Source organism: Malus sylvestris, chromosome 17 (assembly GCF_916048215.2).
Source record: "Malus sylvestris chromosome 17, drMalSylv7.2, whole genome shotgun sequence".
In the NCBI taxonomy this organism is placed as follows: Eukaryota; Viridiplantae; Streptophyta; class Magnoliopsida; order Rosales; family Rosaceae; genus Malus; species Malus sylvestris.
The window spans coordinates 14,654,466-14,724,683 of record NC_062276.1 but is presented as its reverse complement, the minus strand read 5'-3'; the positions used below and the strand labels follow the sequence as shown (position 1 = coordinate 14,724,683).

Sequence of the window (70,218 nt, the reverse complement as noted above, 5' to 3'; positions counted from 1 at the left end):
TGTTTGTAGAACTGTTGGGGTGGGTTGGTGATAGGTTTTGGCAGTTTGGGAGGTGGTCCGGTAGTCTGTGGTGGTTTAGGGTGGGGATGGGTGTGTTTTGGGTGGTTGAATCGTGGGAGGCATATGGGAGGGATAGGACAATTTCGGTAGAGAAGTTTGATTCCAGCTGTTGGCTTTCTTACGGAATTCAATTACCACCTCCAAGTCAGTATTTGGATTCCAAGTATATCAAGAATCCAATTACTGATTTTGGGTGGAGCCCACTAATTCTTTCATTCCCAAAATTTGGTAAACGGCGGAATCACTTAAGAAGGAATTCCATTCCTTTTCTTCAACATCCATTCCGGTTTATTAAACGCGCTATAAGAATATTTGTTAATATTAATCATAATAACAGGCTAAAAGCCTTGTGAACTATGTTATCAAGGAAAAAAATGTCAATGAGAAATGAAGATAGAGGACCTTTAATGGTGTACTCGAGAAATTGAGAATCATTAGCTGCAAATGGCCTCCGATCGGATCACCTTCAAAATTCTCAGGTGCTACAGTTACCTCGAGGATAGCTATTCTGTCCAATACAACTCCGCAAGAGTAGTCATTCTTCAATTTTAAGCAGGATTGGAAACCAAGTAGCGTATTAAAGCATTAAGATAAGGTTAGTTGGCCAAAAGTTTTTAGCTTCGTGTGTAATTAACTAGTTTGGCAATTACCTTAGAGTAAGCATAGGCCAGAAGTAAACATGTTTATTACCTCCCCACAGCTACTTAAACATTTCTTCTCATTACATGTCCCAATATAGTTACCCTCGCTACAACTTCCAATTAAGGCCAAAACTCTTGCCATTTACGCATACTTCAACTTTGCCATGATGCTCGTATCTAGAGCTGATGGTGAACCTTACTGCATAAAGAGCACAGTAGCTCCCGTTTACCTACAACAGATGAAAACCATTTGGAAAAAATAAATAAACCCTTGGTTATAGGTTTCCCTTGCTTATTGTTTCTAATGAGCTACAAAACACAGCCAACAAAAGAAAATCAAACAAATACCAAAAGAAAATTAAGCGTAATGTTTTAATTATAACCATTTTTTATTTCTATATAAACACAAATAGATTAAGCTCTTAATCATTTAAAACGGAAGAGATATGTGAAGGCAGTCAAAGAACCGAAAAATATCAATGTTTCAAACTAATATCTGTCACAAAATTGTTGCACTTGAACTACCCTAATAACACACAATGGACATCCTCCCTTGATTATCTGAAAAGATATGGTACCGTTGAAAATATATTGCATCCTCTTAAATTGAAAGTGCAAACAATGAAGAATGCACATGACAACACACAATTTCTTACCAATCAAAGTATTCACAACCATCTGCTCTGTGTTTATGATTTTTCCTGTTCAATCTCTGGTCTTGCTTGTTTGGGAATGACCATCCTTTTTCTTAGTCAGCATGTTGTTAAATTGGTGCATGTTCTTTTTTGCTTTGCCCAGGATTTTTCTCTTGCTATATATTACGAATTAGAATCAGTAAGAATTCAATATAAAAAAACTAAATTCGTCAATCTATTTAACTTAGTGTGAACTTCATTAAACAACCAAGAAGTATAATCCAGCAAGGTTATTCTCTCTTCTTTTTTAATCAAAATGAATTCTACTATTCCCATCTATTTGCATATCCCTTTAAATTATCCAAAAACACAAGAAATATATCTTGATCCATACCAATTAATGATTTCCCATTTACTTATGTCAACGTCAAAGCCAATGAACCGATGCAGCTAAAAAAGAGAGAGAAAAAAATCTCTATTATTCAATTATATGAAGAATTACCTGATTGTACAAAAGGGTTGAAAATTACCATAAAATTAAAAAAAAAAAATGAGATGGAGTGGAAATCACATACCAACATCAGGCTTAAACTTGTAGTGCTCATCTGAGAGAGCAGTGATAGTGCTGATGAGAGTGTAGGGAGAGAAACAAAATGCAAATCGTAAGAGTTCGAGAGAAACCGCTTGAGGGACACTGCAAATTGATCATTGAGATTTGAGAAATCGAGGAAGCTGCAATTTGAGACAAACTGCTTTGCATCAAACGTGGTGGAGTTTCTCTCCTCCACGTTTGAATAGAAGAGGTAGTTTCAGAGTTGTCTGCAATTAGTTTAAGGAGTTTCTGCACTAGTTGATATCTCAGTATTTTCCTTAATTGCATGTACATCGTACACTTGGGTAGATGAAAAGTAGAAAGAAAATAAAAATGTAAGTCAAAGTTACTACTTAACTATCTATGTTGATTCATGTCCCACACATAATAAGAATAGCAAATCATTTTTCATCTCGTGCACTGGTTTGTCATTATCATTCGAATTCACAAATCCATTTGCTCCGAATTTCTTAATTATCACCAGGAAAGAATGTTATAAGCAAAAATCTATTTCTAGGTTTTCCCACTAAACTACCTGTTAAACCATGGTAAATCAAAATGGGAAAAAATTATAAATACCTTTGTCAAACCTCTTGGGATTCAAGTCCACCAACTAAAGTAAACAGTGCAAAATTTTCAGTTTAAAATGAATAAATAAAATGATAGAAATATAGAAGTGCTATAGCATTTCAGTTTTTGGTGTGTGTTCAAGTTTTTCCTTGGCTTTACTTTTTGTTTTTCAATCTGTTTGTAATGTTTGCACTGACCATTTCATCATTTCCAACTTGCAGAAAAATTGCAGTTGTCAATGTGGATTGTGGCAACAATGCATTCCCATATCCTTTTCAGGTTTTTCATGTTTTGTTCTTTGTAATTTTCATTGTGTGATAACTATAAGGAACCTCCTATAAGTTTATGATTTTTTGTGAGTTTTCAACAATGCAGACCCCCTAATTATTATAGCGTGCCCAAGCAAAAGGGTAGTACTCGATGAAAATTTATAGTTGTATTCCTCAGCTTACACCACAGTTTAACAGCTATGAAAATTAAGAGTTTTCATAATTAAAGTTCTAATATATGCTCATTCATTTTGCAGGTTCATATTCTAGAATATATGATTTTTTTTTTCCAAATTCCAACAATTTATTTCAGTTACACTTTCACCCAAGGTAAATATCACTAAAGTTGCTAATGCTTTACCCATGCTCACTATAAACAACCGCACAGGTACTTTTCTTTCCTTTTGATATAAAAACCGTTTAATTCTACAATAATTTTCTTCCTTAGTAACAATGTTCATTGCAAGCATAACAGTTATAAAACAAACAACTTCCACTAAATTCATTTTATGATGATTCAATTTCAGGTTTGAGAAAATACTGATTGTTTCCGTTTGAAATTCTGTTGATTTTCTATTCAGGTTGAACCAAAAAGTCTCCAACGTGCCAATTTTCATAATGGCGATGTTAAGGTAAATTTTTATCACACTTACTCCAATTTTTTTTTTCGATAAATTGTCTTCTGAGTAATATTGAAATCAAACATTATACCTTCAATGAAGTTTACAGTGTATAATCCATGCATAAGTTTATTTTTGCAGTGCTGTACATCCACCAAAAATTTTACAATGTTCGGTTTTTTTCGATTCCCTCCGTATGGTCACTTTATTTATGGTATTGGAAATTCAAGTAAATTTGTAAAGAAAAATTCCATTGTTTTCTACTTATTTCACTGAAATCAAATTGCTTCCAGTCTCTCACATTCTTGGTATGCTCATCTTTCCAAATCTTCCTTCTATCCTCGAAAAGCAGATAAAAACTTGCTATAAACAACATGAGTCTTTTACAGCTTATCCAATTATACTGCATATTTGATCATTTTGAACACTTGTTGCTAACTTTCTAACAAGCCCCTCAATAGCTTTTGGCCATAAACGTTTTCTAACATGTTCATAGGGGACAAGTCAATCAACGATATACCATCACCTTCAATGATTGAAAGCTTTGGCATGTGCTTGGGATCTAGATGAAAGCTCTATCAACCTCTCCCATGGTAAGTAAATTTGATTTGGAAGGAAAGCGACTCAATGCTTTTCTTTTTCCTTTTTTTCGTAATAATGTTACAAGAAGAATGATAGCTTTTATCCTATGTCATCAATGTTATATCTCCGATGTGGACAGGTTTTTGTCAATTGTTATTTTCAAAGGTTATGACAGTTCGTGCTGGCCTAGAAGAAATTTTTATGATTATAACGCCATCATCCAATATTACTATTGTACAAGATTCCTGATCAACAATAGTAAGTATGTTACAATTTTTTTTAAACGCATCATATTAAATACATTTAAAAACCTTTTACATGTTTTATCGCTTTTACAACATGCAGCAACATGCAAGCATTAATACTAGTTAATTCTACAGTTCAACCATATTATATAATATATAACATGTGGAATAATAACAATACATGTGCAAAGACAGAGTCATAAATTTTTTCTCTCGAGCGGACTGTTATTTTAAGTTACACAACCTGTCAAAAAGCCTCCTTATTTTTGTTTGGACATAAATAAAAGGGAGTTGTTGTTGATACTTCAAAAACTCGTTGTGCACTAACTCCCTTAACTTTGCAAGAAAAATCTAATTCTAAGGATTGCACTATAAATTGTTTAGAGGGACAATAATAATACCCAAATAAAATTATTATGAATAAAACTCGACGATACAAAAGACTTTCATTAATAATAAGAAATATACCCTTATTTAGGGAGACGTAATAAGTCTTGTCCCTCAAAATACATAAGAAAATATATCAAAACAATTACAAGATTGTTATAGGCCTTGTTTGGTAGCTCAAACTGTACTGACTATTTTAGTCGAATAGGATAAGCAGTATCAGACTTGTTTATACCATACTTAGGGCCTCCGTATTTAGATCTCGTATAAATACTCGGGGGACTCAAATGTAATTATGTAATAAAGGAAGGGGCAAATATGTAAAAAGGAGAGGAGCCCTTATTCTATAAAAGGGCATCATCACCCTCACAAACCCTAAGCCTCTCCTATCTAGAGCAAAGCTCTCACACTCTCTCTCTCACAAATACTCTCAGAGAAATATAATCAGTGTGGACGTAGCCCAAACCTTGGGGTGAACCACGATACATCTTGTGTTATTTACATTACTTGCAGATTCACGGTCGAATTTACGTTGTTCCAAGACCTTTGGTTTTGTGCATCAACATTTGGCGCCGTCTGTGGGAATCGACACGAAAAACTATGTCTGTTCTCTTTCAATTTTTCCACCTTCACCGTGAATCTGCAAAATTTGCAAAAAAACCCAACAACCCAAAGCTTTCCCAGGAAAACCCAAAAACCCAAAACCTTCTTCCTTGGGCTTTTCCAGAAAACTCCCAGCTCTCTCTCTCTCCTCACTTTCTCTCTCTAGAGTTTGGCCGAGTTATCAATTTCATCGCAATTACAAATGAATTCAAGGCGATAATAAGAGAGAAAAACAGAAACTGTCTCTTCTTCTCCTTCCATGTGTTTCTTCATAACCCACTACTTTTAGCCTTTTTTTCCCTTTCACCCAGACTCTCCTTCTCTGCTCAACGGCATATCTTCCACCATCTCAGCAATTGCAGTTCTCAATTCAAGGTTCGCACCACCAAATATTCTTTCTCGCCTCTCACAACTTCATACACCTCCAGAGTTCTTCTCCAGATTTGTGCTCCATGGATTATCTTCTATGTCTATTTCCATCGGATTCGTGTCGATCGTGTCAAGATCTACGCGTGGATGGTAATTTGAGATTGTGAGGCTATGGTTTGTGAGGCGATGGTTTGAGCGGCCCACTAGAATTGCAAAGCTCTCTTGCAGAGTGAAAAACTGTGTGGGGTGGAGCGTGCAAAATGAACAATGACCAGTTCATGACCCTCAAGGCCAAATTGGAAGCTCAGTCACATTCCACAAACCGTCACATGGCTTCGATCGCGTCCAGTTCTAAAAGCCTCCGCCTCTTCGAGACCTACAATGACGTTATCCAGAGGCCGGTGGATTTGAAACGCCGAATAAACGGCACCGTTTTGCATGTGGGGTTTGGGTCATGCCCGAGAGGAAGCAGGTTGAAGTCCTTCAATACGTGCAGAACCTCATCATATCTACCAGGTTTTGCAGCTACCAGTTGCAGCTACCAGTGTTCGCCACAATCAAAGGGAAATTTGGTCTTGCAATAAGTGTTATTAGAGCAGTATCAACTGCTATCTTTGCGTGGAGATATTCAATAAGTTGACATGATAGCTCCATGCTCTTTCTCCCATCGTACCAAGCATTCTCCGGGTCGGGTTTCTTCAGCAAGAGAACCCGCCCATCCACAGGCAGTGGGAAACCCGACGGCATGGCATGGCAGAAAAGAACTGGGTATCTTTGGTTGGTTGATGCGAAAATTAACTTAACACACAAATTTAACCCTCTTTTGACAATTGTAGTATAAGTATGGATCGTTCTGGACCGGGGATTAGGAGAGCTTGCTAATAACCTCTAAACTGATTCAAAAACATAAAACTAAATTTAAAAACACTTAACAAGACTCACAAGACTCAAAGCAAACTTAAAATACTCAAAACAGCTTAAAACAACCAAATAAACTTAAACTAGACACTAGGAATGACTTTGGACGAAATTGACTTTTACTTGAATCAAAACACTTAAGAATACAACTAAAACAGATTTGAAACACTTTGAAACAAAAAACTAAAAGGGGGTTTTGATTTGGATGAAGTTGAAACAAACAAACAAGTATGAAAAATTAGACAGATTGTAAAACAAATGTGAGAAATAAGATGATGGATGAGATAGCTAGAGGCTTTTTCTCCACACATGACATGTACGCAAATAACTCGATTTCCAATTACTACTTCATTGAATTATGAACGACAATGCTCCAAATTAACCGTGACATCACTAGTTAACTCTCAAATTTTCCTTGTTTTATTGGATTGGATGACATCATTCGACAACCCAAAACATTCTTCTAAAGTTCCCTACATGACATCATAATATAGATACAATCAAAGATCATTACGTTTAATGAAAATCATAAGCATTGACAAAGCACTTGCAACTATGACATCATGTTACTCATGCTAGAATTAAACTTAACGCGATCGTTTATAAGCGACCTTCACTACATGTGAATATAAGTTTGTAACGATTATGTGAAACTTCCTTATATTCTAGCAACGGATTATGCATGCCAATTAAGTGTCGACCCTTAATTAACAAATACATATAAGTTATCAATCAAATAGTTAAGCCAATTGCATTTACAATTCAAGAGTTCATAACTGGAATTTATCAAATCATATTACACACATAATCATGGCTTTGAAATTACTCCTAGCCAAGAGGGGTTTAGCCACTCATATTTACAACAAACGAAAGAAAATGAATTTAAACATTAGAAACAAAATAAAGAAAACACCTAAACGATTCAACGATCCAAGTTGGACAGCAAGCACGTCCAAGCACTTTCATTCCCTTCCTTTGCTACGGCACAAGGTGTTGGTAAGTGTTTGAAGGTTTGTTTGTATGAAGGAATGGATGTGAAGATGAATGGATGTGTTTGGATTGATGGAGATCACTGCAAGGAAAGGGAAATGAAGGTGCATGAAATTGTGTTTTTGTTGTGGGAATGTGTAGAATGGTTAAGAAGAAAAGACTCTGCCTTGCAGCAGAATGTGTCTTCCTCCCTTCTCCCTAAACTGTCCCTGTGAATGTGTCTTTGGATGGATCTCCTCCCTCATTATGGTGAAGGGTGGATGTATTTATAGGTTAGGGAGAGGACCACCATCTAATTAAGGTGGTAGTGGTGTATGTTGTGGTAATGAGTAGATGTAATGGGTGTAGTGGGTGAATGTTTAGTAATGAGTGGATGTAATGGGTGTAGTGGGTGAGTGTTTGGTAATGAGTGGATGTAATGGGTGTAGTGGATGAATGTTATGGTAATGAGTAGATGTAATGGGTGTAGTGGATGGATGTTTGGTAATGAGTGGATGTAATAGGTGTAGTGGATGAGTGTTTGGTAATGAGTGGATGTAATGGGTGTTGTGGTAATGGGTGGATGTAATGGGTGTAGTGAGTGAGTGTTTGGTAATGAGTAGATGTAATGGGTGTAGTGGATGTAGTGGTAGGTGAATGGATGTGTTGGGTGAAATGAGTGGATGTAGTGGTAGGTGAATGTGTTGGGTGGTTGTAATGAGTGGATGTGTTGGGTGAAATGAGTGTGCTAAAATGGCCATTTATAGGGAGAGGATGATGCACAAACTTCAAATTTCGTCCATTCCTTTTGCTCCAAGCATATGTTATCCATTCCATGCCCAAAAATGCTCCAAAATGCACTTCTTTGCCACATTAACCCTTTGGACCTACAAACACACGAAAATAGCTTAAAATACTAAAATAACTATGAACTAACAACATAAATGCCAAGAAACAATCTAACTAAGTCGCATAAATATGCTCCTATCATTGGTGTTCATAGTGATACCTGTCAGTTGTCACTTTAGAGAAAAGCAAAAGAAAGCAAGTGGGTGGTATCAAGGCTGTCCTGTTATGTTTTACAAGAGAATGTGCAGGAAATGGAAAAGAGAAAGAAAAGCAAAAGAAGAAAGCAGAAAGAAAAACAATCAAATGAGCTGCGGCACAAAAGCAAAAGACAGAGACGCAGTGGAGAGAAAAGAAGAAAAGCAAAAGATCTTCCTATTATTATGATTCCTTCTGTCTGCCAGATGAAGAGACAGAGAGAGTGCAGCAGGAAAACACAAGCAAAAGCACGGAATAAACACCCCACCAGAATGATGTGGTTTATTTTCCTTATTTTTGAATGATGTAATTTATTTTTTGTATCTATCGGATATATCTGTATAAACCCCATCAGAGGGTAATAAAAAAAAAAGGCAAGGCCCAAAATAAATGGGCTGTAATGTTGTGTGGAGAGCGAAGGCCCATAAGCCCAAAATAGCACCAACCAGGTGATCAAAAGTACGCCCAGCACTACAAACAAAATATCGAGATATTATCGATATCGATAAAAATTGAATAAAAACCACAGAAATTGTAAGAAAAACTTGGAAATTTTTATTGAAACTTTGGAGAATGTTTATTTAGTCAATTGTCTATTAGTTTATAAAAAAAAATTAGAAGGAAATGCATTACATGATGAATTCAATTGATTTAAGTTGATTATACAGCGAGCTGACAAACACTGTGAGTGTAGAAAATATGTAGTAATTAATGAAAAAAAAATTAAACACACCATAATCATTTATATATAATGATTTACTACAATATTTTACACTTTATACATTGCATGTGCAAAAGAAATTGTCAAAGATTCATTGTTATGTGCAAATTTGTTTCTTGCAAAAAGAATTCAAAACAAAACCATATATATAAATATTTTAGCATATGTTCACAAAAACATAAGTGATATGGTGGTTAAGGTGTTGAAGGAGTAAAGTGGGAGGGGTTTGAATCCCCTTGGTGTTATTTTAGCATATTTTCATTGTCATATGCAAATTTGGGTTTTATCTCGCGATATTATCGATAATATCGCGATATATTTCCCAAATAATGTATTAAAATCATTGAAAATATCGTATCTCGATATTATCGCTATAATATATCGCCGATATTATCGTTTTTTCGTCCTTAGCCGCTATTACCACCAACCAGGTGATCAAAAGTACGCCCAGTACTCCACAATTATTCGGCAACATGCTGCTATTACTACCAACCAGGTGATGAAATGTACAACTCATACTCTAATAATATTTGGCAACTAGCCATTCATACCACCAACCAGATGATGAAATGTACAACCCGTACTCTAATATCATTTGGCAACTAGTCATTTATGTACAACTCGTACTCTCCTTCATGCCACCAACCAGGTGATCAAAAGTACGTCCAGTACTCTAAATTATACATGAGCATTACTCATGTCATTCATACATAAATATTCATGAGCATCACTCATGACAATCATACATAAACATTCATGACCATCATTCATGTCAACATTCATGAGCATCACTCATGTTAACATTCATAAGCATCACTCGTGACAACATCCATGAGCATCACTCATGTCAATCAACATAAACATTCATGAGCATCACTCATGTTAATCAGCTTCAAAAGCTTCATTTACAGAGCTCTAGCTTCAAAAGCTTCATTTACAAAAGCTCCAGCTTCGAAAGCTTCATTTACAAAGCTCTAGCTTCAAAGCTTCACTTGCAAAGCTTCACCTACAAAGCTTCAGTGCAGGATATACAAATACCGCCTCCGAACAACCGCCACTTCGGCCCATACATAGATTCAATTTGAAGTCTCCAGCCAACAGACTCTATTGACCGAAGACTTGGGGGACTACATTATGTACCATATATTGGGCCTCAACTGGGCCTTATGAAAAATATTTGGGGGACTTAGCCCATTATTTATGTATTAAGGAGAGAGCACTTATTCTATAAAAGGGAATCCCTCACTTTCATTAGAGAGCACCCATTATTCATGTACTGAGGAGCGAGCTCTTATTTTATAAAAGGGACTCCCTCACCTTCATTAAAGAGTAACGCCGCCAGCTGAGCAACCGCCTTGCCGGGAGCATCACTCCTAGCCCATCACTTATTGAGGAGCGAGCCCTTATTCTATAAAAAGGACTCCCTCACCTTCATTAGAGAGTAACGCCGCCAGCTGAGCAACCGCCTCGCCGCAAGCATCACTCCTAACCCATCACTTATGTATTGAGGAACGAGCCCTTATTCTATAAAAGGAACTCCTTCACCACCATTAGACCAACTCCAACCATGACTTATAACCTAAAATTCCTCTTCCCCCCCCCCCCAAAACCCACTCCAACCCATGACCTAAAATAAACCTAAAACCTAAAACCCAAATGGGGGCTAAATTCCGGTCACATTTTAAGCCACAAAGTAAAATAGGCCCCACATTTCTGCTGAAGAAAAGCAACCCCACGTAAGGGTGTTCCCCCAGCTTTCAATGCAAAAAGTAGCTGTTGGCTACTTTATATCATCAACCCAATGCAAAAAATAGTCGTTGGCTACTTTATATCATCCAAGTTCAAAAAATTTTTAGTTATATATATATATATAACTAAAAAAAAATTTAACGTCCAAATTTAAATCCAATAGCTAAAATAATTAAAAAAAATTATTTAACTTAAAATTCAACCAAAAACTCTATAAATACCTATGTATTTGTTCAAACATCCACACAAAACTCACTTTTCTCCTACATTTTTTCCAATTTTTCTTTCTACCATTTCTTCTCATTTCCAAAATTTTCAAGATGGCAAAAAAGCATGTTAGAGGTCGTAATTGGACCTTTGATGAAGATATTGCTTTATGTTTGACATGGATTTCTGTTAATGAAGATGATGTCGTCGGCACCAATCAAAATAGAAAGCATTTGTGGGGTAAAATCGTTGATAAGTTCCATGAAAACTCCAACGCCAGTCGAAGGGAAGTTGGTGGTGTTTATGATCGGTGGAAGATTATCAACAAAGCGTGCACTTTGTGGAAAGGAAGCTTGGAGAAAGCCATGGTTGACATGCCTAATGGAAGGGGCGCCTCAGAAATTGTGAGTTTCTTTGTTGATATTTTACTTGTCATGTACATAATAGTATTTTGCAACTAATTATTTTTATGTATTTGTTGCATAGGGTGACAAAGCAATGGCAATTTACAAGACAAGAACTACACCAAAAAATCAAACTTTTAAGTTGCATCATGCTTGGAACATCCTCAAGGATTGTCCGAGGTGGGGAACCGATGTGAATCAACAATGTGGAAGATTATTTCATAATGAAGCCCCACCCCCAAATGATATCAATGAAGGTGTGAATTTTGCCGACAATGAAGGTATCGACCAAATGAGCCCAACTTCTTCTTTGCCAAGGCCATCGGGTGGAGATAAGCAAAAGGAAGCAAAGAGAAAAGGGAAGTCCCAAGATCCGATACGTGCACAATTTGCTAGCGAAATGGCAAGAATGAACGAAAACCAGTGTCGTCGGCAAGAAGAATCGGCCTAAATGTTTTTGGCCATGAAGCAAGAAGGGGATAGGGAGCAAGAAAGGTACGAAACTAATTTGATAATGGAGGACCTCGACAAATACACTCGAGAGAGGAAGAGATACTTACTTGGTAAGCAAAAAGAAATTTTACGAAGGAATGCCACAAGGAGTATATTTCAAGATGATGATTCATCTCAAGACTATCACCCAAGTCCACCACCAAGTCAAGATGATGGATATCATTATTAGGTTTATATAGTCTATGAGTTTTCGATTGTATTAAGTTTATGTGGTTTATTAATTGTATTTTTTTTTTAAGTTTATGTGGTTTATCATGATTTTCATGTATTGATTTAGTGATTTTTCAAAATTTATCGGAATTTAAATATTTTTAGGTTAAAATGTTCATAAAATTAATTTAGGATAGTCTACATAATTTTTTTTTTTTAAAAGTTAATTTAAAAAAAATTAGCCTTAATTCATTTTTTGATAATCTAGGGCTAAAATTTTAGGCCAAAAGGGTTGGAGTAGAAAAACTGTTTCTGGGCTAAAACCTAAATTTTCTGGGCTAAATATTTTTAGGTTTTAGGTCAGGATTGGAGATGGTCTTAGAGAGCATCGTCGCCTACTGAGCAACCACCTCGCCGTAAGCATCAACTCTAGCCCATCATTTATGTATTGAGAAGCGAGCCCTTATTCTATAAAAGAGACTCCCTCACCACCATTAGAGAGCATCGTCGCTTACTGAGCAACCGCCTCACCACAAGCATCAACTCTAGCCCATCATTTATGTATTGAGGAGCGAGCCATTATTCTATAAAAGGGACCCCATCACCTTCAAGCGCCACAAGCCGAGCCAACCAAGGCAACATAAGCCACAAACCGAGCAGCCTCGCAACATGTGCTACTTATAGTTGAGTATCATTTCACTTTGAGCACTGCCTCATATCAAGTACCAGTTCAAGACGACATCTAGTTACTTCGGCCTACACATGGACTGAATTTCAAGTCTCCAGCCAAAAGACTCTTTTGACTGAAGACTTGGGGGACTACTGTTTATACCATACTTAGGGTCTCTGTATTTAGATCTCGTATAAATACTCAAGGGACTCAAATGTAAGTATGTAATAAAGGAAGGGGCAAATATGTAAAAAGGGGAGGAGCCCTTATTCTATAAAAGGGCCTTATCACCCTCACAAACCCTAAGCCTCTCATATCTAGAGCAAAGCTCTCACACTATCTCTCTCACAAATACTCTCAGAGAAATATAATTAGTGTGGACGTAGCCCAAACCTTGGGATGAACCACGATACATCTTGTGTTATTTACATTACTTGCAGATTCACGGTTGGATTTACGTTGTTTCAAGACCTCCGGTTTTGTGCATCAACAAGACTAAAAACCGAATTGTTGAAATAGAAAAAGCCATTTTTTGTTTTTGCATAAATTGTAGATTACAGATTTGAATCTAAGGAAGGGAAGGGGAACAACAACAATTCCATCATTCCCTTCAATCACTGCCGCCAGATTCCCTCATATCCATGGTTCTAACCCATTCAAATAAAAAGCCCAGATGAAATCCTTCCTGCAACCCTTTTAACAAAGCATTATGACATCAAATGGTTAAACTATGCTAATGTAAATTTCCCAGATTAATTTGACAAAAAAATCCCCAACTTACAAATCGCAGAACAAAAGTTCTGCAACCAATTTCCTCCAACCCTATAACAAAACATTCTACAACCAATTTCCTCCAATTTGCGGGTCGACCTCCTTTAACAAATAAAACTCCAACCCTTTCTTCTTCAGCTCCTTGATGAACTTTCCAATAAGATTCTTATCCTCATTCTTTCCCTCCAACAACTTCTCCAGGTACCCCTTTGTGTTAGTTTTATATTGTTGAGAGTTGTCCCACATCGGTGAGGGACAAGGTTTGTTATGTGCTTATATGGTCTTGGGCTACTCCTCATATTGCCAATTGGTTTTATGGTGAAACCTCAATTTCATCAGATACCCCATCACCCAAATGATACTTGGCGATAAGTAGAGCGATGGGATCCAGGACCGGCGACATGCAAACTCGTGCGGGTACCACGACGAGGAACTGAAGAGGAGGGCGAAGGCCATGAAGTGAAAGAGGAAGAAGAAGATGAAAGCATCTTGATTTTCTTTCAAACCGAGTCGATTTGGGATTCTTTGAGAGAGACCCTGTTGAGAATTAGTTCTTCTTTTAGCCATTGCTTTGGAAGTGGGTGTGAGGAGAGAGAAGATGAAGGAGAAGAAAATGAGGAAGAAAAATCTGGGATTGGCGATGGCAACGGCAGCGAGCTAGCAGAACGATGCGAGAAAGTGAGAGCGATTGAGCAAGATGGATGGACCCAACCAATTAATTATACAAAGGTTTTTGGAAGGATAAATAAATGGGCATACACCGGATAAATATGTGGGCCCAATATAAGTAATACGGGTACTATTTAGTACATAATTGCACCAAATAACCGAAAACCATATTAACTATTATATATGATCCTTTATACGAGCTGCCAATAATGTCTTCAAGTGTCAGTGGGTAAAGTTACTAGGTCCATAGCCACATTTCACATGGCTCACGTGTCTTTTGAATAGTTTGTTGTATATGTTATAAGAAGATGATGTGTAAGTAAGAAGTAGTTTTTCTTCATTTTGTTTGATAAGGTATAGCCTCTTCCCTTTTTGTTAACTGAAAAAAAAAAGGAAGAAAAAGGGAGATATATATACCTTATATTCCCAACAACTGCAAACTCATGAAACCATCTCACAATGTGAGTTTTGCTTCCAAGCAAACGTGATGTGCAATCATTTGGATTGTCACCGGAAAGAAGTTGTTATACTCAATTTTGATTGACTTAATTTCATGCCAGATAGGAAAAAGACTAGGGTTTGGAGAATGCGTGAAAGTATTGAAAGTGGAAAATAAGGGGAAAAAGAAAAAAAAGTGGGATATAAAAACTTCAATAGAGAGCAAACATGAAACAGGTTTACCACCACATGACATTTGAGTCTAATAATATAATGTCATGTCTTGAAAATTTTGTTCGTGTCATTATTTTATTGGAACGAGATACCACGATACTGGTGAATCCATTTCATATAGTGAAAATGATTATGTTTCGAAGCCTTTTTGGTTGTTGTTGAGGAATGAGTACAAGTAGACCTGTCATTTTGGACTCAACCCGTTAATATTAGTATTTGAGTGGATACTTAACAGATCGGATCGCTAATGGGTGAACCCATTAAATAACAAGTCACTTTGGGTCAAGCCGCTAGATCCATTAACACTTGTTAGTTGAGGATGTTTGAGTAATTTCAGTAAAATTTTAACAACAAAAAATAAACTCTATAATGACTCTCGTTTCGGACAGTGCCAGTTGCTCTCTGCTTTTGGCTCTCTATCCTCTCGTCCCTTTGCTTCTGGGCCTCTGGCTCCTTCTCGTTTTTTAGTCTCTCTCCAATCTTCTATTTTCTTTTCATTTTCGAGTTTTTTTGTTTTACCATTTATGTTACTGAAATTTAGACTTAATTAATATTCTTTCCTTTCTAAACTGTAAGTAAGATAAATATAAACTTCCGCTTGTTTAATTGCATTCAGCCTTATGCTTCTGCTTGCTCTGCATGTTTCTCATTTAATCCTTTAGTCTTGCTTAAACAGTGCTACAAGTCTACAATCTCTGCATCTATACTTGATTAACAGAGAGATGATTAGTTGCTTTACATGTTCATCCAAACGACGTACTTCTTTGATCTTCCTGTAGAAATTTTGTACTTATAATCTCATTTATCCTTGTAGGTTTACATATCCAAGTTAGTACTCTTTTCACTAGATATCCAAGTCAGCATCCTTTTATACATCCTTGTAGTTAATATGTGTAATTGTATTGGAATACAAAAAAAAAAGGGTTTGTTAATTGATGTTAATAGGTAAAACAGGTGACCTATTAGATTAACATATTGAGTTCTGGTGACCCGTTAACTTAACGGGTCGAATTAAACCTAATTTAAACCCGATAAACTCGACACGTTTACAAATCTAAGTACAAGGCAACAATACTGGGGTTATAATTTTGTCTTTGATTCACACGGTAATGTGTCGGGTGGTGTGGTCTGCAACATCTAGCCGTTGGGTGATTTTACAAAACTAGCCGTTGGGTTGGCACAAAGCCCACTTTCTCAATCATCCAAATTGGGTCAGTCAATATAGCAGGAGAGAGCAAAAAGCCCCTTATTAGCATACGAATTTTTTTTTTATTATCATCGGAACGTGGATAATATATCACGTATTTTAAGTGATGAATTTTTTTATTTTTTAAATTATTAATATTTTAATACACATACTCACCATTTATGTAATGACACACTATATACCACGCACCTCGTGTTTCAACCATACTTAAAAATCTCAGGTAGCATACGAAGTTGGATTCTACCCTCTCAGTGCCCTCCTTTCATTCCTAGCCGTTCAAAACATTTCCTTATTGATTCGGTGCTGAAGATTATGCCACGTTGGCAACAATAATCCTCATACTTCGTTAAACCCAACCGACGGCGTTCGTGGACCCCAAAAATGCGTCTCCCCTCTGCTGCAGTCCCTATCTCCCTCTGCAATTGCCTCCGACAGAAGCTCTGAACATGCGTGTTCTTCTTCCCTACGATTCTAATCTCTCTTTAATTTTTAATTTTGGGTGAGTTTCGAGCTTTTTTTTTTCTGTATAAGGCGACGTCGTCGGGTTCATTGCTTGAGCAGCAAGAGGATGGAGGAGGAGAGCGATCGGCCATGAAGCATTTTTGGACTTGGCTGCCATGAAGGCGGATCTGAGAGAATATCAATTCTTAACATGCATGCATGACACTACAATCTAATGATATTTCTCTTCATTTGTAAGCGAGATGTCTTAAGTTCAATTTAGCAAATTTGAATTATATTATTATCACTAGTCTATTTTGAGGCTTAGTCTACTATCATCCTTTAATAAAGATGTTATAGTTTGTTAAAAAAAACATACAGACATGATGTCAGTTAGGAAAGCATAACATGAATAATTAATGGTTTCTATCTGCACAGTAACAAGCAAATACAGAAAATGGATCCCAACAATATATGATTAATAGTTTATACTACGTTCAGAGCAAATTGGATCCCAATTAGATTGATTTTAATTGTCAATTTGGTTCAATTTTTTGTTCGAGTTGATAGTATGTGAACGTACATGAAAACCGTGACACCACAACCCGACCGCTATTAGCCGCAATTCCACCGTTTTTTATTGTTTGGGGACATGCAATCAAATCCACTCTCATTTCTACTCAAAACACTTCACCCACTCGGACAATTGGACTCAAGGCAAGCCTGATAAAGAAGTCAAACAATGGAACCGGATCCCCTCTTGAGCATAGGGTGGGGATCTTCCTAACCGGGTCATCTGGGCCATTGAAATTTGATCTAACGGCTACAAACAGGGAAGCTCTCTAAAAGTTATAATTATTATAGTCGTTGGATCAAATTTCAATGCCTTAGATGATCCCGTCAGAAGGATCCCCACCCTATGCTCAGGAGGGGATCAGGTTCCTCAAACAATAATCACTTAGTCCAACGTTCTATCTATGTGGCATAAGTTAAATTATTAAAAATAATATAAATTACTTAAAATTATAAAAAATTATAAAAAAAACTAATTAATATTTTCAAATACTTTCAACCAATTTTTTAATATTATCCGAAATTAAAAATAAAGTTATCTTTTATTATTTTATAAAATAAAAAAACTAATATTTTAATAAGAATTGTCTTGGCTATACAGTTTAAGGATGGAGAAGCACTTGAGCAGTTACTATTCATTGCAGACAGTTACTGTTTATTTAAAGAGATTAAGTACCACGTATTACTACGGTCTAATCGTATTCCTCTTCACTTGTAAGTGAGAGATCTTAGGTTCAATTCTTACCAAAGGAAAATTTGAATCACATTATTGCTAGCCCATTGTGAGGTTTAATTCACTTCTTTTCCTTTAAAGTAGATAATATAGTTTGTTCAAATTTAAAATAAAAAAAAAGATTTAAGTTGCCTATTGTTAGGGGTAGGGGAGCCTTCCTACGCTGTGCTCTTAGGGTGCATTTGTTCCACCGGACTATCTCAGACTGGACTAGCTTCAGGGACTAAGTTGGACTGGCTTGGACTAGACTAAGCATAACTAACTTAGTGAAGCGTTTGGTGCAGTGCCACACTAAACTATAGACTAAATTATTTTTAAAATTCAGATATTTTTCTTTTTTTTCATTTTAATTCTTTCTCCCCTATCTCAATCGTTCCTTTCTCTTCCCACTAGACAAAACTTCTCAATTTTTCTCCAGTTCTCAGATGAAGAAAATTGCAGCTGACGAAGAAAATCAAGGGGACGCATAGTCCAAAGAAAGTAAGAATCGCAAGAGGGAATCAAGATCCAAAGGCTCGATTCTTGTGGGTGCTGGTATTGGACAATGACAAGACTGGGTATTCGACAAAGGCACGATTTATTCCCACACTAGATGATCCTTCGCTGCTTGACTCTCTCTCTGCCTTTACGATTTTGGTCAAATCCCAAAAAAACACCAATCAAGTTCATGAAAATAGAAAATTAATAATAAAAAATTAAAAAAATAGTGAAAAACTGAAAATTCTGAGATTGGAAGGAGCGAAGATGGATCCAGTCCGTGTGTGACAAGACGATAAGGAGGTAGGCTCCACTCATCTCTCTCTACTCTCTTCCGTTCGAATATTTATTGACTTTTTTTGCTCTGATTACACCTGTTCTTGCAAATTAGCTGCTTTAATTCACTTGTTCTTCCATGGGTGGGGATTGGAGTTGCAGACGGCAAGGGGTGGGTGAAAGAAGATGAGTCGTCGTCAGAGATGACGTAGTCGTGCAGGACAAGCACGAGGATGCGACATGAGAGGGAAGACAGTCTTAGCTAGTCCCAAGGTATTTGGGGGGCCTAGCTAGGACCGGCTAAGCAAGGTTTTAGTCGGAGCGAGTGAACTTTAGTCCCACTTCCCATGCTGATAACAAACACAAGATTGGACTAACTTTTAGTCTAGTCTAGTCCAATGAGACTTAGTGAGGACAAACAAACGGGTCCTTAGAGGCTTGGGGCTTGCTCAAAAATGAAAAAGAGGCTTAGGCAAATCTAAAGCCCAATGAACATCAACCCAAAACCTAAATCCCAAAAAAAACCATGGGATGGTTCCAAAGTAAAGAGCTGTTGAGTCAAGAAAAACGCCACTTGCCACCGACCACCGACCCGGCTAAAAGATGAAAATAAAACCAGAAGAGAAGAGTGGAGGAGGGCAACAACATCAACGTCCATGTCCATGTGGGTCTGCATGCAAACGTTGAGTTTTCTCATTTTCCACGGCAAAAAGCCGTGGCCACCAGCCACCCATTAGCCAGCTGTTGCTGATCGATGGCTATTAAAGTTATAAAATGATCCACCACTTTCAACTTTTCAACACAAAAATCAAATCCCTAGCGAGGTTTTTTGTTCTTTTTTTCTTTTTCTTGAAATTCTCTCTTTTTAGAACTAATCGGTGGAATTAAATTAGCGTGGTGTTATCCACACCCTTCTTGTTACATCTTATGTTCTTAGATTATTAAATTATTATGATATGCTTGTTATTCAACACAAAGGCAAAGAATTGACACATGCCCCACCTGTATAAAGCATAAACACTTGTCGGCCCTTTTCACTCTTTACTCTTGTCCATATTTCCACTAATTTATTGTCCAAAATTTTAGCACTTTGCCACGAGATTCATGATTAGTGGAATTAATTAAAAATAGAGGATATTACCATGTTATGACTAAGATAGGAAAGGAATATTTTTCGGATTCCTTTCTCTTAATCCACTAAATCAAGGAATTCGTGCCATTGAAAATTGATCAAACAGCTACAAATAGGGGCCCACTTTAAACTATTATAATAACTTCAACTATTGGATCAATTTTCAACGGCATGAATTTTCTGATTTGGTGAATTAGGATGAATGGATCTGGAGAGGATTCCCTTCCACTAAGATATTGCAAGCAATACCTTAAACTACTAATTTATTCCATGTTAGGTGATGATGTTTTGCTGGGAAAAAAGAATATTAAAGCATTAATATCTGAATTTTGACCTAACTAGAACTTGTTTTTTATATTAAAAATTCGTCAGTATTGGTTTTTGAAATTCTTATAACATGTAGCAAGTTAACAACAATTTTATTTTGTGTAATATCGTTAGAACTTTCATATAAAATAAAGGGTTTAAAGAGAGAAATAAAGAACATTCAAACAGAATTAACTAAAATAATCATTGTTCCACATTGTGTAAAATTCAGCGACCAATATTTACGAATGTTTAGTTCAAAGACCAAAGCTTCAATCCGATTAAAGTTCATACACCAATGCTCATTTCTTATTGGGGAATAATTTCATTTAAGTTGAAATGAAATAAAAATTAATTGATTTATGGCTGGGCTCCTAATTGAAAATAAGTTTGAAATCAAATTTGAGCACATGCCAAGAGTTTGAAGCTCAGAGTTGAGAATGAGTTTCGAGTCTATTTCTTGTAGTCACAAACTTTGAAACGGGAATCTTACACCTCGACTATTAGATTATGAGTCTGCTTTTCGTGGTCACAAATTTTAAGGCAATATCCATTTCATTCGGAGACTCATTCCAATCAACCAACCAAACACCAACTTGATATTAATTTCTTTTACTCACAAATATTGCTCAAGTTTAATAAATATGATGACAAATAATTTACTTTGGAAGTGAGAAGAGAGACATAAAACCCTAAACCCTAGACTCCATAAAAGACATCGACCCTATATGCCTTAAATGGAAGCAAGAAAATTATGTTGCAACAAATATAAAGTTGTATTTGTTTAAAGGGAAACATAGATATGTATAGTTTGCCTTTCCAAAGCATATGTATATATAAATCAATTTGTTGAAAGATGTCACCCTCTCCTAGCCAATAGATCATAGATCATATAATAATAAGATCCTTTGATTTGTATTTATTTTTAAAAGGATTTTAATTTTTATCCATAATAATTTGCATCATTGACAAAAAAAGAGAGAGAGAGAAAAGATTCGATTAGATTTCACTTCCTGTGTTGTTTCACTTTTACATATCACTCAAATCCAAAATAATAATTAAAAGAAAATCAATATTTAAGTACTAAATAATTTCATGATGAATGATATGATACTATATTTCATAGTGTTGATGCACAAAATTTGAAGGATCTTGGACCAACGTAAATCCGACCGTGAATCACACAAACGCACAAGAACACAAAGATGTATCGAGGTTTACCCCAACACACTGATGTTGATTATGTATGTATGTATGGATTACAATAGATCAGCAAAGGAGCTCTCTGTGGATGCAGCCCTTGCCATTTTGCTCTCTGTTTGGCTGAGATGGTATTGCCTTCTATTGTTATGAGGATTGAGTGTGAGACTCTGTGAAGGTGAGGCTGAATGTGTGTCCCCTCTTAGTGAAGGTGAGGCCCCTTTTATAGAATAAGGGTTTCCTCCCTTCTTACATAAACCATGGGCTTAGGGATGAAGCCCAAAGATGAGGCCCGATATATGATACCAACAGGAGTCCCCCAAGTCTTCAGTCAAGAGGGTCTTTTGGCTGGAGACTTCAAATCAAATCCATGTACGGGCCGAAGTGGCTAGATGTCTTGAACCAGTACTCAATACAAGGTAATGCTCAACATAAAGCAACACTCGACTAGAGGTATCACACGTTACGAGACTGCTCGGTTGGAGGCAATGCTCGTTGCGAGGCTACTCGGCTAGAGGCTATGCTCGCGGCGAGGCGGTTGCTCGGCTAGAGGCAATGCTCGTTGCAAGGCTGCTTGGCTAGAGGCTATGCTTGCTGCGAGGCAGCTCGGCTCGTGGTATTCCTCATTGCAAGTATGTATTTTATGTCAGCGTGCGCTCAATATGAGTTAATTCTCAACATGATTCGGGTCCACTTGTCGAGTTCGCATATTGGGTTCTTTTAATCAGCAACAATGTTGATCTGTGGATCTAGTTGCTCAATAATTTCTGACAATAAATGACAGTATAATTATGACCGTATAATGAAGAAATCAAATTGACAAAGTTTGTCAAGGCAAAATATTGTACTATGTGCCTTCTATAAATAAATAATTTATTTAGTCATGTGGTAAATTACATGTTGTATAAGTGACATAGTTTAATGGCAGTCACAATACTCTAGGCCACATGTTAACAAATATCATAAAATAATAATAATAAAATATTTAGATAGATAATGATATTGAGAAAACATAATGATGGGTTTCTTTTATGGCCGACAATATCAAAGTGAAAAGTAGAGACTTCATAATAAAAGTGCTTTTATCTTGAGTTTTATCGTGGCTTTTTTTCTGTTAGACAGATGGATAATGGGTATATATTATACCCAAGGTATAAAATATTGATGATATCGGAAATATCGGTAGTCCAAAAACACGGAAATATCGATGGAAATATTGGGATATTATCGATATCGATAAAAATAATATGGAAACCACGGAAATTGTAAGAAAAACTTGGAAATTTTTATTGAAACTTTGCAGGATGTTTATTTAGTCAATTATTTATTAGTTTATCACAAAAAATTGGAAGGAAATGCATTGCATGATGGATTTAACTTTAAGTTGATTATATAGCGAGCTGTCATATGCAAATTTGTTTCTTGCAAAAAGAATTCAAAACAAAACCATATATATAAATATTTTAGCATATTTTCACAAAAACATAAATGATATGGTGGTCAAGGTGTTGAGGGGTAGCAGTTCCGTTGGTTTAAAATCTTAATCCATTAACCGAGTCCAAATGTGCTCAAAACCCTCAACAACAACAACGTGTTACGTGTCACTCTCATTACGCATCCAGATAAAAAGCCAGTCCCAGATTTATCATATCAAAATTTTTCCAAACTCCCAAAATACCCCTACTGCACCTCCCATTCTCCCACCCCACCACCAAATAATCTCCGTCATTTCAGTCACAACCCAGGTCCTCTTTCGTCCACCCAAAATTCCCCCACCCTTCTACTATGTCCGAACTTCACCGAAAACCAAGAAAGGTAAGAAGAGGAGTGAGAGAGAGAAATGGAGTTCAATTTCAACACCAATAGGGCGGAAGCGGAGCGCCGTGAAGCTACTGTCGGCGCATGACTTGCAGGAGACCAAGACCTTCAAGATTTGAGCCCGAGAGACTGACCCCAGGCTCGAGGCCACCAAGCAGATAATCGTCGTCCCCGACACTCTTCTCGCCGTTGAATCCCAGATCAATAACCAAAACCAGCAGCCCGACTGGTACGCTATTCTCCAACTCGCCCAGTACACTCAGAACCTCGAAATCATCGCGACTCAGTACCGTCGACTCGCTATTTTGCTGAACCCCCACCGGAATCGCTTCCCTTACGCTGATTATGCCTTTTGGCTGGTCTCCGAGGCCTGGAACGTCCTCTCTAACCCCACCAAGAAGGCCATGTACGACCACGAGTTGAGCATGTTCAACCGGTTCAACTCGGCCTCATCCGGGTCGACTCAGCTGTTCGAGAGGCAACATTGGATAAGTGTTAAAATATATTTCTTTCCCAAAACCGATATTATCGGCATTTCAGGCCATGATTATACCCTGTACCTTTTTTTTTTTTGCCTTAAAGTTTTATCCTACCACTTTAAATAATGATTAAAGGTATAATAAAATATTAAATTATAATATTTGTAATAGCTTTTCAGAAAATGGGAACATGCATGATGATAACATATATCAGTGACATATTAAATAAAAAGATAAAGTTCTTATCTTTTGCATGTTCTCCGGTGGGTTTTTCAGTGGATGGTAGATGACTGCTGTCCCGTCACTTCACCTATCATCAGTGGCTGTCTTTTTTTATTATTATTTTTATTGCAGCATCATCAGTCTGCAACATCATCTTGACTTTTATACTCTGCAAGGCACTTCGAAGAGAGTTTCCGCTCTCTTTTGAATGGGTTGACCAAGCCTTTGTTCTTCAAAGTTTTCAACAACACTTCTTCGTCTTCTTGAAACCCCGCGGCTTCTATGTCTTTCAAGTTAACTGGGACATACTTGGGCAGCCCAGCACTCATACCTTTAACAGTTCCCTTCAATTTGGGAAGTCGACGGTAAAGCGGCATCTGACCGCCTTTAAATCCGGGGCGAACATCTGTGGGAAGAACCGCAGCACCTCTTACTATAAGGCACATGCAACTCAAAGCCATAAGTCTTACCTCGTGTGACGTTGTACAGGGAACGCCTTTTGTTGCTACTGTCATTAGTCGAAACCATCAGCATTGGAAGCTGGTTGTGACGTGATTTGACGATGCGATACTGCTTGTGATGTAACGCAATTGATTTCCAATGCTTGCAAACTGCACTAAACTAGATATAGACAGAGATGGGTATCAACTTTTCTACTATCAAACCCAGAATGTCGGCCGGAAGCCATGCCCAACCTGCGACTGAGGTTAACGCTTCTTCCATAGTTCTGCATTATTTAGGCCTGGATTGGAACTCCATCTCATTGATAAGGTACCATCTAGGAATCAAATTAGGCTTGCCATTGGTGAGTTGTTCTCCTCTCTGTTACGGCAAATCAATCCTCAAATGAGGCTTGCTGCTGCTTCATGGTGGATTGAATCGCCTAAGGTTAGCGTTTCTAGAGAAAGACTTTCTGGTTTGTGTCTCTATGTGGGTTAGTGAGAGGAGAGAGAATGAAGGAATATGACTGTGTTTTCATCGATACCGCTGTGACCGGGAGCTGAAGCGGAAGACATGGGTCTTGCAGTGACTATGCAGGTGTTTGGTTCTTGGGTTTCTGCAGATTCACGGAGGTGAGATGAAAAAATGAAAGAGAACTGACATAGCTTTTCGTGTCGTTTCCCACACACGGCGCCAAATGTTGATGCACAAAATCCGGAGGATCTTGGACCAACGTAAATCCGACCGTGAATCACACAAACGCACAAAAACACAAAGATGTATCGTGGTTCACCCCAATGTTTGGGCTACGTCCACACTGATGTTGATTATGTATGTATGTATAGATTACAATAAATCGGCAAGGGAGCTCTATGTGGATGCAACTCTTGCCATTTTACTCTCTGTTTGGCTGAGAGGGTATTGCCCTCTATTGTTGTGAGGATTGAGTGTGAAACTCTGTGAAGGTGAGGCTAAATGTGTGTCCCCTCTTAGTGAAGGTGAGGCCCCCTTTTATAGAATAAGGGTTTCCTCCATTCTTACATAAACCATGGGCTTAGAGATGAAGCCCAAAGACGAGGCCCAATATATGGTACCAACACACAGTAAAAGAAAATCAATATTAAAGAAAATGTTAAGAAGACCACATTTTTTGTACTATGCCATGTTAATTAATGAATTTATCTTATTAAATGTTAATTTAACATAAACAAAAGGATGGCGTTAGTGAAAGGAACCAATGATGCAACATATTATTACATGCCACGTCACTAAAGCTATCATTAATGACGGCATTGATGCAAATTTGAACCATATTATGATATGTCACGTCAATTAATGAATTTATCTTATTGAATGTTAATTTTTTTTATTGGATGTTAATTTAACAGAAACAAAATGACGACATTCGTGAAAAGAACCAATTGTGCAACATATTGTTAAGTTATTATTTTTTTTTTAACAAACAATATTATCTACATTAAGGTGAAGGGGTAAACTTAGCTTGACAAAGTGTTAGTAATAATATGGTTCAAATTCGCCTTTAGTAAGAATTAAATCTAAACCCTTCACTTACAAGTAAATAAGAATGTTACTAGACTGTAATACTAAATGACAATATATTATTTTGTTCAGCGACTAAAGAAACTAATATGAGAGCTCAGAATTAAAATTAAGCTAAGAGCAAAATTTAAAAACCATTGATACAATTAAGCCCAAAATTTTCCTTGGAACTAGCTTTACATCACGTACGTGGATTTAAAGGGCAAGTAGAGAAAAAGTGATGTGAAAAATGGAGTATGATTTTATTTCCTCCTAGTCTCCCTCCTTTTTTCTTTCCTTATATTTAAACAGTTACGGTTAAATCACGTCAACGTTTTGTGTTAATTTTTAATAGTCAGAAGAAATCAAAAAGTAATATATAAGAGAAGGGAAGGGAAGAAGACGTGAATAGTCACGTCAACGTTTTATGTTAATTTTTAATAGTCAGAAGAAGTCAAAAAGTAATATATAAGAGAAGGGAAGTGAAGAAGATGCAAGTAAAAGAGGAGAAAATCCTACTCCGAGAGAGAGAGAGAGAGAGAGAGAGAGAGAGAGAGAGAGAGAGAGAGAGAGAGAGAGAGAGAGAGAGAGAGAGAGAGAGAGAGAGAGAGAGAGAGGCTATATCGCAGTCCAAAATGTCAGCATTCAACTACCACCATTTCCTCCGTTGCTTTCGCAGCCGATTGGCTCAATTACCACCATTTATGATTTATCATTAGGTTCGTTGCCATCTAATCAGACACTAAATCTAATTTTTCACTAAAATTAGTTGGTTGCCATCTAATCAAAGACTATATCTGATTTTTCACTAAAATTAGTAGACGTAGCATTTCATGCAAATAATATAAAAATACATAAAACGTTATTGTATTAATATAACCATCTTTGTATATAAAGTCAACAACTCCTATTAGGGTCACAAGCTTCATAAAAAAATTTTGAATAAAAATGTCCTCAAAACAAAAAATTTCAAAAGCAACCCAAAATAATGCACCAAATAATGTAGTGGTATTTTTGTCATTTTAACAGTTTTTTAATAATTAATTCTTTTTGTACATTTTTTTTATTTTTTTAATTAATGCCTCACAATAGACTAGTAATAATGTGATTCAATTAGTTATTCATTAAATATTATTTTTCTCTATTTTTAAACACGTTCAAAACATTTTAAGAGGCGTGTAATGCCGGTTATAAAAAATGTATTTTGCACGCGCATAAGAATGTAATTAAATTAGTTGTCAAATGATTGTTTTTTATTTTAACAAACTATATTATTTATACTAAGGGAGAGGGAGGTGGACTTAACCTCATAATGAACTGTCAATAATGTGATTCAATCAATTGGTTATTAAATATTATTTTCTCTATTCTTAATGTAAATCCAATAGAATGTAGATGGAAATTGACAGACATATTTTATTATGTGAATTCAGCTGCTTTGATTGGATTTTGAGGGGTTTTTTCTAGCATGATTTAAGATTATTCATTTACTTTAAATATTTAACTTACCCTTTGTCAATTCATGCATATAAATACATTTAAAATGTATAAATCGTGCATAATACGCCGTGATTCAAAAACATGCATGCATGAAGACTAGTATTAAGTAAGTTGCCCGTTTCACAGACAGAATTTCAAAACATACAAACAATAAAAAAGGGGAAAAAGAGGTGATTTCCCTTACGAGAATCTCGTGACTCTTCTCCACTGAAAAACGGAAAGGTAACAATTTCAGTAAGAACTTGAAAGTAAATCCTTCATGGGTTTACTATTTTTAAAGTTTGTTTTTTTTGGTTTAATTAAGTTTTTTAAGTAAGTGCCACGCAATCTTGAAATGAAGGACATGGATCATGAAACCGTGTGATGCTGGTGAAAGCTCTGACTTTCAAAATCTGACTTGGTAAATAGATTAGGAGAGAGAAAGAGAGAAAGAGGGACAGAATGTGAAGAGGATAGTAGAGCATAATTATACAGAAGATACAGAGCTACGTACACAGCAACCAAGAGGGTATTTCGTATTTTCCTCCTTATACCTAAAAAGAAAGGAAAAGACAGAAAATTTGCATTAACAACAAAGAGAGAGAGAGAGAGAGAGAGAGAGAGAGTAAAAACGGAAGGGTTTTCTTTTCTGTGGCTTCGGATTCTTCTGCCAAATCAATCTGTCAGCTTAGGAATAAAACATTTTACAAATCTGCTGTTTGGGAAAACAAAATCAATCCAATTCACCCCAAAAGGGGAATGCTTTGATTACCTTTGTGTTTTGTTTTGTGGGTAAATTCAGAAGAAGAGAGAGAGAGAGAGAGAGAGAGAGAGAGATGGTGGAGACTTGGAGGTGGGTTTTGCTGGTTTTCAGCATCTGCATTTTTGGGTGGAGTCCAAGCTCCATCAATGCCGCCACAGATCCCACAGATGGTCAGTTGCCTCACCCAACTCTTCTTCTCTCTATTTTTTTTTCTGTTTGTTTGAATTAGTATCAGTTTATTTGGACTCTCATGAGCTAACTTCTGGCAAATCTTCATAAAGTTTGAAACTTTAGTTTTTTCCATTCGTGTTAAATACTAAACCCACTGAATGCATTGTGGATTTGACTTTCTTTGGGAAATTACAAGTTGTTCTTGAACTGCTTAATGGGAGCCAGATTTGTGCTTTTACTTTTGATTTTATTTATTAGTTTGTTTATTTATTTTTTGATTTGAAGAGTTCTATCTGTATGAAGGGGCATCAGAGGAACTGTTTATGTGCACAGTCTGGTCTGATATTAGTGATGTAGATTAACTTTGCCTTGTTTAAACAAAAATTCTGGGTTTTAATGTGATTGCTGTTTGGCATTCATGTAATTCGGGCTTCTGAAAAGATAATAAAATTAGTCCTTTTCTTTATCAAAGTGGTAATTAGATGTCGCTGTATGACCATCATTGCCACCTTTGAGTCTTAAAAGCGTTTAATTCCCACTTTGAGTGATGATGAAAAACTGTTACAATTGCTACTTTTCTGTCATCAACAATTCCCACTAGCGTTTAGGATAGGTAATTAGAAAGTTAAAATTACCATTGGATTTTGAAAAGATGCAATTTGGAAATTTATTTTTAGAAGTTACCGGATTTAAAGTGTCGGTTTGGCTGACCTATTCAGGTGAATTTCTTATTTCCCTTAGATGCATCAATTTATGAATGAGGAACTGAAGTATACGTTTATATACAATTTTATCATATGACAAAATGCATATATAAAACGTTCAACATAAGAGAAGTTCTATCAACTTGGTTGATTCAAACCAACGGTTATCTTGCTCCTCTACGTCCAGTGAAGGTGAGGATGCACTCTTGGTTTGGGAAATTTATGAATGACACAGCAACCCGAATTTCCAAATTCTGAGCGTGTTTTTGCAATTGGTTTGCATGCTTGTACCGTTATTGCTGGCAAGTCTAATCTTTTCAGAATTTTAGTTGTAGCTGCTCTCCTTCTGGCTCAAAGATGCTTCGGCAATTACGTTTATCTTATCTGATTTAAATCATATTCACTCTGGAGTCTGGACCCTATTTTACTTCTCTTCAAGTTTCATTGCTCTGAAGAAAGCACATTATTGCAACTATATGAAATTCATTTCATAGTCCACATCTGCTTATATTGAATTTCTTTTGGCATGTTCAATGCACAGTTAGTGCTCTGAAGGTCTTGTACAGTAGCTTAAATTCCCCATCTCAGCTAACCCAATGGATTCAAAATGGTGATGATCCATGTGGCCAGTCGTGGAAAGGTGTTAAGTGCTCGGGCTCACGAGTAACAGAAATGTGATTCCCTACTTCCTCATTCATTTGCCTAGATATTATCACATGTATGCTAATTTTTTATGCCTCTTCTTTCATTACTCTTTTTTATCAGTGATTTATCAGGTCTTCAACTTTCTGGGACGCTAGGGTATCAGCTTCAGACTCTGACAGCACTAACCAACCTGTAAGATCAATGGTCGCATGTGTCAAGTTGATTGATCCATTTTATTTTACTGATTAGTTTGATCTCATGATTTGAGTATTTGACAAATTTTGCAGAGACATGAGCAATAATAATCTTGCAGGCACTATACCGTATCAACTTCCTCCGAACATGACACGATTGTATGATTCATAACCACATTTATCTACTGTTCTGTGTGTATTGTCGCACTTCTAGTTTGTTTTATAACATAAGCCATTTTTCTATGCAGAAACCTTGGTGGTAATAACTTCAATCAAGACATCCCTTATTCCATCTCTCAGATAACATCTCTTACATACCTGTAAGTAAATAATTCTTTATAACTTTGGTCACAAGACTTGCAACATATCGAAAGTGTTTAAAGTAAACCAGTTTCATTCTTTTGGGGACTGCAGGAACATTAGTCACAATCAGATTCAGAACCAGCTGGGTGACATGTTTGGAAAGCTCTCTTCTCTATCCGTATTGTGAGTTCTCCTTCCATCCTTGTTGTATATAAGTAGCTTGCAATGAAGTCCATTTTGACACGAGTGCATAGTTTGCAACTTGGCCATTCCTTTATCAAAAACCGAAAAATAGTAATATAACTAGATAACATTGTACCATATTGCACAATCAGTCAATATAAACAATCTTTGAAGAATTATGTTTTCATTTTTCTATGAAATTCTGCAAGTGTCAATCATCTCCCTTGATAGTCGCTAAAGAATTTATGTTGGTTTTACTCAAGGACCAAATGACGATAATTCTTTTCTTGCTTCAGGGATCTGTCTTTCAATTCTCTGTCAGGCAACCTTCCTGAGAGTTTTAGCTCCCTCTCAAGTATGACAACAATGTAAGTAATGAAAATTTTGTTATTATGGTAATGATTGTCTAGTTTGTAGTCTTGACTCTTCCCTGGAATTGTCTTCTTTCAGGTTCTTGCAGAATAACCAGTTGACAGGGACTATTGATGTCCTTGCCAATCTGCCCCTTGATAATCTGTGAGATATCCATTCAACTTAGCCAGATACTCATTACCACTCCCCACTCTGTTTCCTCAAAGTGTCCTGGCTTTCAGTTTCAGCCCACTAAAGTACTTTTGTTTGTGTTTCTTAGGAATATTGAAAATAATCATTTTACTGGCTGGATTCCAGAGCAGTTGAAAAACATTAATCTGGAGTAAGCATTCTATTATTAGCTACAATTATTTCAAATCTGGACTCTGGAGAGATTATGTTTACAATATACAATATGGTTCTAAGGAATGTCACTACAGGAAGGATGGAAACATGTGGAACTCAGGTCCTGCACCCCCACCCCCACCTGGTACACCTCCAGCCAAGAGCAATGGAAATCACAAATCTGGCAGCAACAACTCACCATCAAAAGGTGGCTCAGGTGAAAAGAAATCAGGAATTGGGGGTGGTGCCATTGCAGGAATAGTGATATCTCTTCTTGTAGTTACTGCAATTGCAGCATTCTTTCTCATAAAGAAAAGGTCAAAGAAGTCATCCTCAGATGTGGAAAAGTTTGAAAGTCGGCCCTTTGATCCCCTTGCAAGTGAAGTGCAAGGTACCTACAATTTGTCTACATTTTACATTTAGTTGAGCGTTATCAGAAATTATTTTGTCCTTTCCATTGGTTTGCTCTTCATGCTGTTCGGTTTGACTTCTCTAGACTGGATATGCTTGTATTTATTTTCTGCAATATTCCTGCTGGTTTTAGTGTATGATACTGCTTTCTTTGTTTATCAGTTGGATTGAGTTTATTAATTTACCCCCCAAATCATTGAATTGAAATTAAAAGGTCGAGATCTACAGTGTTATAAAATAAAAAATATTCTCAATAGGCCACATCCGCATTTCAATCATGTTTGTTCAGATTATTTAAGATTTTTGTTGAACCATTTTTAACTTTGAAATGGTTGTTGAATGTTAACTGCTTTGTCTCCGGCACTCCAATGCAGAAATGAAATCTGTACAAACCCCTGCCCCATTGGACTTGAAGACCTTTGATACTCCTGCCGTACTAAATCTTAGACCCCCACCAGTTGATCGCAATAAATCATTTGATGAGGATGAATTCGCAAAGAAACCCATTGTTGTCAAGAAAACTGTCACAGCTCCTTTAAATGTGACCTCATATTCAATAGCAGACCTGCAGATGGCTACTGGCAGCTTTAGCATTGACAACCTTCTTGGTGAGGGGTCTTTTGGACGCGTTTATCAGGCTCAATTCGATGATGGGAAGGTATACCGTTTACCTAATAAATCTATATGCCATGACATTGATGTTGGAAAGGTTTAATCTCTTTAAATTCAGTGACATCTCTTTACATAAAGGAGTAATGCTTTTTCTTCTTCATATCCTGCCTGAAGATGACTGACTTGCTTGTTTACTTTCATATTAATTCGACCATTTAATTTACTTTTTTGGTTGAAATCTTCTGCTCTCTCTCTCTCTCTCTCTCTCTCTCTCACGCGCATGCACACACACACACACACACGCACTGGTGTATGGACACCCTTGCAACACACACACAAAGTGAATGCTCTGGAGAGCCAGTATGATATCCTGAATGCATATATGGTTGGTTAAGCATTTGTTGATTTATTTATTCAAATGCTTCAATTCCAGTTGTTCCAAAGACTGAAGACAGAGTAGAATAATTTGTTACTACTTTTAACAATGTTATAGGTTCTTGCTGTGAAGAAATTAGATTCATCTGTCCTTCCTAGTGAGTTGTCCGAAGAATTCACCGAGATCGTTTCAAGCATCTCCCAGTTGCATCACCCAAATGTAACAGAGCTGGTGGGTTATTGTTCAGAGCATGGACAGCACCTGCTAGTCTATGAGTTCCATAAAAATGGTTCGCTGCATGACTTCCTGCACCTATCAGATGAATACAACAAGCCATTGACATGGAACTCTCGGGTCAAGATTGCTTTGGGGACTGCACGTGCATTAGAGTAAGTTTGTGAGTGGACGTCCATGCTTTGGCTTACATATTTAAGCTCACAATCATTTTTGAAACCTCGTTGACTGGAAATATGTGTTGCTGGTACTTACAATGCTTTCTTTTAGGTATTTGCATGAAGTTTGTTCACCATCTATCATTCACAAAAATATAAAGTCAACCAACATATTATTGGATGTAGAGCTCAACCCTCATCTTTCGGACTCTGGCCTTGCAAGCTCTATCCCCAATGCTGATCAGGTTAAATTTGGAATATCATACTTTTGAACTTTTAACTGTTTTCATATACATCCAATATGAACTGATTACTCCATTATCTGAAATTGTATCCTAACTGAATAGCTGTATTTTAGACATAGATGATTATAATTACCAGGATTTACGAAAACTCGTAACTCAGATGCACCAGTCTCAGAATCAAAGATACTGTCCGAATAGAAGCATACTCAAATTTCTATCTTCGTATGATTGTGAATGATAGTAAGGTTCTATTTGTTTTACATTTACATAAATGGACCTAGAGAAATAAGGTAGGAGCAGACTTTAGAACACTTTAAAAACTACTTCTTGTTCGGATCTCCTGTAATCATGGAACACATTCAATGACCCAAAATCATCTGTACTTGTTAGGAAGAAAAAAATTCATGTGTGAAACTCAGCTAAACGACCATTTCATGCTTCATAAGGGCTGAGACTTTATAGCTCACTTCATTTAGTGTCACCCATTTGTGATTGTCGGAAAATTATACGACGTAGTGGGTGTCTTACTTAAGTGGTGGCAGAACACATGTGCATACCTGTTGCATCAGTTGGATTGATCATTATTTTTGTGGGAGTGCTGATGGTTTAAGTTTCACATGAGCAGGCATTGGACCACAATGCAGGATCTGGGTACAGCGCACCTGAGGTTGCCATGTCTGGCCAATATACACTAAAGAGTGATGTCTATTGTTTTGGAGTGGTTATGCTGGAGCTTCTTAGTGGGCGGAAACCATTTGATAAGTAAATATTGACATAAATTAGTCTTACTATCTTATTAATGTTATTACCATTTGTAAAGATTGGTGAAATTAATTGTTGCATGAAAATTCCTTGACAGCTCGAAGCCTAGGTCTGAACAATCTCTGGTTCGATGGGCAACACCCCAGCTCCATGATATTGACGCACTTTCGAAAATGGTAGATCCAGAACTCAAGGGGCTCTATCCAGTTAAATCTCTGTCACGGTTTGCTGATGTGATTGCTCTCTGTGTCCAGGTAATGTACACGTAGATTATGGAATTTACACTCAATTTAATAATGTCTAACTTGTTACGGCATGAAGAACAACCATCAGTTATTCATGCCGTAACAAGTTAAATTATAGGATGTGGAGTATGGGGACTTTTCATATTGTGTAGTGTGAACTGAAGTGAAGATCTGATCGTTACCTTCCACATTATGGTGCAGCCCGAGCCTGAATTTCGACCTCCCATGTCAGAAGTGGTTGAGGCATTAGTTCGATTAGTGCAGCGAGCCAACATGAGCAGGAGAACAGTTGGAAATGATCAAGGATCATCCCATGGAGGTGGCAATGCCGATGCACAGGACAACCTGTCTTGAGGACAGCTTGAGGTGACAATGGGGACACACATGAAGACACGCCTCAGGAAAACCGCGTACATTTTGAGTACATTCGCTTGGCTACACCATATGTTACCGGGCGTACGTATACCCTTGGTAGTATATGCCTGTTAATATTTTTACGTAGTTGAGGTGGTAGTTTCATTTTTGAAAACTTTTCCAAATTGAACTGGGTGGATTTGGAGCTTGTTTCAAATGAGGAAGTCTGAATATTTTCTCACTTTATGCATACATTAAAACCAGTGCGTGCACCATTAAACGAGCCCTGGTGGTGCCGGATTCCGGTCGGCCAAATGACAGTTTGTATCACAAACTGAAGATATCAGTGATCAGTTTGCAGTGCAGGCTGCGGGAATCACGCACTTGATTTCTCTTGTAGGCTTGTAGCTGTACAATATTCAAGTAAATAATATAAAACTTCAAAGTTCTTTATTTGTTTCCCGGCACGTATAAGTTTGGCTCGATTGTGTTAAGAGAAATTTTATTTAAACCCATGTAACCTTTTTTCTACCTCCACCTAAAATTTTAAATATTAAGAGTAAATTGTAGCAATGGTCTCTTAATTTTAACTCAGTTGGAGCATTGATCTCTCAACTAAAAATTAATTATCATTAGTCCCTCAACTTTAATCTAATTGGAGAAATGGTCTTGCAACTTTAACCCAATTGGAGCAATGGTCCCTTAACTTTAACCCAATTGTAGCAATGGTCCTTTCAACATAACTCATATTAACAAAATTCTTGACAAAGTTGACGAAAAGAACCATATCTACATCTTTTGACGAGTTGTGGGATCCTAACTGTAATAATGATCATTTTAACATAACTTATTTTAACAAAATTATAACAAAGTTGACAAAAAGAACCATAGCTACACATTTTGATGAGTTGATGGACCAATGGTAATGGATTTTTAATTGAGGGACCATTGCTCCAATTTGATTAAAGTTGAGGGATCATTGCTACTATTTACTCAAATATTAATTGTCTTTTTTACCCTATTGCATAATTATCGTCAAGTACAATATGAAATTAATAATAAAACTTAAATTTATCAATAAACCCACATCCTATAATTAAACCCTACCATCACTTCTTATTTATCATACGTTTATTCCGGCTAAAACCCTATAAGCTCTTATAGAGAAAAAACAAGTTTTTTTTTATCGATAGATGGTGATAAAGTTTTGATCAATCCTCCAACTAAATGGAAATTTTTTGTTCGCTTGGTTTCAATTTTGTTTTTTTGAGTTAGAAGATAAGTATTTGATTATCATTTTTTTTTTGTCAATCCCAGACTGCTCATAGTTTAAACTTTTTGCACTGCCAAAGTGAAAGTATTAAAAAATTGTAGCACACACCAAATTTCTGGGATATATATTTTCCTTTCTATGAATATAAGTTTTGTAATCTTTGTTTAAAGGAGATCTCCACATCAATTAGATTGCAGACAAAACAATTTGGTTTATGGCCCAAAATAACAGCTACTGTACTTGAATATGCTCACAAACACTTTAACCCTCAGAAGATTCAAGTATATTCAAGACTCAAAATTTGATGAGAAAAATACGAGTATAAATTACAAAAACTATAACCTGTGAAGATGAATGTTAGTTTTAAACTATTTTTTCTCCAATGTTAATAACAACAGCCTTACTAGTCACTGGTATATATACAAAGAGTATCGTTGTTTAAAACTCAAGGCTTTGTTAGATATATTGACACTTGCCATGAAAACAATTGAAGAATTTGGAAATGAATTGGGATTGGGACCAGTCAGTTGAAGAGATCACAGTGGGAGGAGGGACAAAGGACCCATAATGTTTTTTGACTTTCGAGTCTATTTGAAAACAAAACTATTCAATTTGAGAATTTATTTTTTAAATGGTTGTAAAGATAACTTTACATTTTGAATCGGATTTGAGAGGATAGTTTATGTAATAAATTTGGGTTTAAAAAGATATTACTTCTTTAATTAAAAATCATATGGGTGTGGATAATAAGTTGGATGTAGAAAGAAGTTAAATGAGTTCAAATAAAATTTCCCGTTGTGTTATGTGCCGGTGGCATGTCTGCACATGTATTTGGGTTGTATCCTTGGTCCGGGATAATATTTACGGCAGCATTACATGTGGCGTCTCTGGTGTTTGCATCAAAATGGCAACGGAAGATGGAGTTTTGTATGAAGAGGATAATAACAAGGAGCAAGCACCTGAATTATTGACCGTCTTTCAACACAAGAATTGTAAACATTCACCATCACCACTTGGAATAGCTGCAAAAGAAATTGTCTAGCAATTGGTGTGGCAAGAAAAACAAGTGTCGGATCATTTTTCGGTTGGACCAGCTTAGTGAACCATAAATTGTACGAGATTAGTTTATAAAACAAGCAAAATACAAAGTTTAAACAACAAACATGAAGCAGCCGAAACCATCCCACCAGAGAATGCATCAATCAATTCTTGATGGGATCTGGAAACACACTAGAATAAGTCCTCTGCTCAATTGTAAACCATGTACTTTGGTGTTGCACTGAACTTCTGATACCCCTTTATGACCTTGTTAACAGCATCGAGGAAGTCCTTCTCTGTTGCCGTCTTCCTTCGGGCTCTTATGGCATACATCCCAGCTTCCGTGCAAACACTCCTAATATCAGCTCCTGTGAAAGAGATAACAATGTCACAAAACCGAAGTCCAGTAACACAATGTCAAGATACGAGGGATGTAGCAGGTCATATCACAAGCACGAGACCATGGGAGCACATCCAACATAACAACGAAGACGCAAATCACAGTATTCTCACCTTTGGTTACCGTAAGGTGAGGATGCAAATGATAACATCATCAGATCAAACTAAAAATAACACCAGGAGGACTAGGTAACAATGACAATTTGTTTACCAATGGTATATAGAAAGCATCCTTACCAGTTGAATTTGGGCAGAGACGAGCCAACAGTTCAAACCGAATGTCCCTTTCACAATTCATTGTTCTTGTATGGATTTTGAAGATCTGTGTCCGACTCTCCAAGTCGGGAAGGCCGAACTCGACCTTCCTATCCAATCGTCCTGGCCGCAGTAGGGCTGGGTCCAGCGTATCAGGCCTGCAAAAAGATCCAATAAAACCCCATCGTATAAACAGGCAGATGTTAATTAAAAATCAGAAAGAAACCAAATATAAATCGTGTAAAACTGCAAAACAAATACATAAACAAACCTGTTTGTTGCCATCAAGACTTTAATATTTCCACGAGCGTCGAAGCCATCCAACTGATTCACAATTTCCAGCATAGTCCTCTGAACTTCATTATCTCCGCCCACACCATCATCAAACCGAGCTCCTCCAATCGCATCCACTTCATCGAAAAACACAATACAGGCCTTCTTTGAGCGCGCCATCTAAAAACAAAAAAAAAACAACTTACTTAGAGAATAGAGCAACAGAAAAATAGTACTCAAAATATTTCAATATGCTAAAACATGCAACTATTTCTAACCTGAAAAAGTTCTCTGACCATCCGAGCTCCCTCACCAACGTATTTTTGAACAAGCTCACTCCCAATCACACGAATGAAGCAAGCATCAGTTCTATTCGCGACAGCCCTAGCCAGAAGAGTTTTACCAGTTCCTGGAGGACCATAACAGAGAACACCCTTAGGTGGATCGATCCCGAGCTTCACAAATTTCTCAGGGTGAAGCATAGGCAGCTCAACAACCTAAGATAGACCAAGTATATATGCACACTGTTAAGTTTATATCCTAAACTCAAAACGGTAGATATTAATACATGTTAAACATAAGGAAACAAATTAACAATGCAAATAAAATGGTTAAAACTATACGCACTTCTCTCATCTTTTCAATCTGCTCCTTACATCCACCAACATCATTATATGTCACATCTGGCTTCTCTTCCACGGTCATCATGGTCACACTTGGATCAATTTTTGGAGGCAAAGGAATCTGAATTTGATACTTGTTCCTATCAACCCTGCAGTGGCAAACTAAAGGTTAACCAGAAAGACGCTATGATTTTAAACAAAACCCCAACTATAATCACTATAAACTTGCTAAAGATGTGAGCACATGATAAAACACAGCACTAATTGCAATCTCAAGAGGACAAACATATTCATCACTAAAAACACGAATATGGAATGCTATAGCAAAACATAATATAGCATGGTGATGAGCGAGGACATGAGAAGTATGCAATGAAGGCCCAAAACTGCATTGCTGTATTAAATTACTATCCCTATTTCTTAAAGGGAACTGTTATTAGCACTCCAAAAATCTCATTCTACACTTCTCACAAGTGTATTTTTCTTTCTAATTATAGAAAGTTTGGAGTGTTAATAACAATTCCCTTCCTAAAAATTTCACTATTGCAGAAAATTCTTTTAAGATGTTTGTTGGCGAGTGGCTAACCAACTATTATCAAGCCTAACATTATGTGCTGCATCCTAAACGAGCGATGCTCACAGAAATAATCAAATAAGATTTGAAAAAGATGGAAAACAATCAGAGTTCACAAATAGGAGGGCCTACCCCACACGCATGCCTTCTTCTATATCCGTTGGGGAAACCTTGTCACCCAGACCCACAACAAACTGCAAAGAAATTACACAGCATTAAGAATGGAACAAGAAAATCAACAGATCAAAGATTGAAAAATAGAGCAAAAGTAAAAAAGAAATAAATAGCTGAATGGAAAAAAATTGATGAAAAAAGAGGTTAGACCTTGGCAATTTGTTTGACATTAATGACGTATTTAGCATCCTCGGAATTGGGATTGATAATCTTTGTACATCTAGCCACCTGGTTTCAACAAATTAATCAATGCCTCCTTATCATATTATAACACAAATCAGTGAGTGTATGGTTTCATGTGTAACCAAACCGAAACGAACCTGAAGAGGCTGTTCCTCCTGCATCATCTGCTTGTCGGAAACAAGATCATACTGGCTGGGTGCAGCCAACCCAGTGTCGGACTCCTTAATACCTGTAAAAGCAATCAAATTTAACTCGGCCCATCCACAAAGCTAACCACCCACAACTAGAACTTTCGAAATTCGGGGGACAAATCGAGTAAACAAGCTGCATACCGCGCAAGTCATTGACCTTTTTAGCCAAATCCTTTACTTCTTTCTCTGCTTGCTTAATGTGCTTCGAGTACGGCCCTAATCCCTGCATATCCCATTAAATCACCACAATCAATTAGCGCTAATCAAAGAAATTACTCTACGGGAAATCTCAGGATTATTAATTAGGGTTTTCGCTGAATCTGAAATCGGTGGGATTTAGGGTTTGTGGAAAAAGAATTGAGTTGAAGAACTTACATAGGTCTTCATGATGACGATGTCGTCCTCGTCAAGGGGTCTAGGGTTCTTCTCATCCTTGATGTCTTCTGGTTCTGGCGCCATCGGAGAGTTTAGAGAGAGAAACTAGAGAGAGAAAGAGTAGAAGTTTGGAGTTTGGGACTGTGCCCTGGTAAATGTTTCGTATTTCAATCGACCTTTTCTTTTTGCTCAAGCTAGCTATATGCCCAAATACGATACTCTGGGTTTTAGTCACGTGATCTGCGCGTGCAAGGATTGGTCAAAGTTCAAATATAATATTCTTACTATGTAATTATATCATCTTAAGTGACATCTGACGCAAACAGCCGTTTCATTTAGAGCAATTCCACCCCAGTGGAAATTGCCCAGCACCAAGTCCAAAAAACAGCCCAGCCCCTTGTCAAGTTGCTCCAGCCCGCGAAAGAGCCTGGGACACAGCCCAAGCTGGGCAACGGGCCAGCCTATTTCGGACAGACCCAGAGACCGGCCTGTTTAGAAGGCGCGTGCAGCACAAGCGCGCAGAAGCGCGAGTAGGGAACCGGGTTGCAGGCGGGGGGGGCCCGCTTGTCAGCCCACTTGTGGAGAACCCGGAATAGGGCTACGTGGCCTTCCTCAATGCCGTTGGATTTCCAACGGCTAGTTTTCTAGACCGTTGGATTTCCAACGGTAAAAAAATTTAAATTTTACTTTTAACATGGACCGTCAGATCAAAAATCAACGGTCCACGTTCTTTTTACAAAAAAGTAAAAAAAAAAAGAAAAAAAAAAGGCCCCAACGGTCAGAAATATGACCGTTGGCCACGTGGCAAGTCCCTGGCTCTTGGATTTGAATATTTTTCAAATCCAACGGTCCAGATTAATTAACTATATTAAAATTCATTAAAAAATATTAAAAAATACAGAAAAATTATTAAAAAATACAGAAAATTTTAAAAAAATTATAGAAATAATTGAAAAATGTTATTTTTTTTCCTATAAATACCTAACCCTCATCTTTCACCTTTACACCACATTTCAATTATCGAAATCTTGGCTAAATTATTGTACCACGGAAGTGACACGTGGCGTGTCGGGATTGGTTGAAAATAATATCGGAAATCTATTCACAAAATAGTACGTTCAGATAATGACACGTGGCGTGACGAGATTAAAACTATTTTATTTTTTTATTCTTTATTTTAAATGGGTTAAAAATCTTATCCGAAATAAACTTAAAAAAAAAACACACCAAATAAATGCGCTGGGTGCCAGCGCATTTTTTTAGGGGTGGAGATGCCTTGGCCTATTACTGTTCACTCCAGTCTATTACTATTCATTTGAGTGGATAAATGCGCTGGGTGCTGGCGCAAAGTCCACAGGGGTGGAATTGCTCTTAAATCAATCAAAATTTTTATTTAATTAAAAACAATTTAAAAAACCTTGTGTAAGAATAGCATTGTTCTTGAAAGTTTATGTATGTGGGCTAGGAGTGGAATTTTTTGCCAAGTTAATATGGCAACTGAATTGTCAATTGTACAATATTGATTTTATGCCAATCGATAATGGCATGGTACTGTATCAAATCAAAATTTTAGGTATAGTATTGGTATTTGATACCATTGCCAATGATATTTTCGTACCGTATAATTTTTCTCATTTAATTTTTCATATTTGCCTCTTGATTCAATCTCACATTTGTGGCACGTGACTCATTTTGAGACAGAAGTTCTAATAGAGTTAACGAAAATGATCATAGATGCACGTTTTGATGAGTTAAATGACTAATAGTCATGAATTTTTAGTTGATCGACTTTTACTCCAATTAAATTAAAGTTAAGAGATCAACGTTACAATTTTCTCTCTATTTTTATACAATTAAATTCTAGCAGAAAGTTTGTAATTCGAGTAGTTAAAATTGTTTATCTTTGACAAAAAATTTGTAACTTGAGCGGTTAAAATTGTTTACCTCTACAATTTAGGCTTTGTGTTCGAATCCTACTCTCCCAATATCGTTGAGGGACACGGGATCTTCTCGCTCTGTATATCTTCAGGTTTGACGCCATTGAAAACTCTAAATTTATGTGCTACTTAATCGAATTTCTTCCTGCTCAATCCAATGGCCACCTTGTCACGTCAAACATAAGCATAAATTGGTCAAGTGTTCAACGCGGGCAAGGAGTGCCTTTTTGTTACAATTATTATTGTTATTATTATTATTATTATTATTTTGTAAAAGTGATATTGACGAGAAGGAGAAAGGTAACTCGAAACATCAAGTCGCATAAGAAATGCTCTTAACAAGTTGAGCTTCATCCTTCATGTTTTTGTTATAGATTTTTAACTTTAATTAAAACCAAATTACAGATGTTGATTAGGATAGTTGACCAATAAAGTGTGTCAAACCCCTGCACCAAGTTCAAATCCCCATTCTTAAGTTAGACCAACTCAACTCCAAAGCAAATGTCAAATTATAAGAGTCAAATTACAATTGATGGTCGATATGACAATCTAAAGTCTTATGTTAAATTTTGTATTTCTCCAACCGAATTGTCAAATATTATTTTATTGTTTAAATAAAGCTTTAATTGGTTGTAATTATTAATAAAATGTTGAAACAAAATTTTTATTGGTTGAAATGTTAGTGAAATAAGGAACCAACCATTCAAATGAATTAAAATTATATTTGACATTAATGTCAAATTTGACTTCAAATCACAAAATCTTCAAATTCAATCAGCAAATAACACTTCGATTGGAGAGATTGTTGATTTCAAATATGCAATGGCATTCCACCTGAATATTGACATCTCCTTTGGAGATGTCGAAACCCCCACAATAAGAAAACAAAAGGCAAAAACAACAAATCTTAATTTGCTTTTTTTTTAGATATAAATAATAATATTTAATAAGTAAACAAAAGGATGAATTGGAAAGGCAAAACTTGATATGTGGGTGCATTTGGGATTGGGAGTCCTCTTTATTTCAGATGGACCACGGATGCTGTCCATCCTCATAGTTCAAAATTTCCTTAGACCTCTAGGCCAAATGTTCAACAAATGAAGAAAAAGAAGAAACTTCTTTCCCCAATAGAAAACAAATGCAACAATGTAACTACATCGAGTCCCGGTACTTTAGAACGTCATGTGTGTTCAAATCATAGATTTTGCAGATATCCAATATAGCACATTCTTTGAGACCCTCGCGCTCGCCTCCATGACGAAGAAGCTCCTCAAGCTCTTTCGATGGCTGCAAAACCTATTTACATTGAGCAACCAAACAAGAAATTATTAAAATGACAGAAAACTGAATGCTGGTATGTTTGACAGAGATCAATGAGTGTGATATTAGATATTATATGCATTTGCAAAAAGGTGTGTTTGTGTATGTACATGCAAATCTTGCATCTGCCTCCAGGAGGGCCTGAACATGCGTATCTCATGATTGACATACCAAGTGTCGATCAGATCTCATACGAAAAGGGTAACCAAAACTTACAAGTAATTGATGGACCGACCAGTAAAACTTACTAGACTCATACAACTAATCAAAAACCGGAAGATAGGTCAAGTTGTCATCCACAACAAACCCTAAAAGTCTCAATTGTGCAAATGTGATAAAGGCTCTTGGAAATTAGGTTTATCTAACACAAACTGCGTAGTTAAGGGGATGCAATAAAAAACCAAGAAAACTACAATAATTTAGACCAGTACAGGGTTCTTTTAGGACTGCTGTCACAGACCATTGAAAATCAATCGCGTTGTCTCTAATTGCAGGAAATCATAAAATAACTTACATAAGGAGAATTGAATATCTCTTTGCTTCCACGCTGAGAGTCAATATGCTCTTTTTTATTTCCATCGGTAGTGGAACTTGGTGCCACAGAGCTATCTGAGACTAGCTTAAGGAGCTTCTCACTTCCCTAGAACATCAACATAAACAAAAAAATAAAGAATATTAATATATAGCATTTTGAAATATTAGCAATATATAATGGAACAACCAGGACAGAAGTGGTAGATACAAATTTGTACAACTGAGTGTCAACTCATTTGCTAATTTATTTTACAAAAGAAATCAGACTACAAATAGTTTCATGAAAACACTGTATGCAACGCACCTTGAGAGCTCGCCAATGAGAATAAGTACGGAATAAACACCAGAAGAAGGGAATATTAGGCAAAGGCAAAACCTGCATAGGAAATATCAAGAATGTGAATTTTGTTGATCTGGCAAAAGGAAATGTAAATTGAGAAGTGCAAAAGAATTAAAGGATCAACAGAGTAGTAAATTCATAGTAAAATCAGAGTTGAAAACTCAAGTTAACACATACGTACAGCACATGCTGATGTCAGAGGAAGCAACGTAACAGAACCATATAAATACTTTCTGTGTATGATAGATCCCCTGATAATCAGACAAACTTCATATCAGTAAAGTTTGATCTCATCATAGATACATACAATGAAGATTAAAGCCATCTTCAGTATCCCTTCAAGTAACAAGCACCAAATGTATCACAACATAGGAGCTTTAGGCAAACTAGTTCCCTAAGGTTAAATATTCAAAGCCAAATTTCATATCACTCACTCAATGTTACATCATGCAAAGAAACACAAATTTCTGTTTCTTCAAAATCTAGGGTTAAGTCATAAGAACTTTTTAAATGAAACAATAAACATTGAATGAAAGCTGCTACTTGATTTCTATTGGGTCAAGGAACGACTCAATGCATCAGTTTGATTTCATATAGATTCAGTGTTTCGGTTCTTGGTAAATATGAAGGATAGGAGAGAAAATAATTGATACCATCAAGAAATTGTGACAACATGTAGATTCAAACTCTTATTATCAACTTTGAAAGCAAGAGAATACCTCATGGCAATATGTCGTAACCTCCTACGCACATGTTGTGCATTTAAGCTGCAAAACCCTAACATATGATCAGCACACCAAAACTTAAAACGTGAAAGGATATAACACAAAGAAAAAGTATAAATAAAACTAGAAGATCGACTGTTTATTCTTTTCACACTTCAACCTAGCACAATGACGTACTTCGACTGAAAATTACTAAGTGTGCATTGTCAAGAGTTGTGATGGGAATAGGTTCTAAGTTGAAATGCTTAGTTTTTATTCCCATGAGCCTATCTAATAGAAAAAAAGCACCATATAACTTCTGTTAAGTCCTCTCTATCAACTTTACTTGAAACAAAATTTCAGATCATCATGGGCTGTTGCATTTGCCGTTAAAACTAAATGTGTTATCTTTACAAATAGCAACGAATGAATAAACTGAGCTATTCTAGATGTTTGACTATTGGTTGTGTTTTCCATAGAGATCTAACAGAAAGTGGAGGAAAAAGTAAAAAACGACAGCTATTTTAAAAAGCAGGTTTGCAAGTGAGAGAAACAGAAATAAACCTGGAAGGGTATTTAACTTCAACACCTGTGACCTCATTAGAGATCGATTTTAGGAAAATCTCAGACGGCTTAACACGAGACAGCAGCTTCAATCCCAATCTACACCATTAAAAGGTTTCTCAAGTTAAAAATACAGAAACAACCTCGAGTGGTGATATGAAATGAAATCACCAAAATATGTTGAGTGAGTTTGTAGTTTCATTTACCCATGAATCTTGTTCTTAAAACTTCCCTGAGGCGACTTCTCCAGACCGATCCAAGCTATGTTCATCTACTCACCGAAACACAAAACCATTATTTCCAAACAGATAAGACAACCCAAGTCAAAAATAAAGCGGCAAGATTAACAATAGGAAAATGGGTTTTGCTATGGACCTTGGTAGAGACAAAATCGATGAGGAGCTCAGCGTTGACAGCTAAAGGATTGGCAATGGCCTTGTCATTGGCATTGGAATTGTACTTCTTCCACAGGCCTTTGAGAGTTGAAGGAGTCTGAGAGGGAGGGGAAGATGCAGAGTCTGAAACCAGAGGCTCAACGGATCTGCTGAAGCACCAGTTCCTCCCTCTAACCGGAAAAACTATCACTCTCGCTCTCATCCTTCCCAATTCCCACAAAGAATATGAACCCTAATTCTTGTACAGATATTGTTTTCGTGATCATTCAGCACACAAAAATTACCAAAACGAGTTTTTTTAATTTTATTTATTTATTTATTTTAAATAATAACAAAAAATTGAATCTTTGATTTGGGTGTTGATTTTTGATTAAAATAAATCAATGGAATTGGTATATTCTAAGAAGGAGACGAAGAATCATTGAATCTTCATCTTCCACAGGGATTAAATGGTACTAATATTAAAATTAATTAAAAATTTGTTTTAATCACAGACCAAACCAACGGGGTATAGGAACAGAAACACAAATATTTCAAGTCAAATCGACAAATTAAACAATAATTCATACGATGAAGCAATTCTGCAATGTAAGAGTTCTAGGATTGAACGTTTTGAGAAAGAAAAAAAAAAGAAAGAAAGAAAGGAAAAGCTAAATACAACCAACCAGCTGGGAAGCGACGAACACCAAATACTGAGTCACGAGTCACGGACAGTGGAAGGAAGAGTACGGATTGCACAGGGAGGTGGAGGAGGGAGAAGTGGCGCCATGGTTGCGTGCGTGTTGGTGAAAATTGTGAATTTTGTGATTGTGATTTGTGACTGAGAGGGAGGGGAATTAGAATGGAAGGTTTTACTTCTCGTTTTTCCACGTGGACTATGGAATTTAGTCATTTTGCTATTATTGGGCCTAGTGTGTCGCTCCTCGCTTGATCCGTATTTTTGCGACACGTCTGCTTTACATAGAATATCGAGAATCGGACCTAAAATGTTTGCTTTATATAGAATTTTGAGAACATGTTTACTTACTAGAAAAGATATTTCGTTAAATTTATTCACTTTTTTCACATTTATGATCACATGTGAGAAACTAGAAAAATGTTTGCGATCGTATCTTAAAATCCTTAATTAAATGAAAGTAAATGATCAAATTCTTCAATTCGTTTTACTTTGCCGTTCATAGTAGGTAAGCACGCTATGAGATCACATGTATGTAATAAAAAAATATGCATTTTTTTTAAACTGCTTCTGATGTGCTTTATGAATAATCAGCCGTTAAATAAAATTGTTAAACATTTGATAAACTTGATTAAAAGTGCTGTGAGTATGAAAAGCAGTATAGGCGTTTGATAGATTTTAATATAAAAGTGATATAATTGTATATAATGACAAAAAAAGACATGATGGTGTAGGCAAGGATGACGATAATTGTGTTAAGGGAAATGGTTGTGATGGTGGTGGTGCCAATAACAAGGTGTGGTGGTTGGGATGCAAAGGTAACAATGGTGGTAGGGGTGGAGACAACAATGATGGTGGCGATTATGGTGGCAGTTGTGGCAATGGTGGCAAGAGTGGCAGTTATGGTTGTGGTGGTAGTAATGTCGGGTATGGTTGGGGTGGTAATTATGGTTGTGGTGGTAGTTATAGTGGTGTTGGTGGTGGTGGTTGTGGTGCGATTGTAGTGTGGTGCTGGTAATGGCAACGGTGGTGTAAGAGGTTAGGTTTTGTAGTGGTAGGTGGTGGTGGTCATTTTGTTCTCCAATTTCTGGACACATAATGTCATTTTTAAAAATGACGAGCATAATACAGGAAAAATATTCATTAAAGACTCAACTCCGCTTTTTATTAAACCAGCTTTTAAAAACAACCTACAAACTGTTTTTAAAAGTTATTGTCTGGAGGCCTTTGATTTTAAAATAAGCACGATATTTTATTTTCACCAAATATTTTTTTATTGCTTAATTTTACAGTGAAGCAGTTTTGGTGAAAAAAAGCAATACCAACTGGGCCTTAATTCTCTATTCTTTAGTTCTCCAATTCGCTTTACTGTCCCGTTAGTAAGTAAGAATGCTATGAGATTACTCTAGTTTCTAATTACCTCACATTTACAACAAATCTCGTATTAAATTTATGCAAGTCCCCAAAAATCCAAATAGCGATCGATAATGGAGGTTTATACCATCTTCAAAGAAGATGTTAAAAATACTACATAAATATATAATAGTAACAAATAATGTACTAGTTTACTTCAACCACAATGCAAAACTGACGTGTAAAAGAAAGTTGGGCTTTGGACATCAAAATTGGAAAAGGATCCGGTCCAGGGGATCTTAGGGATCCGGTGATCGTAACCGTTCATCGTACGTCATGTAGTCAGTTTTCGTTAGGTACTTTTTATATTTAACTTTAAATTTAAATTTTAAAATGATTTTTGACCGTACAATGTACGATAAATGATCACGATCATGGATCCTTAGGATCTCTGATCCGGCATCAAAATTGACCCCATGAAGCACAGGCGTCAAATCAGTCTTTTGATTTTTTTTTCCCAAAGTATACTAAAGTGTTTTTTATTTATTTATTTATTTTTATACCAGGGAGATTCAATTCATAGACAAAATTGACAAACTAAATGATGTATCACTAATAGGAATGAACACGTTTATCAACACTCAAGTAATAAACCAATCATCAACTTTCATATCATTTAGTTTGCAAACTTTTATCTACAAATTTAGTCTCCCTAGTATTACCCTGGTTTTGTTGTTTTTAAACCAGCAACTACACAACTTTTACCATTTGTTTGAAAAAAAAAAAAAACATAAATAAAGCAATGAATTTGAGCAAGATATTAGCAATATGTCAAATTAGGGGTGGAAAAAATTCCCAAAATTCCCAAACCAAACCAAAAAAATACCGATCCCAAACCAAAAATGTCCCAAACCGATGTTCCCAAAATTTCGGTATTCCCATACCGAAAAAATACCGAAAGTTCGGTATGGGAATCGGGATTGCCTTTCCAATATTTCGGTATTCCCATACCGAACCGAAAATTTAATTATTATATATATATATATATATATTATTTTTTTAATTATAATTAGAATTAATTTGAACCGTTTGATTTTTCAAAATAATCTATGTCGTCCATCTATTCCTTGTTAGGCTTTCAGGTTTCACTTTCAGCTTTGTTTGTTTGTCCCCGTCAAGGCTTCCAGGTGTCATTTCTCAGTCTCTCTCTCAGTCTCAGGCTCTCAGCTCAGTCTCACTCAAATCCAACTCCGGCCAGCCATTGACCGACCCACCACCACACGCGGATCATCCCTCGCCGTCTCTCCCTTCCTTCACGATACAGAGTCACAGCCACCACCGGTCTGAGGTCTCTCTCTCACTATTCTCTCTATCGCGACTCTCTCTCGCGATTCTCTCTCTCAGGAGTCTCCGACTCTCTCACGCGATTCTATCTCTTAGATTCAGAGTCTCAAACACAGGTAAATAAATATGGGAATTAATTTAGGGTTTGAAATTTAATTTAGGGTTTGTGAAATTTAATTTACGAATTCTAGGTTAGGGTTTGTAATTTTAGGGTTTGTAAATTTAGGGTTTGTTTGGTTTCACAGATCGGATTCTATTTAATTGATCTAATGGTTCAGTAGGCTGTGGTTTAATACTCTGTTTTAATAGGCTGTGGTTGAATTGAATACTCTGTTTGGTTTCACATATCCGATTCTGATTTAATAGGCCGTGGTTTAATACTCTCTCAGATTCCGATTTAATACTCCCTCATATTCTGGTTTAATAGAATATGTGGAGGTTATTCTCTTCTTGTTTGTGTGGTGAGCAATGCATGCTCGACAAGATTCTTCAATTTTTGAAGGGTAAAATGCATAGTTGAAGGGTAAATTAGCGAGGACCACAAGCATTGGTCTAGTTCTTTTCTGGATCCATCCATGATTGGATCCACATAAATGGTGATTATAGTAATTAGTATTAATTACTAAACTATTTTTTGGTTGCAAGATGTGGTGATTTATATAGGATAAACATGGAAAAACCAATTAGGATATGAGGGAATTTTTTATTAGAGTAAAACCGCTAAAACTAGTACATCTGAGTCATTTGTATTAAAAAGTTAGCTCTTTGGACCTGTTTCTTGGACATAGATTCTTGATGATTCTGGTTGATGTTGTAATTTAAAGGTTCTGTACCTACGGTTTGGTTATTCAGTGTAAGTGAAGACTTGTTTTGCATTGTATTTATTTTGGAGTACTGATAAAAGTCATATGCTTCGGAGTTCTTGACATCGGAGTTGTTTCCATGTACCCCTTGAGTTAATGATTTTGGTTAAAACAATAGTTGTTTGTGATTTCCTAATCTAGTTACTAATGATTTCCTTCAGGATGTAACTGCAACAAAAGGAAATGAGTTTGAGGACTACTTTCTGAAACGTGAACTGCTGATGGGAATATATGAGAAGGGATTTGAAAGACCATCTCCTATTCAATTTTTGAAGGGTAAAAGAGGAGCACTACCAATTTGGGAATCCAGCTTCTGAGGTTAAGGTATTCTTCAGTTCCCTGTCCTGCAGCAGTTTTATTGATAACTTATCTTCAAAACATTGTTAACATGTGAATTTCTTTTAACAGACAGTTCAGAAATAACAAATAGATCATTTTCTAATAAACCATATTCATCAAAACATACAGCAAGATATGTATGTAGACATATATCTTTCTTCTATAAATATAATGACTAACTGATTAGATCTTCAAGCATGACATTATCTGTGCTTTTGGATCAGATTCGAGTGTACTGCACAGTCTGCAACACCACTCCACTCCATTACCCGTTGTAATAACAAGTGTATTCGGTCCTCGGTTTGAATTGAGGCTTTTTAAGGTTAGTACTATATCTTCATTTTGCATTCACATGTTTGTGTTGTTTATGTCGTATGGACATTAGTTAGATATGAATAAATATGAATTCTCTTTATGAATATATATGAATTCTCTTTAATTGTTTCCTCTTACTTTGCACATATTGAATATGTTAATGTTATTGCATTTGAATTGAATATGTGATTTATTGATTGGAATTTGGATCTATGCTGAACTGTGGTTGTCATATATTAATGTGCATTGTTATTTTATTTGTCAAAATAATCTATGCCGTCCATCTATTCCTTGTTAGACTCAACCATCTACATCAAGGGGAAGAGTACAAGTACCAACAAGAAGGGAGCAACCACAAGCATTAACAAGATCAAAGGACCGAAGGGGCCGAAGAGGCCAACAATCTTCCTAAACGTTAAGCTTAGCTTTTTTGCTTTTGTTTTGTAACTTAATTATTTTGAAACTTTGGCTCGTAACTAATTTTTTTGCTTTTGAGTTTCTTACTTTATTTATTTTAAAACCTTGGCTTGTAATTTTTTTTGCTTTTGGATTTGTTACTTAATTTATTTTTATTGCATGCATGTGTAGTAGAAATTGAATAGGTAGATCACATATGTTATTGTGCACAGATTTAGATTGCACAGGTTCAGATTGGTAGATTCAGATAGGCAGATTGCACAGATTTGTGCATAGATTCAAATTTTAGTCTAACAACAGATTGGGCTGCAGATTGCCAGCCTGCCCAAAAGCCCAAATTTTCAATATAAAAGGTTGAATTTTAGCCCAAAAGCATAATATGTCAAATTTAGTCCAAAAGCCCAAAACCATTTCGGGATTCCCGATTTGTCCCGAAATCCCGAAAATTGGGATTCCCGAAAATTTGGTTTGGGATCGGTATTGAAATTGGGATTCCCGAAAATTTCGGTTTGGGAATCGGGACAAGGGTTTCGGTATGGGATCCCATGCCGAACCACCCCTATGTCAAATTGTCAAGTTAGCGATCAAATCGAAATTTGATATTTTGAATTTAAAGTTTCTTTTACTATTTGTTTGAAAAATAAAACATAAATAAAGCAATGAATTTTGGCATATCAAAAGATACTAACAATATGTCAACTTACCAAGTTAACCATCAAATCAAAATTTGATATTTTGAATTTAACGTTTCTTTTAGAGATGCTGTACCCACATTCTTTCACTTCCTCAATTTATAACTTTTCTCTCGTCCCAATAATTAAACATGTCATATTATTTGTCTTTGCATACTAATTACCACCTCACTCCACTATCCCTGCTTTTATTTTATTTTCCAATTTGGCAACTGTTTCGGATTCCAAATCCAAATTCGAAATTCCAATTCGAGTGTTGTAATGGTGTTTCATCTCAAATTGGCACTTTTTTGTTTTGGTCTGGCATCCATGATTTTGATACCAAACTGATGCTATGTCATAATTAATCACATCTATTTGGTGTCACAAGTTTCTTTTAAACAAAGTTAATGCTTGGTAACAACGAAAATTCGACAAATTTGTCAGTGTAGTGTGCCTGTTATACTTCGGAGATAAATCAACAGTGGTATATAAACAAAAGTGGGTGTGTTTAATAGCCCCAACAGTTTCAAGAATTTTTTGACTCGGAATCAAAATACGGCTAGATCTAAATGTTTTAGATGGAACAATTTTCGCAGTTTCAATACTTCATTAGCAAACAACATGTGCATAAGAAAAGATATGAAGTACTTAGAACTAACAGAAGACTTGTGCAAAACTGTGCGCAATGACAATTTAGTATTCATACAGCCAACCCCACTTAGTGGAATAAGGCTCGGTTGTTCTTGTTGTTGTAGATGCCGCTATCATACACTAATATCCATTTCAATTAATTTCAGGGTAAACCTACCACAAACAGGAAAGCATACGACGTAGGCAGGTTAAACCACAAAGAATAACAACAATCACCAAACAATGAATATACTATTTTTTCATTCATTCTCTGCTATGAAGTTGTTGTATTCTCTGCTATGAAGTTCGGATCTTCACCTTGGCAGAGGTATTCGTCACACAACGACGCTGATCCCCAATCCTTCCGGAGCCTCAAGATATCCTCTGTGAAGGTGGATCCAGATGCTCCAATGAAAACACTGGACATTGCACATATGGTCTTATCCAGCATAGCTTCTACCTACAAAACATGATAAAGGCATATAAGTTACACGGATCTTAAGCAGTCGCGATCATCTGTATAATAACGGACTGCATGCTAATGCAACAATAGAATGTTAAAATGGTAGCATACTCTACCTGAGCATCCCCCTCGATTCCTTGTCTGTATAATAAAGCATCCCATTTTTCAGCTGAATTTCGTGCAGGCCGTTTAACAAGTGGTACAGTCTTTCCATTCACCACAACTAGTGACTGCAACAAACCAGTTTCACTTTCAGCAGCGTCTGTCGAAAGATAAACGACTGGTGCATTGGCCCTTTCTGCCACCCGAATGATGCAATCCGCAGCTTGGGGAATGGGGTAAAAGCAACTTGGCTGTTTATTATTGCTGGAAATAAGCAAGGAATTTAGAGGCAGTAAACAAATACATCCCAACAAAAAATGCTAATGGCGTGCACCCCAATCGTTTAATGCCACAATTCACAAGACGCAAATCCGATAAGTAAAAAGCACACCGTAATTAGACTATATACTGACGCTTTGATATCATTGTAAACTAACAAGTGACAACCAAAGCCCTCACATCGATCTCCCTAAAATGATCAATTGTTTCATCGTTAAGTCCAGTTAAGTTGGGTCATTTATAGCCACGGTTTTGCACTTTTTGATGCCTGGAGATCACGGCATTTAAAGGAGGAAGCTTGTTTAGATTTAGCCATTCCAAAACAGTCTGAGAATGTTTATCCAATATCACAGCTACCTCTAAGTAAACCAAAATGTTTGCTTATACATGAACTCTAAGGCCTCGTTTGTTAGAGAGGATTCGCTTGGGTACGACTATTCACTATAAGGTATTTTAAAGAAATAAATGAATGACAACTTCCGTATTTTGTCCAAGTTCAAGGTTACGAAAAGTTGTCCCTTTTAATCCTACCATTTTTTTTTTTGGATTAATAGAGATATCTTGTCTCCGTGAGTAACTTTCGAACTTGCACAAAATAAGGAAAAATAAGGAAGAAGACAATCCATTTCTTCCTTAAAACGCCTTCAATATAGTGAAAAGTCCACCCAAGCCAATCCTCACTATCAAACAAGGCCTAAGTTTCTAACTCTATCTACATTTTATGGTTGAAAAACAATCAAGTGAAAGAGAATGTACCAGAACTTCAAAAACCCATGTCGCCGAAAATGAAGAGCTACGAAGTTCTTCCCAAGGAATGTCTGAATGAAACGCTGGGCAGTAAGCATTATAAGCCTACTCGGTTCGATCAGAGTCTTGCATTTGTGAGCAAGAGGACCTCTAGGCTGCATCACCCACTCCTGCTCCAAATCAGCAAAGAAAACATCCCCAATTGCAATAACATCATCATTACTCGAAAATTTCGACTGAACATCTTGCACAGTCCTCTTGGTTGGCTTCTTCACGTCCTCAACCCAAGCCGACTCGAGCTTATTCATCGAGACCCCAGCTCCCTTCAGCTTCTTAACATGCTCATCGTCGACATAGCAAGGGGTCGGATGCGAAAAATAGCAGATAAACTTATCAATGTGGACGTGATTCTTCTTCTTCTCATCCAATTCTTCAAATGTAACCACAACCGTTCTGCCCAAGCATTTGTTAATGTGCTCAATGTCCAGCACCCTACTGAACTGGTAATCCACTTTGGGGCTGGGAATCACCAGAATCCGGTTCAGCAATGCGGCGAAGAACATGTGTTTCTCCAAGCAGATCAAATGGTTCGACATTTGGCCCGAAACGCAAATGGCGAAAAGATACTTGTTGGAGTTGGGTTTCCATTCAATCGTTCTTCTTTGAGAGAATTGCTGGTCCACAGCTCGACAGCGATCGCCGAGACTCGGGTTTTCAAAATCTCCGAAATCCCGGAAATCGGGCTCCGTGGAGTTTCCGGTGCGGTGGGGAGATAGGAGGACTTGCTGGATGTCTCTGTTGAGTGAAATCTGACGGAGGACGGCGGATTTGAAATCGTCGAGGAGAGGGATTTGGGCGGGATCGGAGTGATTGGAAGTGGAATTAGTGGGATTGGGGAGTGTTTGGTTCCAGAGATTGAAAAGGCTTACCTGCTGCTGCTTGAGCAAGTAGAGGGCACGGAGCTCGGACTCCAGGAGCTTACCCGAGGCGGAGTCGTAGGGGGAGGAGGAGAAGTTTCCGGTGGTGAAGAGGAGGGATTTCATGTCGGTAACGAAGAAGAGGATGACGAGGAAGGTAGGGACGAAGATGGCGAGGAGGACGAAGGATCGCTTGTTGAAGAGGTCGCCGAGCTTGAGGGAGGTGAAACGGCGTCGTAATTGGTGGTGGAAGTAGTGGCGGTTGTTGCTGTTGTTGTCGATGTCGTCGTCGGCGATGTGGAAGGCGGCGGCGGCGGTGGATCGAGGGGTGGGGAGCTTTCTGTCGTTTTGATCGATTAGGTTTTGGCGATCGTCGTCGTCGTCCGAGGAGGACGAAGAAGTTCTGTCCATTTTGGGTGGTGCTTTTGGCTTTTCGGAGAAGCGGCAATGTGGAATGTCTGTGGCGTTGTGACAGTTGGACTGGCGGTTGGAAAAGCCGCTTTCTTGTCGGCTTTTTGCTTGTGTGTGTGCGTGAGACAATCGGATGAAGTGAATGAAACGCAGAGCAGAGGGGGAAGGCGGAAGCCCAGTGGTGGAGGATGTGGGATGGAGCTGTCGATGGAGGGTGTCGGTAGACGAAAGTGACAACGTACCGGCCCACCATGCAGGTTGGGATTGGTTTGGTCTTCAGTCCATTCAACCAGCTCTCTATTTCTGCTGTGAGTTTGGTTGGCAGTTTGGTAGGCGAGTATTTATTTATTTGCCTATAGAAAATGGTAAAAATGTTTGAGATTTCACTATAAAATTAATTGGTTAGTACATGAAAGGTTCTTCTTTCCATTTTATTCTCAACAAGCCTCTTCATCTGTGACAAATTTTCTAATCAAACATGTGGACAACACAAGCGAAGTGACGTGGAGGTGGACCATGTGTGGCCTTTGTGCTTCACACATGGGTAAACTACTTTGATACACATGGGTTATGTGGAGCACATGTGGTCTTTGGACTTCACATGCGGGGCAGCTTACTTTAATATCATGAATAAAGTTAAGAATTCACTATAAAACTAATCGGCAATATAGGAAGTAACACAACTTACTTATAAGTTGTGGAGTAAAAAAATAATCAAGAAAATTATGGAGGCGACACATGTACTCTTGGGTTAAAAAGATAAAATTACCCTTGAGGCACGCTGAAGCTTCTACGCACAAGCAGCAGATAATCACAATTCAATCAAGGTCAAAAGTGATCAAAATAAGTAATGATTCAAAACCTATTTCATCAATCCTCATCAAATCCTCCTCACAAGGTAACTCTCAAATTATTTCTTTCAAATTATATTAATTGGCTAACTAATTGATTTATTACTAAATTAATTCATTAATTAGCTAATGAATTGTGAATCACACCCAAAAAATCACTAAAGTGGCCAGTTCCCATCTCTCCCAAAGGGGCAGGCCACACCCTATAAATATCACCCAATTTTCTCCAAAAAAAAAACAAGTTGAATCCTCTTGCAAAATTCTCTAAATTATCCAAACACTTTTCTCTCAAAATTCTAACTTTAACATCAATGGTTCTTTGGCCAAAGGACCCCTCCAAATTCTTCGTGGGCGCGTGAGACTCTTGGCTTTGACTTAATAAGGTGTTAATTGTTTTGTATGTGCGATTTTGTCCAAGAAGAAGAAGATGGAAATTTGCATCCACGTAAGTCAATGCATGATCACTTCTCAAATCAACATGGGATTCATCATCAATAAAAGCGCTATTTGATAATAGAAAATATATACTTTTATCTCGTTGAAGTGTTTGAAGAAACATATTTTTGGTGCTTTTCCAAGAACACATTCAAGTGTCTCTCAAAAAATCACTTGAATTTTAATAAAAGCAATTCATTGCGTTTCTAAGAGCAACTCCACCCTTGGTGTTGGAAATATGCCCTGAAAGTCAATCTTTGGAAGAAACCTTTCAGGACAAATAAATCGATGTATAGATGAATCTTATACATCAAATGGCAAAGATACTAATTATGACTATCTCAATAAACGATATATGTCATAAATAGTGTATCCATGGACAATGGATCGATTGAAGAAGTAATCTAATGATGTTAGACTATAGAGACCTTCTTCACATAACCAAATGTCCAAAAAGGTTCCTGGTAATTGGATTGTCGAAAGGATACTGACAATGCTTAGACCGGTACATACTGTGTCTGCTTCAAATGGAAGGATGGAAAGTCTCATCCCATTCGTGTTGTGACACTAAGACAAGTATGTAGGTGCTCATTAAGGGAATGAGTTCACTGAACACAATCGAACGAGAGTACTTGCATGGAGGTCTACTCACATGTCAAGCAAGTAACTCTAATGGTTGGAATAATGTAAGTAGTCCTTTGACCTGAGGCATCGTCGTTGTCTTGTGGTTAAGTACTTAATCTTTGATTATGTCAAAGTCTCCCCATTCGCAGGTGTCCACGGCATAATTGGGGTTAAGCCACTTAGTCATGAAGGCAAGTGTATGCGCAACAAGGAATCTCTAATCCTCGATAAGAGAGGAAGAATACTCTAAGATATGATTTGGGAATCTTCGGCCGAAGTATCGAGCGTAATAAAGGAAAGCGTTCCTATACGACTCAAAAGAATCATATAAGAAGGAATAATCACATTAGGGGTTTGACATAATATTTCCATACCCTAGTAATGTGATTGAGAGTATTGTTTTAGAGAAGGATCGAATTACATTGTAATTCCAACTGAATAGGTTCTCCGAACAAACTTCTACATTAGCTTGGGAAGCCATGATATATGGTTAGATGTCACTCATGGCTTGTGAGTTCTTCTAAATGATTAAATGTAGTCGTCAAAGAAGAAGGTGAATTAAAAGTATGTTTTAATTCACTAAGTGATTGGATTAAATATAATCAATTGGATTGGTGCCAATCACCTCACTGCCTTGCTAATTAGAACCTAAAAGATTGTTCACCAATACACTATTGTAGTGAGTAACTAATGGATGATGGAAATAATTAATTGGATTAATTAAGTGTTGTGATTAATTTAGAAAGTCTAAAGAAATCATAAAAGCGATAAAGATCGTTTTGGGCTTAAAGAAACGTTCGGGTTTAATTGGGCCCATTGGGCCTAAACCCATTGGGCTTTTATTCAAGCATTGGATGACTTGAAATATATAAAAGCCCAAAGCCCAAATCCAACACAAGAGGCCGGCCACTTTAAGTGGAAAGGGAGAGATATTTAGTCAAGTGGTTGACTAAGTTTCTTTTTGTCTATATAAGGAACTTTATAGAGATATTGTTCATTAAGGGTTTTTGAAGTGTTAAAACAATAAAGAGGCAAAAGAAAAATAGCTCTCTAACACTACAAAGGTTGGCCACCTTAGGGGTGTTTTTACTAACACATCTTTCACCATTTTGGTTATTCCTTCATCCTTCTCACTACACTAGTGGGTGAGGATCTTTAGAGGTTTCCTACTTTGGAAACTTGAAAAGAACCTAGGAGCACTAATTCTAACAAAGTGGAGGAGGCAAGGAGAGAAGCTAGGCTCAAGGAGTTCAAGGAACAAAGGGCTTGGAGGTGGTCCATCCTTGGTCTCAAGTCTAGATCAAGAGGTATTAGACTAAACCTTCACTTTGTTCTTCTCTAAAATTGTTTTGATGCATTATATATAAACCTATGAACCTTGAAGGGGATTTGCATGACTATAGCTTTGATAATTTGTTATAAATGCTTCCGCTGCTTTCGTATATTAAATTTGATTTGTATATGCATGATAGTCATTTTGAAATCCCTATATGTGAAAACTCATATTTTTCCCTTCACTTGAAGCCCTCCCCCCTGGCAATAGGTAATAAAATAGTAGTTTTTTTTGTTGTTTAAATAATATAAAATAAAAAAAAACAGGGAAATGGGGCTGTAGGGCCTCGGGCTGACACAAAAAACAATAAAAAAATGCCTTGGCCCCCGGGCTGCAGGCCTGTCAACTCTCCACCCCCCTTGTGCTCGGGCTCCCACCCTCACTCGGGCCCTCCATGGTTGGAGAAGAATCAACCGGCCCTCAGGCCCCTTCCTGCAGCCCGTCCCCCGAGCAATGTAGAAGGCTGGAGTTGCTCTAATAAAAGAGTGTTTGATTTCTACGAGTCCCACCTCACATAACTTATCACAGAAGAAATTGTGGATAGCAGTTTGCTTGTTAATAATTGTTTGAAATGTACATCACAAATCACATCAATTGCTAATATGCTAAGTGGGATCGGGAAAGTGTGATAAACAAAGCGTTCAGAATCAAATCATTTCTAGTGGGATCCAAGGAAATAGCAAGCTCTAGCATTTTCTACAAGTTTCAATAATTTAAAAGAGTGTGACACGTCTCACTAAGAGGACATGTGGCGGCCCATGTAAATGCCACGTGTCAAATGCTTCATTTGTTCATCACTCGCTCATGAGAATAAAAAAGGGGAAGCCAAGGATTTTGTAGAAAAATAATGAAGCAGCAGCAGGGAAGACTAGTGTTTCGATGGTGGTCAAGAGCTGGAGGCATTACTGGCCCTAGTGCACCGGGTTGCCCTAACAAGGCGGAGCTGCCGCGTTTTATGACAGTCAAAGCGCCCAACCGTGCCGCCGTTCATGGACATAGGCTGCCTATCCCTCGTGTCGTTGATGTACGTTATGCTCCGTTTCATGTTCCTTGTCTAACAGGGATTCCTTCTTTATTGCATATATATTTTCTTTTGCGTTTTGAGATTTCACTTTAAAATTAATTGATAATTTATATTATTTTTTAATGTATCGTGTTATGCTATGTTTCTATAATAATGAGTCGATGTCCTGCACATATTTTTTTTTGGGTCAGTTTTCTTGAAATCCAAGTGAAAATGGAATAATAGGAACACTACTATATAAGTCATTATAGGTTAACTTTTAGTGTGGACAAGTCTTCACATCCTCACACGTATTATTGTTTTTAAATTAAAATGTTAATCGTGAACGAATCGAGTGATTGAAATTTGTAATTGGACTATACATATAGGTTAACCTACTCTCAAAATCTCAAAATGAATTAGAACAAATTGAGTGACGTGAAGTCCATGGTTAGACTGCACGTATAGGTTACCCTACTCTCCAAAAAAGTTTAGAAAGTTGGAGGTTTCATCTCAAAATCAATTAGAACAAATATAATGACGTGAAGTTTGTGGTTGGGCTTCATATATAGGTAAACCTTCTCTAAAAGAAATTTTAAAAGTCCAATGTTTCATCTCAAAATCAATTGGCCCAAATTAAGTGATGTGAAGTCTGTTGTTGGGATACTCATATAGCTTAACCTACTATCGAAGAAAGTCTAGAAAGTTCGAAGTTTAATCTCGAAATCAATTAGCAAATGAGACGGTACATAGCTCAACTCCTTATAATCTCTTTTATGATCCTTTTGACTTCCAATCTTTAACAATCCTTCATACCTTCACATGTTTGTTTTACATATATATTATAGCACGAAACATGGCATGAAAGTTTTGATGAGCATATACTAGCATATTTATGGCACCTCTATCATAGCAGAGATGCTTTAAATATTCTGAGAATCCCCAACCCTTTCGATGTTTCATGTCCGATGGGGGGTCTTTCTTTGTGGTTTTGTAGGAGGAACAAGTACAGAAGGTGATAGAGAAAGGGAAAGAGGAGAAAGAAGAAAAGAGGCGGGAGGTGGAGAAGGCCGTCGACTCCAAACTCAACGGCAGCCGCTGCGAGGGCGACGCCTGACATCCTGAGACTGAGACTAGTGCTTCTAGTTCTAGTTAGTTAATCTACCATCAGCCTCATAAACCGTTGGTGTTTCATGTTGTAAGTTACTTATATATGCTTTTATTTGTCTGTGTGTACAACTTATTATCCAACATAATGCGCCAAAGAATCTGGTGCTACCCAGCACTAGGAGGTGCCATTGGAGTTCATAAGAAACTCTAATGCTACTTTTCAAGCCAACTCTTCTAAAGAATATTTCTTGAAAACAATTTTCTTTAAGACTCAAAAACTTGATTGGTTCGCGATTTAAATTTTTTAAACCTTATGACTTAAACTAGACAAAAAGATCTAAAAAGAGGCGGTTCAGGAGAGGGAGAAAGAGGAGTGAGGAGGAAATAAAGTAAAAGATGGTTGATGGAAAGAGAAATAAGAGAGAGGATTGGACGAGCTAGAGAGGAAGATGAGTGAGAGAAAAAACCTGAGAGAATGATGAGAACGGATTGGAGAAGAGATGAAAAAGGTAAAAAAAAAAAGGAGAGAGAAAGAAGAAAGAAGAAAGATATAGATTTGGAGTGAGAGAGGAGGAGGGAGAGAAAAGAAATGAGTGATTTTAAGTTTAAAAACTCACTTTTTATGTTTTTATAGAATAAACTATATTTTTTAGTTAGTCTTGAGTTCAGTTTTTTTAAATAATCATACCAAACAAGTTTTTAATGCCTAAAATTTGAAAATTGTTTTTTAATTTAAAAAGTTGGATTCGAGTAGAGTATCAAACAGAGTGGCAATTTTTAATAGATTTGGACATATGGCGCATTTTGAGCAACTTATTCTAAATTAGTCTTACTCTTCCAATAACTATTAAATAATATCGATATTTTAACACTAAAAGAAGGAAGAGCTCAAGTCATACAAAGGATAGCCTAATTTGATATCGAATTTGCTATCCATGAAATTCGAACCTAAGACCTCTCACTTCCAAGTGAAGAGGAATACTACTAGATCGTAATACTGAGTGACAATAATTGAATTATATACTTCAAAAAGGAAAAAAGTAACCGTCACGGCAATTCTGCATGGATGGAAACTTGCTAGAGCAATTTCCATTCAAAGTGAATAGTAACTTTTCCAGCCTTCTGCCATGAGGAAACAGATGGAGTTGCTTAAAATTAAAACAGGAGGGGTGGCTTATCAAATTTTCACCGTGTGGTAAAAACAAAAGGAGGCTGCACAAGGCAGTAAAAAATACACCATATTACAGACTAAAAAATTGTAAAATTGGTAACCTAGTTTCAGTATATAAAATAAGATTACAGAAGCAATTCTTTGTTGGTACTGACAGAAGTGAGAGAGCAGCTCCCTGAAACTCTAATACTAGTTTCAGTATCATATATAACAATCATCGTCGATGAATAAGCATTGGCTCTACGCGAGGACAGCGGTAGCCAAATTTAACGACTCGACCGATGAACACCAACTGCTGCTTGGTAGAAGCCGATATGACCAAATTCAGCTCAAAACTTGAGAATCTTGAGGAACAACAGTTGCAGTAGAGTTTGCTGTGATTCCTCTCTTAGCACTAAGCTTCTTCTCCTACTTCAACAAGCCTCCCGCGAATCCACTTTTTAGTAGCGGCGGTCGCTGGCTTACAAGGCGTTTCCTCTTCTCTGGACTGAACTTTGGTGCCGTTGAGTTGAAGGTTCTTGCTGCATTCACTGTCCCCATTTGGATGTAATTGGTTGGGTTCATTGCTCCGATCCGATTGCTTTATTAGGTCCTCAAAACCAAACGGAGGCAAACCATATCCACTGGTGCTCGGTGGGGGAAGGTCCTCTTCCCTATTTAGCATATCCTCCAATGGGGCAGGGTCCTCGAGAGCGTTCAGCAAATCCTGCAATGGGGAAAGGTCCTCTTCAGCATCTAGCATATCCTCCGATGTGAAGTTGCCAAAGCTGGAGTCCTCGTTTGTACTCGATAAGGTTTTCGTGCCATTTATCTTTGCAATACCCGCTTCAGTACGACCTCCAACCGCAGTGCATGGTTCCTCCTCACCCTCACTAATCACTTCGTATGATGCAAATATAGGGTCTTCATTCTCATGGAAGGACAAAGTTTGGATGCCATTTACACTTCCATTATCTGCTTCAGCCCCAACCCCAGTATATGTCTCCTTTTCATCCCGACTAATCGCTTCATTTGACGCAACTGAAGGGTCTTCATTCGACGCAGCTGAAGGGTCTTCATTCTCGGAGGAAGAAATCTGTGCCGTCCCTATAGATTCAATAAACTGAATTGCCTCAGCTATAAGCTGTCGGGTTTCAACAAGGGAAGCTCGAGCAACAGGGCTCTTTGTTGCAGCAACCTCAAGGGCCATGGCCGCTTTCTCAGCTTCAGCAATCAATAACCTGCGAAATACCAAGACAGCTGATGGAACGGAAACCAAAGAAGGGGAGATACGATTTTCAGGCTAGTGATTCCCTGTTAGGAGTTCATAGAGTTTTCAAACCAATCAATATACACAATGAACTTACCTAGCTCTTTCTACGGCTTCCCTTTTTTGGGTTTCAGCAGCTGCTCTTTGTGCTCTGATGTTCTTTATCATCTCCATCTTAGAACTCGCGAGAGGATCCTTGTACATGGGTGCTTTACTTCTCAACCTCAGTCGTTGCTTTTGGATTTTAATCTCGCTACTAGAGAAATTGGTTTTCTCACTAACTTTTTTCTTTGCAGGGATCCTTCTTGTGGACTCTGAACTACTGCTTGGCTTCTTCTTTGGCTTTCTATCAGGTCCATACGATGTGTCGTAATATTTAGCCAAGGCAGAGCACACACGGTCGCGATAATCCTGATACATGAATTATATGAGTAAAATAAAATACAATCTTAAAGAAAACAAGGCTCAGGTTCCTGCTACTGTTACCAAACATGTAATAGCAAAGATCATTTAGGCACTTATGCATACCATTTAAAACAATTAGAGTGGAAACTTTAACTTGTAATGGAATCGTCTTGAAACAATTTATATAGCAATGAAAACTTCAAGATTACCATATTTGCACTTACAGGATCGTTCCATTTTGCAGAGATTGCTTGTGAAATCTTCCTTCTTTGCTCGAGAGACTTGGGTGCTCTCTTGCTTCCTTTTGGCCTACGCATAATTTTCCTTTGCTCCACACTCTCTGAATACTCCTCTGTAAGCTTTTCATCTAAGATCTTGTAGGAATCCCACTGCAGTTCCTCTTCACCGTCGTATCCTTGTCTAGAGGCTTCAGCAATTAAGTTCTGCCAGTCAAAGCAGCAATTTTCCTGCAATGATAGCTTCTCACGCCGCCTTTGCCACCCGATTCGCACTCCAAGCCCAATTTTAACTCTTGTCTCTTCACTATATGATCAATAAAAGCAAAGATACATGAAATAGGTATGAGGGAAAACTAAATTGAAACTTGTAATCTCAGACTCTTTGGATGCAAACTGCAAAGAAATTAGATGGCAAAGATGGTAGTGGTAAAACAGCACTCAAGTCCTTATAAACAGAAGAAAGCAATACACACCTTTGAGCATGTCCAAGGTTCACCAACTTCATCTTGACCTGCATAGCCAAATATTGTGAGTAGAGCAAACAAATTTGTCGTTTTTCAATCGAGTGATGTTTATTATCTACAGAACCCGTTACCTCCATCTCATAAAAACACAAAACCTGTTGCATCCTTGTAAACCAAACATTTTTGGCAATACACTATCTTTTGATTGGCTACAAATTTAGTAGTATGTGCTTTAAATTAGGTTAGCGGTCAAGCATTAGCAAAGTGATCCTTCAATCAACAATACATTTAGTTTCTTCATAGGACAAAGACCGGCTAACCTGCCCATTTGAAAGTAGAAGAGCTGCAAGATACTTGGGGGAGATTACCATTATCTATGAAATAATAGGACTAGCAGTAAATCGAGCAGAATTAGGAAGACGCTCAAGAGATGGGTCTTAGAATAAGATGGTTTGACAAGTCAATGACCTGTATATTCAAATAGCTAATGTTCCCTTGGAACCAACTAGACTGGGAAAGCTTTTTGCCTACGATAAACCTCATCGTTATAAGTATCATGCACTGACTGAATGGTACAAAAGAGATGCAACCTCCATACATAGACAGTACCGGGTAGATCATTTAAGTTTATGTGTGCAAAGTTTTATTAGAGAGCGAAGTTTCGAATGTAGGCATTAAGATCATTCTATGAGAACATACAAATTCTTCTTACATGACATCACCTTAGGATTCTGCATTGCAAGCCTTGTCCTCTCTCTGATCAGCTGAAGGGTTTCTGCAATATTATACTAATAATTAGCGCATGATAAGCAAAATGGATGCAGATAGGTAACGCAAAAGGCAGATTGGATAATCATATCACTACCAGGACTGTGCTTTCTGCCTTTGTTCCATGGCGTGTTCCCTTTATTAGCATTAGAAATCCTCAATCGCCTTAACTTCTCCCTTTCATCCAATTCTTCGGAATCTTCACTTGAAGGCTCAGGCTGAACTGTCCAGGTGCTCGAATCCATGGCCAGCTGTGACCCGTCGAAACCCATGTGTGCATTCTCATTCTGAACCAAATTTTTGGATTCAAGAGTAGCGACTGCCTTAATCCGGAGACTACCCCTTGGGATGTTAATGTGCCCCAAATTGAAGTTCAATTTTATAGATATACCAGAGAATTTCCAAGCAGAGGACAGTTTCTTGTCATTTCCGAAGGCGAATGGACTTGAAATTACTTTACCATGAAGAGGGGTTTGAGACCTGAGTGTACCGAGATGAATTTGGAAGGCAGGCTGTGCAGCAGCAATCTCTGCTAACAAGGACAGGCATTATAAGAGATACCCTCAAGGCCACAACAATATCAGCAAGTAGCATTTGCATAAACATCAGTCCTTTAACAATTTAACATTTTTTAGGACACGCATAAAATGTTTCTAGCCAGTAGCCAAACAATCTAAATTCTTTAACAAAGGCCTCATTTGGTATTTAGGACTGGATTGGAAATCTCACTGGATTCAATATATGTTGAAGGAAGAAAAGGATGATAGCCTTCGGATTTTGTCCAAGTTGAAGGTAGAAGATAGACTAGTTATGAAAGAAACTTATCCCTACCAATCCGACCATTCATGTGGGGGATTAAGAGGGATTAGTTTCCTTCATTACTAATCAATCTTCTCCCATTTCCGACAAAATAGAAACTATCTTCTACCTTCAACTTGGAGAAAATTTGGAAGTTGTCATCCATTTCTTCGTTCAACATACATTGAAACAAGTGACTTACCCAATCCAATACAATCATTGACACCAAAGGAGGGCCAAAGAGTTAGAAATCCATCAAACTAACATCCACAAATATCAATAAGAGTATTTACATAAAAATCAGTCCTTTGACAATTGAACACCAACACACACACAAAATGTCACCAGCCACATAATTCAAATTCCTTAAATACCCTTTACTGCGAAATTCATAACAATAATATCATTAAATTTAAGTGCAGCAGCCAGCAGGTGCCATGGAAAAGCTCTAAGTACCATGAATCAGTAAATTAACCACAAACTGAAAAAGCTACAAACAGTTCACTGAATTCGACACAAAGGGTTTCTAAAACTGTAACCAAACACATTCAAAAGCACAAGATAAATGCAGGAAGAGACTGGATTAGAGTACCAAGTGAAGGCATGGGAGCTCATTCAGCCAATTCCAGACTCAGCAGCAACTGTTGGGCACAGCCAGCATTTCAACACGAACTTACCGAGCCAGAAGAGCAGAAAGCAAAAGCCGAAAAGCAGAAGCAGAAAAGTGAGGAGGGTGGATTGAGATTATGGGTGGCGGGGAAGGAAGAAAGCAGAGGGTCTTTGCCACTGCGACTCTGCGAGAGCCACAGACGCATACACTGTCTGATAACGGTGGCAGCAGAGAACGGATAACGAGTGAGTTCAAAAATGAATGCAGCCCATTTGATGATTGATATTTTGGTGAGATTTCACTCCAGTGGCCTTTATGTTCACACACTGCGTCGGCGCTGGGCTGCTTCTGTTCTGATATTTTTATGCGGGCTTGCAATTTGAGCCCATTGGTATGCAAAAGTGGCCTTTTATGTTCATTGACATGTTATGGACACCCAAAACAAAAGGTACCCAATTTCCAATTTAGCCTTCTAATTTTTTTTGTTAGTACAACGGGAGGGTAAGTTCGACTAAGCCACACAATAGATAACATAATAGAGTATCGAATTCGCCACCTATGAGATTTGAACCTAAGACCTTTTACTTACAACTTACAAGTGACGAGGAATATCACCAGACCGTAGTACTGAGTGACAATTTAGCCTTCTAATTCTAAATACTAGCTTATGCCCACACAAGGTGTGTGTGTGTGTGAACATTTTTTATTTTTGTTCTTAAAATGGAAGGAGAGAGGAAGAGAGTGAGAGAGAACATGGGGGTTGGGAGAGAGGGGAGAGAAGTTTATTGTTTTTATGTTTTTATTTTTAATTAGAGATATATTATAATCACATGTAGGTGAGGCTTAAAAAAAAGTAAAATTTTGGTTGTGTGAATTACATTACTGCCTATATTTTTTATTTATGTACAGTTTGATAAGAGGGTTAGAATGGTAATTTTATGAGATTTTAGTTGACAAGAGGGTTCTATTAATATGTAGTTTAGATACATGATGATGAACGACACATTCATCATAGAATGAATTGCTAGAATAGTATCTCATATTTGGTTAGCACGGAATTAGGTTCTTCCCATTGTATAATTTGTACTTGTAATAATTGAATCATTGAGAATATTAATATATGTAACTGTAACACCACGTGACATGTTAATATTTGTGTTTTAAATTCATTCACATTTATAATACATGAACGACGCATTTATTTTAGAATATACTATTTAAATCAGTGAACACATGTTTAAATGACAGATCAACACTAAAGCCAATGTTTACAGTTGCACCTACCCTTTTTATTGTTGCACCTAAACACAAAGTTGCCCAATCTTCTTTTGATGTTCCCTTTTGGATACGGCTGCCATGTGTGAAGAAATCCAATACTCTTTCAAAGAGGCCGAGCCAAGGCCAACTAGGCAAATTGACGTGCGATCTTTTTGCATGCGAGAAGAAAAATTATTAGTCTATTACTGCGTCTTAATAAATTATTAACAGCATGTCACATAATGTATAGATATAAGAAACGTTTACATATGATTTGTGGACCACATCAATCATACGGTTCAGACGCAAAAAAAAAAACATGTCTACATTCTCCTGTTTTTCAATGAACTCTTTGACACTAGTTCGATTTCTGGACAGAATAACTCTTCCGCAGATAAGTGGGGTCAAAACAAACTTAGAACAAAGACCTAATAAAATGCAATGCAACATCAAGCATTGTAGTCAAATTTGTGTGTTTAGATGAAGAGAAGGTTTAGAGATACATTGATCTACTTGTAGGTATGCTATTTGACCTTGACTGGTCCAACTCCCATCAAAGATCCTTTGCAACTTGAATTTGTCCTAGTTTGAAGAAAGTAAAGCATCACATCCCATCCCATCACATGAATTTTTAAACCAATTAACAAGTCTCATATTTGGGATGAGAATCCTTTTGTGGAAATTCTAGAGATTTTTACATCTTAATTGTTCATTGTATATCGTGTGATCAGTTTTTATTAGATACTATTTATGTTTAATTTTAAATAAAAATATTCAAAATAATTTATAACCGTACAATGTAAAATAAACGGTTAAGGTGTGAGATTTCTCAGAAGGGGTGTGCTATCCACACACCCCTTTTTACTTCTTCCACACCCCTTGTTAATTTCTGTCCCTTGATATTTTTTAATTCATCCGATCCGACGGCCGAAAAATTAAAAAAGTGTGAAAAAAGTAAAAAGAGGTGTGTGGATATCACACCCCTTCTCAGAATCCTTGTAATTTAAATCTAGATGGGATCCAAATCCCATATTTGAACGTCATGAGGTAGAATACAAGTTTCGTCAAGGCTTTGGGTTTGGGTTGGCCACCTTCACGAGTTTCCAAAGCAGCAGCCTATCCTTCTGGAATCTTCACGAGTTTCCTCTCCTTGTCTCTTAATATGCATGCTTCCCGGTCAACTTCAACATTCCTGAGCACAAACGCTATTCCAAAACTTCCTCCCTCAACCATCACGATAAGGATTTGGTTAAAAAAAAAATAAAAAATAAAAAATACCCATCACGATAAGAAGAGCTTAACGACCCTAAATCATTTAGTATTACGGTCTAGTAATATTCCTTTTTATTTGTAAGTGAGAAGTTTTAGGTTCGATTCTCGCCAAAGACGAATTTGAACTATATTATTACTAGCTCATTATAAGGTTAAATTCATCCCCATCCTTGAGTGTATATAAAATCATTTGTTAAAGAAAAAAAAACAATCAAAGATAATGAAGAGATTTTTAACCATATGAACTCTAAATCAATTCTTTTTTATTTTTTTACGCACTTGCGTACGAATAACAAGGAAAAAATGTGAATTAAATTTAATGACGGAGCCAACATGGAGACATTGGCTGCCACTAACCCCAATAACTTCAAATATCTCTTCTTTAAATTTTTATATGACCCATATAATATCTAACACAAACAAATCAGAGAGACCATTTATTAACTTTTTTTTTAATTAAAACATACCAAAATTACAACTTTTCCTAAACTGAGAGAGCTTTTTAAGTGATCAATATTGTAAAAAATTACATTATATGAAAAATGAATGGAAGTGAATGGTTTAATGATAGCTTGGTTATATACAATGAAAAATGTATTTGATTTTATTAATAATGATATTGTGATACGTCGTTCTAAAATATAAGAATATGTAGTTAACAATTATAAATAAAAGTATATTTAATTTTCGGAAGCTTCTTATTCGTGGCCCTTGAATGCAAATTTTTGACTACGCTAATGATTAAATTCATTAACCAAGTGTAATCATCGCGTGCATGGTTGCTTCTAGCTTTCAAACTATTCGTGAATAAATGGAAGATCTTTTGGTTTCTGAGATTATGCAGATATTATACTCACGTACGTAGGGGTAAATTTATTTTTTCACATTTCTTGCTGATGAAAAAGTTAAGTTTCCTAAGACATTACTGAATTAGTACACTCCAATTCACCCACTCCACTGTTAAATTTATTTACAACTTCTTCTCTAACATGTCATCTCAGTCAAAAATGAGATCTGGCTGTTGCATGGGGGAACAATGAGATCCATATATATATATATATATATATATATGTGTGTGTGTGTGTGTGTGTGTGTGTAAATTTAGGAACTTTGTCCAGAAAATATATATAACTTTAGGAACAAAGAGGAAAAATATGTAGATTACACGGTAAAAGTTTTGTTGGCTCCGTTTCATAGTCATTTTGTCTTTTGTTTCAATTTTCATTCGTTGTAGTAGAGTTTTAGTTTTCATTTTAAGAATCATTTTGTATATACATTTTTGGACGTTTCTCTAATTATATTGAGAATGAAGCTCATATTAATTGGAAGAGAGATCTTGTATGAGTTTATAAGTAAGTTGAGCTACTCTCATATTGTCAATTGATTTTATTTTGAAACCTCAATTCCTTTGTATTATATGTCATTCCTCCACCCTTCCTCACTTTACCTCTCATTTCTCCCATATATTTTTCTTTCATATCTAACAAAAAAAATTAATAACGAAACAGTTATCAAATCCTTCAATTTTTTTAACTTTT

General features: G+C 36.9%; 6 protein-coding genes and 2 long non-coding RNA genes across 15 annotated transcripts in view; 3 read left to right on the top strand and 5 right to left on the bottom strand.

Annotated features, from left to right (window-relative positions):
- The window catches only part of LOC126611300 (uncharacterized), a 5,010-nt gene extending 2,473 nt beyond the window's left edge, over positions 1-2,537 (bottom strand). For 4 of the 6 annotated variants that reach the window (XR_007618801.1, XR_007618804.1, XR_007618799.1 and 1 more), the window contains exons 1-3: positions 1,912-2,537; positions 1,358-1,512; positions 1-931 (exon numbers count right to left, since the gene is read on the bottom strand). The exon at positions 1-931 is cut by the window's left edge and continues 340 nt beyond it. This is a non-coding gene — a long non-coding RNA (uncharacterized LOC126611300). Of the gene's footprint in view, positions 932-1,357; positions 1,513-1,730; positions 1,787-1,911 lie in introns of all 6 variants that reach the window. The other 2 variants (XR_007618800.1, XR_007618803.1) reach the window with 2 other exon arrangements.
- Positions 2,538-4,108: 1,571 nt separating this feature from the next.
- On the top strand, positions 4,109-12,621 carry LOC126611299 (uncharacterized). Its single transcript, XM_050279517.1, has 3 exons — positions 4,109-4,227; positions 11,380-11,585; positions 11,668-12,621. The coding sequence occupies exons 2-3, from the start codon at positions 11,547-11,549 to the stop codon at positions 12,034-12,036; spliced, it is 408 nt and encodes a 135-aa protein (XP_050135474.1). The 5' UTR covers positions 4,109-4,227; positions 11,380-11,546; the 3' UTR covers positions 12,037-12,621.
- Positions 12,622-27,895: 15,274 nt separating this feature from the next.
- On the top strand, positions 27,896-34,862 carry LOC126611359 (protein STRUBBELIG-RECEPTOR FAMILY 6-like). Its single transcript, XM_050279589.1, has 16 exons — positions 27,896-28,286; positions 29,533-29,665; positions 29,757-29,828; positions 29,924-29,989; positions 30,079-30,150; positions 30,245-30,316; positions 30,613-30,684; positions 30,767-30,832; positions 30,948-31,010; positions 31,108-31,403; positions 31,798-32,081; positions 32,529-32,800; positions 32,916-33,048; positions 33,674-33,810; positions 33,908-34,064; positions 34,257-34,862. The coding sequence occupies exons 1-16, from the start codon at positions 28,190-28,192 to the stop codon at positions 34,407-34,409; spliced, it is 2,145 nt and encodes a 714-aa protein (XP_050135546.1). The 5' UTR covers positions 27,896-28,189; the 3' UTR covers positions 34,410-34,862.
- Positions 34,863-36,624: 1,762 nt separating this feature from the next.
- Positions 36,625-39,946, bottom strand: LOC126611379 (26S proteasome regulatory subunit 7). The gene is made up of 10 exons (XM_050279614.1): positions 39,768-39,946; positions 39,534-39,615; positions 39,339-39,430; positions 39,169-39,246; positions 38,977-39,038; positions 38,275-38,419; positions 37,926-38,144; positions 37,646-37,827; positions 37,357-37,532; positions 36,625-37,088 (listed from the first exon to the last, which is right to left on the bottom strand). The coding sequence occupies exons 1-10, from the start codon at positions 39,849-39,851 to the stop codon at positions 36,931-36,933; spliced, it is 1,278 nt and encodes a 425-aa protein (XP_050135571.1). The 5' UTR covers positions 39,852-39,946; the 3' UTR covers positions 36,625-36,930.
- Positions 39,947-42,692: 2,746 nt separating this feature from the next.
- LOC126612618 (uncharacterized) lies at positions 42,693-46,437 on the bottom strand. 3 transcript variants are annotated; one of them, XM_050281081.1, is made up of 9 exons: positions 46,227-46,433; positions 45,542-45,799; positions 45,373-45,437; positions 45,167-45,265; positions 44,618-44,665; positions 44,080-44,149; positions 43,863-43,934; positions 43,539-43,664; positions 42,693-43,000 (listed from the first exon to the last, which is right to left on the bottom strand). In XM_050281081.1, exons 2-9 carry the CDS (start codon positions 45,761-45,763, stop codon positions 42,857-42,859), a joined length of 846 nt encoding a protein of 281 aa, XP_050137038.1. In that variant the 5' UTR covers positions 45,764-45,799; positions 46,227-46,433; the 3' UTR covers positions 42,693-42,856. The 3 variants fall into 3 exon arrangements, with proteins under 3 accessions (XP_050137038.1, XP_050137039.1, XP_050137037.1); XM_050281082.1 differs by having other exon boundaries at positions 45,542-45,793; XM_050281080.1 differs by having other exon boundaries at positions 45,542-46,437.
- A 2,322-nt stretch (positions 46,438-48,759) lies between these two features.
- On the top strand, positions 48,760-50,834 carry LOC126611438 (uncharacterized). The gene is made up of 4 exons (XR_007618869.1): positions 48,760-49,050; positions 49,959-50,121; positions 50,361-50,458; positions 50,750-50,834. It is a non-coding gene; the product is annotated as an uncharacterized LOC126611438 (long non-coding RNA).
- A 1,374-nt stretch (positions 50,835-52,208) lies between these two features.
- Positions 52,209-55,415, bottom strand: LOC126611488 (O-fucosyltransferase 36-like). Its single transcript, XM_050279783.1, has 3 exons — positions 53,773-55,415; positions 52,752-53,001; positions 52,209-52,632 (listed from the first exon to the last, which is right to left on the bottom strand). The coding sequence occupies exons 1-3, from the start codon at positions 55,089-55,091 to the stop codon at positions 52,447-52,449; spliced, it is 1,755 nt and encodes a 584-aa protein (XP_050135740.1). The 5' UTR covers positions 55,092-55,415; the 3' UTR covers positions 52,209-52,446.
- Positions 55,416-61,575: 6,160 nt separating this feature from the next.
- Positions 61,576-66,434, bottom strand: LOC126611439 (uncharacterized). The gene is made up of 7 exons (XM_050279731.1): positions 66,134-66,434; positions 64,841-65,272; positions 64,698-64,750; positions 63,985-64,022; positions 63,497-63,815; positions 62,965-63,278; positions 61,576-62,838 (listed from the first exon to the last, which is right to left on the bottom strand). The coding sequence occupies exons 1-7, from the start codon at positions 66,144-66,146 to the stop codon at positions 62,013-62,015; spliced, it is 1,995 nt and encodes a 664-aa protein (XP_050135688.1). The 5' UTR covers positions 66,147-66,434; the 3' UTR covers positions 61,576-62,012.
- Positions 66,435-70,218: the final 3,784 nt, after the last annotated feature.

What these genes read in the sequence shown, in the direction of transcription:
- LOC126611299 (XM_050279517.1), top strand. Translation starts at nt 11,547, where the DNA reads ATGGTTGACATGCCTAATGGAAGGGGCGCCTCAGAAATT. An exon ending in GAAGGGGCGCCTCAGAAATT is followed by an intron (nt 11,586 to 11,667) that starts GTGAGTTTCTTT and finishes TTTGTTGCATAG; the next exon opens with GGTGACAAAGCAATGGCAAT.
- LOC126611359 (XM_050279589.1), top strand. Translation starts at nt 28,190, where the DNA reads ATGGTGGAGACTTGGAGGTGGGTTTTGCTGGTTTTCAGCATCTGCATT. An exon ending in CCTCCGAACATGACACGATT is followed by an intron (nt 29,990 to 30,078) that starts GTATGATTCATA and finishes TTTTCTATGCAG; the next exon opens with AAACCTTGGTGGTAATAACT. An exon ending in CTCTCAAGTATGACAACAAT is followed by an intron (nt 30,685 to 30,766) that starts GTAAGTAATGAA and finishes GTCTTCTTTCAG; the next exon opens with GTTCTTGCAGAATAACCAGT.
- LOC126611379 (XM_050279614.1), bottom strand. Translation starts at nt 39,851, where the DNA reads ATGGCGCCAGAACCAGAAGACATCAAGGATGAGAAGAACCCTAGACCC. An exon ending in ATGTCAAACAAATTGCCAAG is followed by an intron (nt 39,039 to 39,168) that starts GTCTAACCTCTT and finishes ATTTCTTTGCAG; the next exon opens with TTTGTTGTGGGTCTGGGTGA. An exon ending in AGATTGAAAAGATGAGAGAA is followed by an intron (nt 38,145 to 38,274) that starts GTGCGTATAGTT and finishes GGTCTATCTTAG; the next exon opens with GTTGTTGAGCTGCCTATGCT.
- LOC126612618 (XM_050281080.1), bottom strand. Translation starts at nt 45,763, where the DNA reads ATGAGAGCGAGAGTGATAGTTTTTCCGGTTAGAGGGAGGAACTGGTGC. An exon ending in CTCTGACATCAGCATGTGCT is followed by an intron (nt 43,935 to 44,079) that starts GTACGTATGTGT and finishes TTTCCTATGCAG; the next exon opens with GTTTTGCCTTTGCCTAATAT. An exon ending in AGATATTCAATTCTCCTTAT is followed by an intron (nt 43,001 to 43,538) that starts GTAAGTTATTTT and finishes CAATGTAAATAG; the next exon opens with GTTTTGCAGCCATCGAAAGA.
- LOC126611488 (XM_050279783.1), bottom strand. Translation starts at nt 55,091, where the DNA reads ATGGACAGAACTTCTTCGTCCTCCTCGGACGACGACGACGATCGCCAA. An exon ending in CATGGGTTTTTGAAGTTCTG is followed by an intron (nt 53,002 to 53,772) that starts GTACATTCTCTT and finishes GCTTATTTCCAG; the next exon opens with CAATAATAAACAGCCAAGTT. An exon ending in GAATCGAGGGGGATGCTCAG is followed by an intron (nt 52,633 to 52,751) that starts GTAGAGTATGCT and finishes CATGTTTTGTAG; the next exon opens with GTAGAAGCTATGCTGGATAA.
- LOC126611439 (XM_050279731.1), bottom strand. An exon ending in AGGCAGAAAGCACAGTCCTG is followed by an intron (nt 64,751 to 64,840) that starts GTAGTGATATGA and finishes ATAATATTGCAG; the next exon opens with AAACCCTTCAGCTGATCAGA. An exon ending in CTGCAAAATGGAACGATCCT is followed by an intron (nt 63,279 to 63,496) that starts GTAAGTGCAAAT and finishes TTCATGTATCAG; the next exon opens with GATTATCGCGACCGTGTGTG.